Source organism: Haemaphysalis longicornis, unplaced genomic scaffold (assembly GCF_048455015.1).
Source record: "Haemaphysalis longicornis isolate Haplotype H1 unplaced genomic scaffold, Haemaphysalis longicornis Haplotype H1 scaffold_5, whole genome shotgun sequence".
In the NCBI taxonomy this organism is placed as follows: domain Eukaryota; kingdom Metazoa; phylum Arthropoda; class Arachnida; order Ixodida; family Ixodidae; genus Haemaphysalis; species Haemaphysalis longicornis.
In genome coordinates, this window is record NW_027526385.1 from 76,773,255 (window position 1) to 76,833,000 (window position 59,746).

At 47.8% G+C, this 59,746-nt stretch overlaps 4 protein-coding genes across 4 annotated transcripts; 3 read left to right on the forward strand and 1 right to left on the reverse strand.

Moving 5' to 3' along the window:
• Positions 1 to 4,653: 4,653 nt before the first annotated feature.
• LOC144139292 (uncharacterized) lies at positions 4,654 to 17,566 on the forward strand. The gene is made up of 10 exons (XM_077671687.1): positions 4,654 to 5,023; positions 5,701 to 5,747; positions 7,097 to 7,135; positions 8,209 to 8,244; positions 8,974 to 9,070; positions 10,244 to 10,386; positions 11,639 to 11,686; positions 11,768 to 11,803; positions 13,362 to 13,554; positions 17,236 to 17,566. The coding sequence occupies exons 1-10, from the start codon at positions 4,960 to 4,962 to the stop codon at positions 17,238 to 17,240; spliced, it is 708 nt and encodes a 235-aa protein (XP_077527813.1). The 5' UTR covers positions 4,654 to 4,959; the 3' UTR covers positions 17,241 to 17,566.
• An 8,295-nt stretch (positions 17,567 to 25,861) lies between these two features.
• Positions 25,862 to 33,246, forward strand: LOC144139773 (uncharacterized). The gene is made up of 2 exons (XM_077672034.1): positions 25,862 to 26,469; positions 33,033 to 33,246. Exons 1-2 carry the CDS (start codon positions 25,862 to 25,864, stop codon positions 33,244 to 33,246), a joined length of 822 nt encoding a protein of 273 aa, XP_077528160.1.
• A 10,719-nt stretch (positions 33,247 to 43,965) lies between these two features.
• On the forward strand, positions 43,966 to 45,595 carry LOC144139775 (progestin and adipoQ receptor family member 3-like). Its single transcript, XM_077672035.1, has one exon. The coding sequence runs from the start codon at positions 43,966 to 43,968 to the stop codon at positions 44,851 to 44,853; it is 888 nt and encodes a 295-aa protein (XP_077528161.1). The 3' UTR covers positions 44,854 to 45,595.
• Positions 45,596 to 50,642: 5,047 nt separating this feature from the next.
• Positions 50,643 to 56,055, reverse strand: LOC144139293 (uncharacterized). Its single transcript, XM_077671688.1, has 2 exons — positions 55,746 to 56,055; positions 50,643 to 50,889 (listed from the first exon to the last, which is right to left on the reverse strand). Exons 1-2 carry the CDS (start codon positions 56,008 to 56,010, stop codon positions 50,780 to 50,782), a joined length of 375 nt encoding a protein of 124 aa, XP_077527814.1. The 5' UTR covers positions 56,011 to 56,055; the 3' UTR covers positions 50,643 to 50,779.
• Between the last annotated feature and the right edge of the window lie 3,691 nt (positions 56,056 to 59,746).

Consider the following 59,746-nt stretch of genomic DNA (forward strand, 5'->3'; position numbering starts at 1 on the left):
TGATGCCTGATTCTAGGGAACATCTGAGTTCTTGCGCGTTCTGCGGAATTATACAGTCAGCAACTTTAAACTCATCTGCGATAAACTCGATGACGTAACTCAGCGAGAACTCACGCTCACGCATTCTTACATCATAAGAGAAAGAGCTTAGGCGCTCGTAGTTTCTCTATCTCCCTTCGACACTGTGGACTTTTTAACAGGAAAGTGGCGCCACGGCGTGTGGCTCTTATCTTTTATCGTCCGTCGGCAATTACACCGTGTTAAATTAGTAAGTCGAAAGCCTCGCATCTCTCATCAAACGCGAAAGGTGAGCGTCATCGCCAACACGAATGATGACAAAATGGCCACCACGGTAATTGTAATATAAAAATACAAAATGAGGATAAATATATAAAACAAGGATAAAAAACAAACGTGGGTTAGGGGGACGCAAAGGAAAGTTTGACATTTGTCGCAATGCAGCCATACGGCCACAAAGGAAAGCTGTACAGCTGTCCCAGAAACTTTGCAGTTGAAGAAAAATTCCTTGTGGTCCAGGATTAGAACGCGGGACTACAGCTTAACCGGAGTAGTCGCGCTACCAACTGAGCTAACCAGGAGGCCAGCCGTTCGTAGTGCGAGAGAATTGATCAACAACTCGAAGTGATGGACAGGGGTTAATCGACCCCTGCAACACTTGCCATCGACTACTAGTAATGTATTTTGGCATAAAGTCTATTGTCCCAGAAATCTCCTCCCGCAAGAATTATGAAAATCCGTTCACAATTAACGAAACTACGCGCGATGAGAAATCGCGCATAATCGTTCCCTCTCAACTCGACCGCGGGCAACGCGACGAAAGCTGCGCGCTCTCTCCCGGAGAGGGGGGCGGCTCGCGGCGTTCTCTTCGGCGGCCTTCGATATATCACATGCCGGGTAGTCTTCTCCTTTTCTCCGGAACGCGGAGGGGCCTATTTCCGTTCTGGTGCCACAAAAAAGCAGGCATGGGTGCCTGCTCGCAAGTGCGCGCTCGGGCTGGTAGGGCGTTTTTGAAGCAATAAACGTTTGTAGTCGAGTGGTCCCGTTGAAAGGGAAGTATTGAGTTGATCACTCAAACTCCGCGCGCACTCAAAACACAAAAGAAACGGCAAAACCGTGCCTACAGGTTCAGGCATAGAAGAGGTTCGTACACAGCGATGACGACGACGCAAATGGGAGAATCTACCCGCGAAGTTGACCAGTGACAGCCGATCGGGCAGCCATGGCCTATGTGACGTCCCTTAGGCCATGCATAATGAGGACAATTGAAGAGAGAGCGGTTGGTTTTTCCGCGTCTTTCACATCGATTTGCGCGCTCACCGCTTCACGTGCACGCGTAATATTTGGCTCAGGTATTCCTGGCAGTGTAATCTAAACGTTGCGCAGGTTTACTTGCACTGCTCAAAGAGTGTTGCAGGGTCCCTTTAAGGGAAATCCCCCTGGTGGAGTAAGTTTCTGCGAAGGTAAGTTCCTTCGCCGAAACTTAATCCACCTTGGGGATTTCCCCTGAATCTGGCCGGGTTAGGGGGATTTGAACCCGCAGTCAGCGCTGCGCTAATGCGCTTTAATCTTGCTTTAGAGACCCGCGGCTCTCTAAAGTAAGATTAAAGAGTAAAGCAAGATTAAAGCAAGATTAAATTTGCGCAGCGCGTTACCGCTGCGCAAACTTGGCACCCTGCTGACAGGTGATCGTGACGCAACGCGTGTAGAACGGGCTGATGCGGAGGAGAGCTCTGACTGTGTGGAAGTTGCCGCATTAGTTGCGGCCAGTCTGCCTTCTAGAGTAACTCGTGACAGAATACGAAGAAACGAAAGCGAGCAAAGAGACGCAAAGGAAATGGGGCGATAAAACATGTCTTTGACAATCTCTAGGCTTTCGCCTTCAATTTTGGCCCTTCGCCCATCCTCTGCTTAGAGCCCAGCTTGTCCAAACCCAACATGGCCCAATACCGCAATTAAATCGTCGTACAGGTGCATTAAAATTGTTCTAAAATTTAAGTTTGCCTCGCAGTGTTTCACATTTTTCTCTCGAGGTTTAGCTTGTTAAAATAACTCTCGGGAGTTTGTCATTCTCAACAGGCATGAAACTCCAGCTCAGCGCTGAAGACTTCGTCCAACCGTTCCGGCGGTTTATTAGCGTGTAAAAGCGAACGAGAAACCGTTACTTGCTCGCATGGGGAATGTGTTAGACCACGGAAATTCCCCTCGAAAGACCAGTATCGCGATTCTAAAAACAGCGGGAAAATGTGCGCCGAGATTTTCATAAGAACGAGAAGCTGCGACTTGTTTTGAGGGGGGAGATCACCATGACGACGACCACAGGGACGGTGTTCTTTGCAACGCTGTTGTTGTAGTGGTGTCCTAGGTTAGTATATGAACACTGCAGGTTTGAGTGAATGAAGCGGGCCCGACATCTCGCTAGCAAACACGAATCACGTTTGCAAAGAATTCCCGGTGACATCTAACGGAAGTGGAGGAGGTCGTAAGACAGACTGGCTTTTTAGGATGATGTGAGAGAGAGATAGAGAGAGAGAGAGAGAGAGAGAGAGAGAGAGAGAGAGAGAGAGAGAGAGAGAGAGAGAGAGAGAGAGAGAGAGAGGGAGGGAGGGAGGGAGGGAGGGAGGGAGGGAGAGGGAGAGACACAGAAGAGGTCAGCCCTGCACAATGCTGGACTTGCTACTTCGGATGGCTGGTGAATATGTGATAAGGGTTGAATGCTAAAGAAAATAGTAACCATAAAAAGCAAATAAAGAGGCATTATGTGTAGGGTTCTTTGTTTTCGCGTAAAACCCGATTTTACCCGATTATTACACCCCGAACACGTTTCGGAGATTCGGGTTAAGCCCGATTGCTCCTCGAATGGACCTTTCAAAGGAGCGATCTGCACAATTGTCTGACGTTCCGCCGTTCTCTTATTGCTGGAAGCAAGCTCTACAAATACACCTTCCGAACTCATCGGGTATTTGAATGACTCTACCACCCACAACCTCAGGCTGGTAAATGCTACCCTGACATTGTTGTGTCTAGCTAATGGAAGCGGTGATGTGAAGAGAACTCTCTCCCAGTTGATCAGACAGTTGATCAGATGATCAGACAGGCCTCGAATAAACACCGACAAGTTGCACAAGCAGATCACAATAATGTATGTAAACAAGGATGAAGGAACAATCGATGAGCAGTTCTTTGTAAATAAAATGTTTCATTTGCTAGAAGTTATCAATGCTATTCACTGTCATTATTTATTCATTTCAAAACAAATGTCAAATTTTGGAGACCATTTTAAAGAGAACCGTGAAGTCCGTCTGATTACCAGCTTGAAATAAATACCAATTTTAACTCGTTCGAGTAAAAAAGCGCTTGATACCCTCTAATATAAACCGAGTGTATTAAAATAAACTTAGAACGTCTATTGATTTAACCAGAAAAAAGCCGAATTTCGAAGTGGTTTTTCAAAAACACCCGAATTCTCCCCGTATATGAGTTCAAAAAATAGCACCCCATTTTAACCCCGGATTTAGAAAAAATATAATACCGAAAACGAACAACCCTGATTATGTGTCACTTGTGAAAATCGGCGTGCTGTGCTGGGGAGTCGTGTGAAGCTGCTTCACTTCTGCATACCCGGTCAATTATCATCATCATCATCGACATCGTCGTCGTCGTCGTCATCCTCATCTATTGCCCACTGCATGACGAAAGCTTCTTCCGAGAGAGTTGCAGGGAGGAAGCGAGAGAAGCTCTTTATGAGATTTCTAGTGACTTTTATAGTGAGTATAGCAAATGCATTCTTTGACCCTGAATTTTCTCAGTTTATCCCACCGTCAAATCCTCGGTCTTCCCCTATTTCCTTTACCGCCCCTCGGTAGCCATTTCGTTAAACGGATGTCAACCTGTTGTCTGTCACTGTGGATTTTGTCTGCGAATCGTAGGTTAGAAACAAGGTGACGGAGTGTCACTGACCAATCATTGGTGACCAAGCGTCAGTGCGCGATTTTCATAACAAACTTGTGCATTACACAGCAATTTGGTTAGAAATTTGTTTGAAATACATCTTTCCATCGGTACTCTATTTTGAGAATTGAAGAAAAACGACCAATTTTGAATTCAAATTTTACGTCCGCTGCATATTTAGACGAGTGACAGGGACAGTGGAACAGACAAACCATACAGCCTTTTTTAGTCTCAAAACGACACATATTGAAGCAGCACAGTATCAATTAACTTTATCTAACATATACAAAAGGTACCTTTTGCAACGAAGTTACGTCTGCTTGCGTAACCACGTCAGCAAGGTATGCGTAACAGTGTTGTCCCGTTTGTGCATTTACACGGGCTGTTAAGTTCGAGTTAAATCACTCACTGGTTCGCAACGCGTCCGTGCAACCCGCAAACGCAAATTCACGGCCACTTCAGCGTACGGTTAGCGGAAGTGAGCGTCAAAAAAGCTATTTCCGTAAACATCCCAAAAAGGCATCCCCGACATTCCCACTAAACAAGGTCGTCGTGACAAGCTTTTCAAAAAGACAAAGATGGCGTGGAAAACAGCTGTCACGTGTACCGTGTCATGCAGAGCAAGTACTCAGTTGGACGAGAGCACGTGCTCGGCTGGAAAGTCTTATTCCTGGGCTAGGGACACCGCCGAGCGGTACGACTGCTGATGACGTCACGACGACGCTGTCGCCTCTTGTCAAACTCCTAACCAACCGTCTGCAACCGTGGTTTTAGAAGAAGACCCTATATAAACCTTAATACGCACAAAGCCTCCAAAAAGATGTGACTCCTTCACCTGAACTTTTTATTGCTCCTCTACACTAAAGAGTCAGTTTTGTCACAAAGTTGCCCCTTCAGTCACTCCCGCCAACGGCTGTTTGGTACAAACGAGGCATGAGTAGATCTAGTTAAAGGTTCTTCGTCATAGTCCTAGCTGTGTGTAACGAAGAAATGGCTCCTACAGCGGTGTACGTCCTACTCACTCTTGGTGCTGTCATCCTGCCAGCAGCGAATGGTAAGTAATTTGGTTTCTCCTTTGCGTATCTCTATCAACTTCCCCAACAGAAACAAAAGAACTCTGATGAAGTTTTTGGCATACCCAACAATGCCGAAATCTTTGACAGGCATATATTATTGCCGATCACAACTGCCACAACTTGTGTGCCTCTGCTACAATGGGGTGTTCTAAACTAGTCACATGCGCCTCATTCCCAACTCAAAATCACGGCGAGTGCCATCCGACGTCACTCCAGCTCAGTGCTACAGCCATGGCTATATTGCCGTCCGACATTCGAATTTTTAACACTGGGCTGACAGGGGCTAGAGAGTCAGTCGCAGGGGTGTAGAGTCCCGTCTTAGCTTTCCGATGAAGGGGCTTTGCTTCTTGTTACTGTGGGCGGTAATTGGAGTCTGTCTCTTGCCTCCTTTCTTTTTTTACATCTTTAGTTTTATCATTTTCATGGCTTAGGTCAGTTTTCGGTGTTTTATACGATTTTTCTTTTCCTTGGGTTATGTTAGCTTAGTTTACGTTATGTTATGTTAATGGAGAACGAAGTAGTGCCATTTTTTATCGAAACGCCTGTGGACGTCGCTTTAGTGGAGTGCTTACCGTGCCGTCGGACGGCACTCTAGATACAGCCATTCAAAATTCACGTTCACGTCGGTTACATTAGAGTGCTTCTCTATGCGCAGGTCAATGCATCAATGTAACACTTCCCAACATCCTCAACCTTGGTGAGGTAAGTCTAAACATGGGCGGATTCCCCTCAAGCTTCTAGTAAACGTCCCTCGGGCTGTGGTGAAATGGGTATTTGTGCAAATTTTCACTGTTTCTGCTGTACTTCCTGCATAATTTTTGTTAACATTTTTATAGCAAGTATAAGGCGAGACATGGAGTAACAGCTTTTGTCACAGATTGTGACCTATGCTTAGCCCAAACGAAAAAAAAAGTATCTGTGTGATGCCTTGCTGTTATTGCTGTAGCTAGCTAAAAAGCAAGCACGTAAGCCGGTAAGTGGTTGATTAAAGCCAGTAAATTTTCTGGATTATTGTGCACGTTAACATGCAAATATTGTGTGCGCGATAGACCGGTGCACTATGCGACTTCGTATAAACGCTCAACCACCCAGCAAAGCAAGAAACAACGAGGTCGACGAACACATTCGTAAAACACTGCTCACCCGGTCACAAAGAGAATCGATCCGCTTGCAATTTATTTAAAGTTTTCTAAAGGTTTTCTTTTTTTCTATTTTTCATAGTGAAAGACGTATCTGAGGAGCTGTGTCGGATTTCTGCGTGCCGCTAGCGAGTTGCCGGAAAACCAGCAATCTCCGCCGACGCAATTCATGATGAAACGTGTACATGTCTCTTTACGGGGGTCCACAACCTTCATAAACGTGTCAATCATGCTATCTGGGTCATATGCTAACGTAATATCGAGGTAATCACAAGGACGCTGGCAGGTCATCGAATAAAAAACGGTTCATAATGGTCAAGAAGGGGGGAAGCTGATGCCAATCTTTATTGCCATGCGTAAAAACAACCTGAAGTGGTGACGTCCCGTAATATGTGACGTCACCGAAAGCGACTTCACTGAGCGAACCACACTATATCTTGAGGCCGAAGACAGACGAAAGCGAGCAGAAAATGGCAGTAAATAAGCAATGTTTAACTTAGGTTACAATTAAAATCCAGGTAACATCAGTTTTAATTGCAGTTGAAACATTTACAACCATGCCAGCCCTATCTGCATCACTATAGGAATGGTGTAGCTCGGCGTAGAGCTACTCTGTGTAAAGCTATCACCCACAGGAGACCCCACGCACAGCTTCATGGTGCTCTATATGCTACCATATGGGCCCACATATAACTTCACGGTCCACATATAACTTTATGTGGGAGTTGTTATGTGCACGTAAGAATCAATATGGGGGCAGATCCCTTATGAGTCTATATCGCATGGGCCCACAAGAATTCGTGTGGATCTCTATATAAATTCTTACTGGAACGCAAAAATTTTACCCATATAAAAATCATATGGGTTTTTTCGAGAAGGTCGTGTTTCACGGTGCTTCCTTTCTGTCCGCAGTGTCTCGGCACAACCTTGAGAACCTGTCCCGACACATCGGTAAGTGTCACGCGTTGAAAGCAGTGTTGCGTGGTTATTTTTCGCTTGTTTAAATGCGTGAAAGAACTTGTATGTGAACTGAACGAGAAGTCCAGTCTGTCTGTCTATAACGCTAGATATATCATATTTTCGCCGCATGCTAAATTGATATTAAATTCATAAAACTCGCTATAGCCTACATACATTAGTATCATACTCTATATTGCCCGTAAAATGTATTCCCAGTGATGCATATGTGCGTAATAGTGAAGAGAACGTTAAAGGGGCTCATCGAATTGCGCTTTATAGGAACAAATGAGCTCTTACGAGGTACTTTATGAAAACGTCTTTGAACCATCATACCATAATATCAGGCTGCTAAAAGCGTCTTCCCATCAATGCACTTGTGTATTGCGGTGAAGCTGACCGTGACAGGGCTTGGTGTGAAGTGCGGCATAGTAATGCACAGGGTTTTATGGAGGTGTTCAATGTAAGTTTCTAGGGCCTTCATAAACGGTACCTTATATTACGATGAAAAGATGACTTCCCTAAAAAACATGTCTACAATAGCGAGGGTGGTTTTATAGACATCGGTATACCGCGATTTATAGGGGTACCTTCGATTTTACGGATTGCATTTAATTAAACGCCCTAAGGCTTTACTTTGGTGTCAGACTGCCTATACTTAAACGGTATTTGAAAAAAAGTATTCCCCGCAATGCATGTATCTGTGTAGGGGTGAAGCCGACTTTACAAGAGATAGTAAGAGCGGCTTAAGCATTTGTTCAAAGGTTTCTTCTTGGAAATTTCTGCAAATATTTCTTGCCAAAGCCTGGTCATTTTCATTGTGCCCATCTTCCCTCTGATCTCTTGCGTCTTTTTTAGGGTTAACGTGGAAAGAATTGCCCCTCGAGCAAGTATTAGGACTAGTCCCTATACAAATGTTGCTGGAAGCTAAATAAAAACAAACGCGATCCGGTTAGGAGCGTCGCGATTGGGGCCGCCTGAGGCCATCTTATGACTGATATTTTGATACAGCAAAAGACACTAGACATACGCAAATAACCGTCTCCGTTTCCCATTTATCTTTTCAGGATGGGTTAGTCCCAGACCTTGCGACAATCTTAGGGGTAAGTTATCTGCAATATCAATGCAAACTTCATATCCCCTGCTTAATCCTGGAGTTCGCATTGCGCTGGCACAGATTCGGGTTTTGTTGCATAAATGTGCCTGGGTAAAAATTTAACAAGTATACGTACGTGAGGGTAGTGCATTGATATGCGAAGTGGCTTTTTTCTCAAGCTGTTACAAAATGCATCCTGATGTTTTAGCTAATGAGGGAAGATAAAAACCCTCTGTGTGCATTGAAAACTGGTTTGATTAAATAAACGATTACATGAACGCTGAATATCTGATTATAAAAATAATATATTGCTAAATGTATTGTCTGAATAAATATTACGTTGTTATGTACGAATTACAGTAAAATTGATTCATTGACGAAATTATTTCTGAGAGCCGCTTGCTTGAGAGAAACATACGGCCATCTTGATGACACTAACAACACTACTCTCACGAAAGTGAGTTTGTGTGTGTGGGGGCGGGGTGGGGGAGGTTGAAAGATTTCCTGGCAGCCTTCTGTGTGAAAGGCAGCTCGTTCTATCACTGACAGAAAGCCACACACACGAAAATGATTAAATTATACCAATCCAACATCATTCGGGGCGAGTAAGTGATTAAGTTATCCCTACCTTTCGAAGCCGACCTTTATCACCAATTCAGCGAACTTTGTTGGGACTCAGTTACTCTGTTGATATGGACAACCACCCCCTCAAGGTGACGCTCGTATTCCTCCCCAGTGCGTGCTTCAGCTGCTGCCCCAAGTCGCCAGTCCGGTCTCGGTTCTGTTCAACGTGGTCGGACTACTCGAAGCCGTCCTCTCCAGGCTGGGCCTCAGTGAGTGATCCTCAAAGAGCGTCTTCTCATTGTAAGAAAATGTGCAACTTCCTTCCCTACACACACGTAGAGGTTCGAAATGGCCACCTGCGACGGCTCTTTGGAGCGTCCGTCAACTCATCCAACCGAGCCATTTTATATCTCATCATTCCCGGGAGAAGTGCAAAGCGTCGAGCGGCCGCGAACTCCTGGAGGATAGCCTACTCTCCCGCGTACTTATCTTCTACAGCACAGCTGCAGTGTCACTAGGTAGCCAGTGGCAAACATATCGTCGAGCTAGAAAATGCCTAAAGGAAAATCCAGCTTTACAATGAAGTCAGCAATGTCCGCCGACGCAGATTATTCAGAAACTGCTGTGTTTCCTTCCCTTGCACCGAGTATATCACATGCGGAGAGAGGAGCGCAGTTCGCGTTACCCGCTGACGTCACGTGGTGTTGAGCGCTCGCTCCCCCCACCCGGCGTCGAGCGGTTATGTAAGGCGCGCGGAGTAGTACGTGTTTAGACTCGCCGAGCGAAATAGATTGACCAGAGCAAGCATCCGCCTCGCCCCGTTATTTCCAAATTATCACGGTGGCGGCCCTGCCATTTTGCTTCACATTAGAGAGTTTTAGCAGTCCGTCCGTTCCGTAGTGTACGTAGCTAGCGTGTTGACCGGGACCCGTCTGGTCACTTGGGTATTCGTCGCGGTAGGGGGATTAGTTCCGCGGGCCTGCCTTCCCCATGTCCGCGCCTCCTCGCCCTTCCGCGCGCGCAGGCGGAGACGGGTCCCGGTAAACCCGGTAACAACGAACACGACGGAACGGACGGACTGCTAAAACTCTCCATTACCGCACTGTGCGGAAGTTTTGAGTGACAGATATACACACCACTTGCACTCAAGCGTACGAGTGACGAGGTCTGAGGCCTACAATGATTTTTGTACGTGAGGCATCAACACCCCCATACTCGAATTCCCGCGCGCCTCTGCAGTATGCACCGCAAATTTGACCATATGTGGTTCACTGCACATCCATGGTTAAGAACCGTCACCGTGTAGCTACAACGTAAGTGTAATGCGGGAAAGATGTGAATTCAGTTACGTCGTATCCGTTGTGACGTATAGGGTAGCGTGTACAACATATCACGCCAGGGCCTTGATCGCTTTCTCGAATGCCGACACTGCTCGCTTGCAGGCGGCGACATCAGAGGCCTGGCGAACATCCTGTGCAACCCCCTGGGCATTTCCTTGCTCCCATGCGGCACCTTCAGCCCTGGAAATCTGGCGTGCCAGGAGCCCCTGCAGATCAGCTTGCCCAGCGTGTTCAACGCCGGAGCGGTCAGTCTCTCTGTCTGTCCCTCAGTCCATACGTTGTATGTCTGCCTGTCGGTCGGTCTGTCTGTATCTGTCTGAGTCTGTCTGTCTGTCTTATCTGTCTGTCTGTCTGTATCTGTCTGTGTATATCTGTCTCTATTATCTGTCTGTCTGTGTTTGTTTGTATCTTTTTGTGTATATCTGTCTGTCTGTGTCTGCCTGTGTATGTCTGTCTGTCTGTGTCTGTCTGTGTATGTCCGTCTCTCTGTGTATATCTGTCTGTCCGTCTCTCTGTGTATATCTGTCTGTCTGTCTGTCTGTCTGTCTGCCTGTCTGACTAAACATACACCATCAATCTTCTGCCCTTCGTTCTCCTTTCGGCGTGATTCGGTGACCGTAAGAGCTTGCAGGTGTGGACGGCTGCCGTATCACGTCCGAAAATCTTATTCAAGCCTCCTCCTCCCTTTTAAAGACGACAGTCTTTCTTGGGCTACTTAAACCCAGAAATTTTGGTCTGTCTGTCGTTTCAGCCACCCGGCCAAAGTGAAACAAAGTTTGCGCAATAGTCTTATATACTCACAGCCAAATCTAAACGTGTAAGTCCGGTGTCAATGTTCATACTTGTCAACATTGTTGAACAAAAACAAGACATTACGCAAATATTAGGCAGAACATCAATAGATAAGTGATATTTGTAGTGTTCCTTTATTAAAAAACTCATGGAAGCTTGGTTTTTGTGATAGCAAATGATATACTTCATCTACTGTAGAAAACCGTTGCCTGCTGTTGCCCGCACTCCTGGCTGCATTTGAGAGATCACATGGCAACAGCAAAGAGAGGTTCCGCTAGATATGTTCCACGTTCTGCTTGGAACACACGTGGAGTAAGGAAATGTGGTTCTATAAGCGTTGAAGTAGGGCGCCTCGATTCACGCGCGTCTCCGCCGTACTGCAGCGCTGACATCCAGGAACCCGGCCTGTAGCAGTGGAAAGTGGGAAATTTAAACTGACTTGAGCATACCTTTAGTGTGTTTATCTTGGGAGAAGCGCGACGGAAGAGGAACAGCATGAGAGGTGACTGGGAAAGCAATGGGAGACATTCACAAAGACTATCGTCTTTTGTCGACACTTGCAACGAAAGGAGCAGATACACGGCCATTTTGTTATTTCCAGTCCACTCATTCGGTGTTAGCCTCTTTTTTTTTACCCGAGCAAAAGCTGGCGTTTTGAAACATAACCCCAGTGTCTTCCTTTCCTCGTGTTTTCACGTTTTTCAGTGCCTGAATTCGACCCTTCTCTTCTGTGCGGAAGGATCAACTGTCACGGTAAGCGCTATTTTGATTTATTTCTCATTTCGATCGCTGAAGAAGTTTATTGAAGCTTAAGGAACCCAATTTCTTCTCCAGGACCCTATTCTGAACGAGCTCATCGCGGCAGTCGGGGTAAGTTGCAATCATCTACGAGGAAAAAGAAATTGCAACTTTATTCAAGGAAATTCTTTTGTTCTTTTCACTGTTATATACCGTTGGGCCACACTTCAAATTATAACTGGGACATGTGAATATAAATACGAAAACTTCAACATTTCGGAAGGTTGGCGACCGATTGTATGAAACCTAATTAGAGCGATTTTGTGTTATCACTTACGCACGCATGTACAATAAAATTTCGTGTTACTTAATGTTCAAGAATTTGTTTTTACGGTTCATATAGTGCTGACTGTATAGGCCTACTAGTGGCGTATTCATTGATACTACCGACAGCACGCTTCGAGAAGCTCCATTAGGAACCAGAGCACACAATTTTATAGAATACGCGGGCAACAAAACTCCGAAGTCCCTCCTTTAGATTAGGTATGCGCAAAAGAGAATTCGCGTGAATGAGAAAAAAAATAAACATTGACGCTGTTCAAAAACGTAAAAAGTAAACGAATACAAAACGAAACTAAATGAAAATAAATCCTGCGTAAAAATAAAATAATATGAAGAGATACACAAACATCAAAGCGACAGCTATGTAAAATTAGAACCTCCACCAGCTTTACCGTGGATGATGCATCTGAAACACACCAAATCTGGCCTTCCCTACCTTCCCTACCTTCCCGTTCCATCCCAGGCCTGGACACGATCAATCTTCTAGCCATTGCTCATGGTGAAAACAGCGCATAATATACGAAGAAACAGAAGAGAAAACGCAAACACGGCTGTGTTTTCTCTTCTCTGCCTTCGTGATCGCGTCTTTTATGCGCTGTTTTCACCATCAGCTTTCACCAACTTGCACAGTTCGCCGCACTTTTAGGTATTGCCCGTGCCCAAGCCTTCAGTCCTGTTGTCCTATTGTCGCTGTCTTCTAATCCGCTTATATTCGATGACATTCCGTGCGCTAAGTGTTAAAAAAATATCCGAGCTCAGCAGTAGCGCACCTTTTTAGCAGCTCAGGAGGCGCAGGTTCGAATACCGCTGGAAAAAGAGTAAGAGAATGCGGAGGAACTGCAATTGTCTTAGTTGTTCGTATCCAGACTTTGGAGGGCTTTTTTTTTTTTCGCAAGTCCATGGCCTGCGGCGGCCAAGCGGTCACTGATGACCAGCTGAAGAAGAATTCTTCACGTAACTCCCTGTTTCTTTTCTTGTTTTTTTTCTTTCACTAAAGCGTTGTATATATGTGATTCATGTAAGCCCTCTACCCTATGCCCCTCTTCCTTTGTACTCTTTCCTCCCTATCCCACCTCCCGTACACCAGCAGGCGTTCCGGTGTCCGCCCCTCGGCGAGACAATTTACGCCTGCTGGTGGACCTTCCTTTCCTTCTATAGTCCATTAAATACATGCATATGCACTGTGCGTGCAAACCTAACATACAGCTTAAACTTGACACTCGTCCTTCACTGTTCGCGCCACACTTTGCGCCACGTTTTGCGCCAGTGAGTGAGTGAAGTCTTTTTTGCCAATAAATTCACGCGGCTGTTGACCACCATGACTATGTGTGCGCGCGCGCATGCGCAGTGCATACTAAGCGTGGCTCCGGATGCCCTGCAACTGGACCTGGTACAAAGCCTGGTCTGCCCTCTCGTGGACGTCCTGAACTCCGCTCTGGACGAGTTGACCGCGCTGCTGCCGCTCAGGTTCCTCACCCGGGGTATCAGCCGCCTCGTGGACGGGCTCACCAGTGGACTGCTTGGATCGGTGACCGGTTCATGTACGTGAGCTTCCTTGGCATCGGCGCCCGCATAAAAAACGAGAAAGCACCTTTAGAGGGAAAGACAGAACGAAAGGCGCGAAATTTGAAGACCACAACAACGCCTTGTTTCACGTGGTTTCGGCTATACTCGGGAACAAGTTAAGAACGGAAATAGTTCATGCACGGTATCACTCCGCCTAAGCGACGGACCCGGATGTGAAACGGGCGCGCGCGTTTTGAAAAGAGATTGCTAGGATTGCGTGATATCGTCTGCCTTTTCTCGCATAGTTTGTTAATCGTCGCTGCAGTACTTTATAAGCATGTTAAGTCCGAAAAATCACGGAAATGGCTCGTGCCATGTTCAAAACATTCCCAGTAACGCACTACTTGCGCCGCTCGGAAACATCCGGCTGAGGTGATCAGGCACAGCGGCAACTTGTGTAATCCCAGGTAATCCCAGGCAAAAATTGGGATTAATACGAAATGATTGAGTTCATAAAGGGTAAGATGAATGAAGCAAATGAACGAAACCGATGGAAAGGGAAGAGAAAGCCGAGAAGCTGGTGGAATAAGGAAATAAAAGAGGATCTTGACCAGCGAAGAAAGGCGTCGAGAGAACATAGAGAAGCAAAAAGAACTGGTATGGCACCGGAGGTAGTGAAGGAGAAGTGGGATGTCTACTGTGGTAAAAAACTAGAAGTGCAGAAAATGGTGCAAGCAAAGATCAAGCAGAAAAGCGGACAATGGATGACAGAAATACGGAAGAAGGACAAAAGCGCATCCAAGAAGTTTTGGAACCATGTAAAATCACTAAGCTCAAAAAACGATAACCATCAAAAATTCCTGATTGATGAGGAGGGGGAACATTTAGAAGGAGAGCACGCGTTGGCGCATATTCATCGAGTGATTAGTGAGAAGTTTAGGACAACAGTGGTAGGGAAACCGGCAGCGATAACATCAGCGTCACAAAAGACTGCGGAAAGGGAAATAAGTTTGAGCAACCTTGATTGGAAAAAAGGAGAGCAAAAGGTTTCCCCCAGGCAGCAGTGGGCCCGGACGGAATACCAATGCAACTGATAAACCTACTTGGACCTAAAAGTAAGGAATCGTTTATAAGGGCAACAGATAAGGTGATAGAAACCAAACAAATACCAGAGGACTGGTTAGAAAGTAGGATGAATTTAATATATAAAGGCAGAGGAGACAAAGCCAGTATTGATTCATACAGACCACTCACAGTAACGTCAGTGGTGTATAGATTCGTAACGCAGGCGATAAAATCAGAAATTCAAGCATGGATGGAAGAAAACGAAATACTTGGGGAACTGCAGAATGGATTTAGACAAGACAGGCGACTGGATGACAGTCTGTTCGTGATAACGCAATGCATTGAAATTGCGAAAGCACAGAATAGACCACTATGGATTACGTTCTTGGACATTAAAGGGGCATATGACAACGTAAACAGAGAACGGCTGTGGAGAACGCTGAAACTCCAGGGATTAGATGACGAGTTAATACAGTTCCTTATAGCAATCTATAAAGACAATAGAGTGCACCTTACTTGGGAAGGACAGAAATGCGCCCAGCAGGTCAACATCCATCGGGGACTGAAACAGAGATGCCCTTTGAGCCCAATACTGTTCATGCTTTACATTGCAGGGTTAGAAAATAAACTGGAAGAAAGTCAAGTAGGGTTTAGTCTAACCCATATGCTGCAAGGCAAAGTGGTACAACAGCATATTTCGGGAATGTTATACGCAGACGACATTGTTCTTTTAGCTGATAACCAAACCGATATGCAGCGGCTAATAAATATTAGCGGCCAGGAATCCACTGACCTCGGGTTAAATTTCAGTGCAGAAAAATCAGGAATAATGGTGTTCAATGACGCTACCACCGACGTAGTGTCTATCCAGCAAGGCGAATTACCTAGAGTGAAGGAATATAAATATTTGGGAGTGTGGATAAACGAAGGGGATAACTACTTAAGTACTCACGAGGAGCAACTTAAGGTTAAGGGAAAGCGAAACGCAGCTATAATGAAGCATAGAGCTCTGTGGGGGTATAACAAATATGAAGTAGTAAGAGGAATGTGGAAAGGAGTAATGGTTCCGGGTCTCACGTTTGCGAATGCTGTACTCTGCTTAAAATCAGACGTTCTATCAGGCCTTGAAGTAAACCAGAGAACGGTAGGACGTTTGGCCTTAGGCGCGCATGGAAAAACAACTAACGAAGCAGTTCAGGGAGATATGGGCTGGGCGTCGTTTGAAGTTAGAGAAGCTCAGAGTAAAATATGCTTTGAGATGAGGTTGAGGGCAATGGATCAACGAAGGTGGGCAGCTAAGGTATTTAGGTACCTATACTTGAAAAGCGTGGACACGCAGTGGTTAAGAAAGACTAGAAGGCTAACGATGAAATACGGAAAGAACAGTGGAGAATCCAAAACAGCCAAGGTAACCAAAAAAGAGGCAAGGCAGATTTAAACGAATAAATGATGGGAAAAAATGGAGGCTAAAACGTCGTTAGAGATATACAGGGCTGAGAAGATGGACATCAGAAAGGAAAATTTCTACGATAATTCCCAGAGCAGTGCTTTGCTTTTTGAGGCTAGAGCAGGTTGCCTGCGAACTAAGAGTTTTGTGGGGAAGTATTCACAAAATGATGGGGTATGTGTGGTGTGCGGAAAAGAAACAGAAACTATGCGGCACATAGTGTTAGAATGTGAGGGCATTCATCCAAATCTACATGAAGGGAATATTGGGCTTTCAGAAGCCCTAGGATTTAAGGGTATCAGAGAGGAAGTTAACTTCAAGGCTGTTGAGGGGACGAAAAGAAGATTAGAATGCTGGTGGACGAAAAGCAGAGAGGGGAATATTGCCTAGGACAGTTACCACCTGTAGCAGGGAAAAGAAAGTATTTCGGGCCTAATAAGCTTTAGTGCCTGCTCTAAGCAGCGCTAGTATTAAACCAAGAGTGTAAAGCATGGTTATATTAGTCCTTTTTGGTAAGATGACATGTCATCATCCCGCTTCAAAGGGGAAACCAATAGCAATCATCAATCATCAATCATCATGTTGCCGTTCTTAAGATGTACCCGAGTATAGATATCAGGGCTTTTCAGCGCAAGTCAGGGCAAGTCAGCGCTTCGATAATACGTGCCTCGGGAAAAGGAGGTTAGCGTATTTATGAATTACAAAAGGGCTCGCCGTTGTATACGAAGGAGAAGGAGGCATATAAGCGAAAATAAATGAGTAGAATTGTCTTACGCAGTAGGCTGGTTTACGAAATGGCGGATGATTCGTGAAGAAGGGGAGCGGAACATCGTATTTAGTAACAAAATCGTGCAGGTAACCGGTATCAGAAGATATATGTTCCACCCCGCCTGACGCCAGACAGACAAACAGACAGACAGACAGACAGACAGACAGACAGACAGACAGACAGACAGACAGACAGACAGACAGACAGACAGACAGACAGACAGACAGACAGACAGACAGACAGACAGACAGACAGACAGACAGACAGACAGACAGACCGTTAGCTAACAGATGGTGGTGGGGATGAGTCAGACGCCTGATTCCGGCCAATCGCTGAGGAACGACGAAGAGTATTTATTGCTTTGTTCAGTTGCTGGAGCAACTTGGGGAGTTTTTGTATTGTCTTGATGGGGTTGCATATTTCTTCCAAACGCAGGCTAGGAGCTGCAACCGGAACAAGGAGATCCGTCAGACAGGCACAGAAAAGAAGGAAATGGAAACGTTGGAAACGTTTAGGGAACGCAACCAAAAAGGAAGGACCGGTCCTGTCGTCGAACAGACGCCATTGTAGTTGTGCATTTGAATGCAGCGGAAGAGAAAGCGTCTTCAGTACTGGCAGCCTGGCCGTGCCTCACAGTGCTAACGCAGGCTGCGGAATCCGCGGCCGGAACGCAGAATACGCATCATGGTTCGTCGCTGTTAATTGCGCAAGCTACGCGTTCAAAGTTTCAAACCAGCCGAGTGATAAAACTAATAAAAATATGTCGTCAAATAAGTTGCTGCTATGTCAAGTCGGTGGCTATCTAAGTGAACTTCAACAAGGGTTTAAGGAATGTTCACAACATTGCCCTATTACACCGCCAAAAACGCCATTCTCTGGAGAAAAATTGTTTATTTATTTACGAACACGCGTAGAAAGCATACTGACCCGAATTAAGACAAATTGGCAGGGTTGAGGCGATACAAAAGGAGTACAACCAGAGTAAGGAAATGGCTACCGAGGGGCGGGATCAGGGGGGGGGGGGGTGAGATAAAAAAACGACCGCCATCCATCCCTGCGAGAGTGGATGTCCAGCGAAGCTTTCGTAAACCCATACACATGCTGATGTGGAAAAATATGAAATGCCCCTCGTCGTCCCGGCGGGCTTGCGACTTGCGCTCGGCTTCTCTGGCGGCAGAGCCTGACGCATGCGCTCGCCCTCGAATGACGTCAGCCCCCTTCTCGCGACCAGCTGCCCCAAAAAGCCACCCAGTTTCTTGGCCAATCCCCCACGTGGGTATGTGCCACTAGAAAAGGAACAACAACAACAACAAACCTAGTCTTTACCAGGAACACATGGTGTTCTCGAATGCATTATCATCTATCGTGCGGTTTCGATGCTTGCCTTGTGGTTTTTTTTTTAAACAAATACTGAACCCTATGCTGCATGCCTGATTACGAAGAAACATTGCGATGGGCTTCTCCGGTGCCAGATGCTGGGTCCTGCCTAGCTTGACGCACGCGCTCGGCGTCTTGGACGAGAACTGTTGAATCGTTCTTGGGCTATTTGTTTACGACACAAAAATTTCCGACCAACTTGAGGCTAACAGCTTCCCTGTAAAATTCTGGAGGAAAATCCCGCAACACAAATTGGATGCTAACAAGCTGTAGGGGACAGATAGAGGAGATGAGGAGCTTTAAGGAATGCTGAAGAGGTACTTGATTAGGAGGGTTCAAGTCGGTGTTGATTTGTTGAAGATGTCTGGCTCTGGCATTAAAAGGGGTCTTTAACAACGTCCCTCAAGAAGCCATACTCCCTAATCTCAATAAACCAGGGTGTAGAACCCGCACGTACACCTACTTAAGGGACTTTCTCTCCTGACGCCAAGCCACCCTCACGATTGGAGACTTTCAAACACAACCCATTCGCACCGGCGGACGCGGCATGCCACAAGGAACGTTCCTGTGTCCCTTACTATTCAACGTTGCCCTCATCGGATTGACTGAACAACTGGCGTAAACAGCCCTTTTCAACACGGTACGCCGATGTTATCACGGTGTGGACCGGCATGGGATCGGTTGAGGAGATGCAGGAGATGCGGCTGATGCCATGAACGAGTATGTCAAGAACTGTGGACTCTCGTGCGCCCCAGAAAAACCAGAACTGCTCCTAGTGCGCAGCAAGAGAGAGAACGTAATTCATTGAATGGAAGAAAAACACAGAGACGTTGGCGCGATCGTGTAGTCTATGACTTTAGACTTTGTGTAAGGGTGGGGAAGGGGGAAAAGAGCATAGAGGGTGACAGGAATGATGATTGACATAGAGGTGATAGTATAAGTACACGCAAAATGCCTATGCCACGTACAGTACATGTTCAAAAAATTTCACCACAACCGGACTGGGCTGCAACCTAGCTGCCAAACCGCTGCTTTTTAAGAATTCCGGCACTGCCTTGAAGGCCTTGTTTGAACACTGCGGGTCTGGCCAGGGTCCCAGCAGGACTTCCTCAGACAATACCCTCGGATAATACTACGTGGTTAACTTTCCACGGTGATGCGCGTAGCAGGCACATTTGGACAGCACATGTTCAATAGTCTCCGGTATGTGGCACGATTCACAGTCAGAGTCACTCGAGCCACCGTAGAGGTGTTGGTAGCGAGGAGTAAAAGCTACGCCGAGCCGCAGTCGATGGAACAGCGACGATGTAGCTTCGCTGAGTCCCTGGAAGCATCCCCCACCTGCAATCAAAGTCCAGTCGATGCAGCCTTTTGTGGCGGTGGTCAGGGTGGGCCCAGTAATGTGAGCACTCACATGTTCACATTGCCCACGTTGCTCACATTTCCCGCAGATTGCTCACATGCTTCGTCGGATCACGGTCAAAGGAAGAGGCATGAAGGAGGCGGACACACTTAGACTTGTCCTGGCGTTCGTCGTCTCAAGGATCCCCTATGTGGCGCCCTATGCCTTATTAACGAAGGCTGAGAACAACAATATGAATATCTTTTGCGAAAGGTGTTCAAATAGGCCCTGGGTTTGCCCCCATACACCTCCAACCACTGTCTCCTCCAGCCTGAGCTACACAACACTGTGGACGAGCTGATTGAGGGCCACCTGCTCAGTCAGCGCTACTGGCTATCAAGGACGGATGCGGGCAGGGCCCTTCTACTGAGACTGGGCATGAACATCCATGATCGCCCTCTAGAATCCACGGAAAATATCCCTGGTGAACTACGCCGAAACATCGCAGTGGCCCCCTTGCGAAGAAACATGCACCCGCAGTTCCACGAGGGACGGAGAGAGGTGCGAGTTAGAGCCCTGGAGAAAAAATACGTCCATCCTAAACTGCGCTTGACAACCCGACGACGAGGAAAAGGGGCCACAAGACGGCGCTGCTTGGAGTGCGGGTGTGTAGGGTATTGGGTCTGCACACTCGCCAGTCTGCGCATTTCAGAGGAGTGACGTCATAGCCGCGGCAGACGCACTGGCACCGGCGCGTGCCCAGCTGTGCGCCTTCGTTGCGCAGTAGCCAAGTCTGACGCTATGGCGCAGCCGCTTGATAGCCGTTTCGCGTGGCTCTGGAGAGCCGTGCTGCGCATGCGCGAGGAGCAGTGACTGGACTGGACTGGACTGGACTGGACTGGATTGGACTGGACTAGACTGGATTGGATTGAATTGCTGAACCTTAGCTCACGCTACGTATATCGTGGCATAAGCGAGCTTAACCACTCCTAATTTTTTTTAACAAAAAAACCTCCCAAGAAAAGGGCATCGGTTGTCTGGACACCGGCTCACACTTCTCTCTGTGGTAGGGGCGTCGGCAGGATTTTGTCTTGAGGCGGGGCAAACCACTTGCACCACCGTAGGAGGGGGGAAGAGAGGGGGGGGGGTAAAATATAAGCAAAATTTTACAGCATCCAACTCACATCAGAAGAAAGCTGGTTTTTCTTCACTTTTTAAGAATAAGGAATAGGAATGTGAACAATTACGTATCAAGGTGTTTATAAATGATGTAACTTGAGCGCACAAAAAACGAGGACTAAACGAAAAAGACACGAAGATTAGCGTAAACTAACTGGATTTTTATTCATTATTCACCACATTTATATCCTCTTTGACAACACCCGAGCATGATCAAATGTGTACGTATTGCGTCATACACACAAACACAAGAAAGAAGCACCTTACACTTCACATTCTCTCATGTCGACTAACAACTTAATTTCCTGATTGGAAAGCGCTACTGACGGTAGAATTATGCATGATGTTCCATTTATTTTTGACATTTGCTAGGCTTCCACTATCTCTCTTATAGTCCTATCCTGGTGGTGGAACTCCGTCGTCGTTTGGTAAAACAACGGCTCGCACTGTTTTGTTGTGCACTGCGCACAATTCGCAGCCAGATGCGTGTATGGCCGACGTTTAAGGCTGGACATGTGTTCTCTGAGCCTTACATTTACGCATCTACTCGTTTGACCGACGTACTGGTGCCCGTATGTTGACGGAATCTTGCATACAACGTTTTTTTATGCATTCCAAAAATTTCTACGTGTGACGCATAGTACATTTACTAGCCTTGCTGCTTGCCCTTTCTTCGAACAGTCTGTTAACCGCTCGGAATACGCGTCCCACTTTGGTTTTGGCAGAAAATAAAACCACATTCACGTCGTACTTGACGGCCGCTTTTTTGAGCCCGTGAGACAGACCGTGCACGTAAGGGATTACTGACATATTCTTTTTTTGGAGCGTTTATTTTTCCACAGGGAATAGATAAGGGGAATGAGTTGATGATGGGGAAAGTTTGTTCGATGAACATGAGAATGTTCGCTTCGCGTATAAAGTCTAGGAGGGGACGATGATGGGGCCCATATATCCATGTGTGTTATGCGGATGCGTCGTCTACGCGGAGGCCCGTTGCCGCAACATGTTCTTGTTCTTGTTTTCGGCGCTTTCTTCCTTCTCCTTATCCTCCATTTTTACTCGTTTTAGTAGCCTTCCGCTAACGGTTCGCAGCATCGTCATTGGGTACCCTGCCTTTGAAAGACGGTGTCTCTGCTCACTGAACGCTTCTTCCATCCTGTGTTTGCAAGTTTTGCCGAGAGCGGATTTTGGACACCCCATTACTATCCCATTCTTAACTATCCTTGAGTGGCCAGACGTGTACTCTGAGTGGTCTCTGTGTGCGTGGCGAATACTGCCAGCTTATGTGGTGTTCTTCAAAGGTGAATTGCACATCTAGGAATTGTAAAGAGTTTTCCTTTGGAATCTCATATGGGAAGTTTAGCCCTCTGCGTCTTCTGGTGAATACGTCTATTACCCCTGCACTGAACATTTCTATTTCCGTGTACCAAACACAGTACCCAGTACCAAAAGATCATCTATATACCTGAAGATTCTGAGCACACTTCCTTCTAACTCTGCTTTCACAAGTCCGTCCACCTTACTCAAAAATATAGACAAATAGGTAAATGCGTCGTGGGGTAACTGGCTTAGATCTTTGTTTATGGTTGTTACTGGCGTTCCTGTTGACGAAAACAACAAGCGCCCTGCCTATCCCCCCTTGTTGACTGCTATAGGGTCGCAGTAAATGCCCCGAAAAGTTTATGATCACCTATGTCACCGGAAAAAAATTAGCAGAGGCTTAGCTCGGCGATTCCAGGATATACGTAGCGTGAGCTAAGGTTCAGCAATCAAATCCAATCTAATCCAATCCAAACCAATCCAGTCCAGTCCAGTCCAGTCCAGTCCAGTCCAGTCCAGTCCAGTCACTGCTCCTCGCGAATGAGCAGCACGGCTCTCCAGGAGCCACGCGAAACGGCTACCAAGCGGCTCCGGCACAGCGTCAGACTTGGCTACTGCGCAACGGAGGCGCACAGCTGGGCACGCGCCGGCGCCAGTGCGTCTGCCGCGGCTAGGACGTCACTCCTCTGGAAAGCGAAGACTGGCAAATGTGCAGACCCAATTCTCTACACACTCGTACTCCATTTGGATTGAATTTTCAATCCATTCCAATCCAACCCAATGCTCCTCGCGCTTGCGCAGCACGGCCCTTCAAGGTCCACGCGAAACTGATCAACCTCGGCCAGTGTAGCTTACACTACAAAACAAGCAAGCACGAATGGAGCAACGGGGCTGAGGGAGAGGGGCGAAAGGGGGGGGGGGCAAGTTCCCCTTTTGCACCCCCCCTGCCGACGCCCATGCTCCGTGGTAATGTCTTTACCCACGAGGCTGCTCGAGGTCTAATCGGCCGAGCAGCGCGAGAGAGTTGGCTAGAGACGACAATCCCCTTAACTTCATTCCAGGTGGGGACGCAAAACTACATGCTAGCCCAGCTTACGCTCCCCCTGGACACCCCTCTCACAGCAAGAAAGAGGAGCGCTACTGGCGTCTCCTGCAAACGAACACATTTCTCCATCCGACCAAGTTTCTTGTCAATCTGGCGCAATACGACTCGCAGTGTCGATCCTAGAAAGCGCCCTGCACTCTGTATCACATGGTGTGGGAGTGCCCGCTTAACCCCTCGCTTTCCGCGATTTCTAACAACTCGGAGGGGGGGGGGGGGGGGGGGTCTGGTAAGCTCGAGTGTCGACGACCAGCTTCGGCTGATCCACCCGGCTGAGACGGCTGGACGCTCCAACAGTGCTCTGAACTGAGCAAACCGACCACTTGGCTACTTTCACCTAATGGAGTTTATTCTCTCTCTCGGAAGCGTACCATTCTGAGCCTCAAAAATACAAGGATATCCTCGACCACTACCGCCTCGAACGTCACATCTAACCCCCGCCCCACGACAAGTTGACTGAGGAAGAGGCCACCACCTGTAAGCGGTGGCCTCTTACCGCTGCCTTAAAACCAACACTACACGCACGGCAACATCCTCAACGCCATCCACCCCACCTCCTACTCCGCCACCTGCAAGTACTGTCCCCAACCCTGCACACCCTACCATATGATCCGGGCGTGCTCCCACACGCCATCCCTCCCCCCTATCTCCTCCCCCAACCATGAGCAGTGGGAGGGCAGGCTATAGCCAGCCCGGCCCGCCTGGCAGCCATCTCCCAGGGTCTTCTGGACTGACAAGACCCCCCATTGCCATGACTCCAGAACTATTATGAAAATAAAGGTTATTCCTTCTCATCGTCATCATCATCATCACCATGATAATGATGATGATGATGGCCCCCATGACGATGATTTTTTGGAACGGGTTCAACTGTGACGAATTTCCTCACTCTACTAAATAAAATGGGGAGTATCAGTGAACGAATTGCATGTTATTTTTTTTCTTTTGAGATGAGGGAGGCCGCATGGCCATGGTTTGGAAAATAGAATGAGAGAAAGGAGGTGGCGATTAGTCACTCATGATTGGAGCTGTTCGAGTCAGGTTGGGACAGACAATGATGCAGAGTCATTTCTTAGGGCAGCCAGTGCATACCCCGTCTTACACTTTCCTTGCAAGGGCAGTCCTGATAGTCAACGACAAAAATTGTCAATGTATTAGATGATAGAGTTATGTGTGGTTACTTACTATGTTCATCGAATAAAGACGCCTGCACATAATATCCTTGTAATTAATTCTAAGTTAGTTCTCATATATGTTTCGGGATAGTTTCCATAAAGCAAGAGTTACAGCTGTTTTCTCTAACCCTTCTGCCTTCGTAGCTGACCTTGTATTGACAGTAGACGTTAATTCTGTAACGTTTGCAACTTCATTGTAATTTCCTAATTGCCATAAGTAACGTAAACTCGGAGCACTGATAGAGTTCTTTTAGCAACCAATTTCAGTATCATTTTTTAATATACCTAAGTTAGATTGGGAGCTATAGAGAACTTTACCCCAACTCTGGAGCGAGAGTGTGTGTGATTCTTTGTCGACACGACATTAGACTCACGCAGTGTTGGCCAGAACCAAGCGCAAGACGTCTTCGCAGCAATATTCTTCGTAAAATTGTCTGAAAGACATGTATCATCATCATCTCGTCGTCATCATTGTCGTCACCATCATCATCTTCAGCCTGGTTGCGTCCACTGTAGGACGAAGGCCTCTCCTAAAGATGTCCAGCCACGTCTGTCAAGAGCAATTACTAGCACGTTCTGCTTATTACTTGCCTTCCCGCCGCCTTGGGTAGGGGCAATACAGCTGCTGGGGACTGAATGCTAACAGTGTGGTTGTAAATTCGGCAACCATGGTTGAGTACACTTGCCACAAACCTACTAAATGAATTGGCAAGATGCGATGAAGACGTGCATCTAACAGATTGGAAGCTTGTGGTCTTCGCCCTTTGCCAATAGACGGTAAAGTTTGCTGTTCCGGAGGTTCGTCTCATTCATCATCAGCAGTAATACTGTTGCGACCTGGTAGACGCAGGCATAAACAGCACGGTGGTGATATACCGATGTATTAGGCGTGGCGAGTAAGGGGAAATGCCAGGCAGCAGAGGTACCCGAACGGTGGGTCTCAGCGAATGTGGCTGACACACGAGAGCAGGGTGCTCGAGCGTTGGCGTCGTCTTCTTGAGTCCAAAATACTGCCTACCGCACATGGCACGTACCCTCAACAGGGTGGTGGTGGTGGTGGTGGCCCGAAAAATGGCGCATACCCACTTAGGGGGATTGGCCAAGAAGAGTTATGTTTTCATTAGAATAAATCAAGCGAGGCAAAATAATGGAGCAGAAGAAAGAATTTGGTCTAGGTTAATCAAAGAGAGAGAGAGGAAACACGAGAAAAAAAACACACAGTGAGAAGAATAGGAAAACTATAGTAAAAATCAGCCTAATCGGAATGTTTTTAACACTGCAGCCGAGCTGTCTCCGAAATGAAGGAGTGGATGGCGTTGCACACGTCCCTATGGCATCGGCCCAGACTAGTCCCCCCAAACGACAAAAGCACAGGTACAGTTATTACATGATGTTGGCATTTCGTGTGGCACATAACCACGCATGAGATTGTCCCACCTAGCCATCGAGAGAGGTTGACCAATGTGCCAGGTCCGGTGTCGGTGTGGAGACAAAGATGCCGAAGGGCGTCGCTGCGGTGCGGCCAGCGCTTCAGAGCCCGGCGGCCGCGGAAGCCAACATGGAGCCATGGACCTGATGCTGAGCATGATAGACGAGGGTTACCACCTCGGCTCGGCGGTGGCAGCCCTGGTGGTCATCGCGCACGCCGTCTACGCGGGTCTCGAGAGCGTCGACGAGGTGACCAGCCTGGTGCAGAAGTGCCTGCTGCTGCACTTCCATGTGATGCGGCTGCGACCCGGCTCGGGCGTGCTCGTCGAGGTGGCCGTCTGGCTGCTCGACATGGCCCTGCACCTGTGGTTCCTCCTCGTCGACTGCACGCGCGTCGTCTCCAGCCTCTACTTCCACAACAGGCCGCTCAATACGCTCCACTGTGCCGTCCTCTTCATCTTCCACCTGCAGATCCTCAGGCGCTACTGCACCGCAATCCACGTCACCGTGGACAACGTGGTCGCCGCCGAAGAGCCCAACGCCCAGCAGGAGCAGCTATTGCAGCAGCAGCATCCCGCGTTGCAGGAAGAGCCCGTGGGCGCCGAGGGACCCGGTTCCGTAGGGCACCCCGTCGACGTGGACGAGTCGTCCATGCTGCCCATGTCGCTGTCGTCGGCCACCAAACTCACGTCGCAGTCGACGCGCGTCGTCTACAGTCGCGACGAGCTCTCCCTGGACCTGATGAGGTGCGTACGGAGACCTACGCTCCCAAGCTTCGCGGTGAATATGCGGATAACCGCCCTTGCTGACTAACAGCTGCCTCTTAAATTTAAGGCGGGGTGTAATTTCACGGCAGCCGTGAGAATTACCTCACCGAAATTCTCACGGCAGTTTCCATGAAAGCTGGCTGGCCTAAAATTTTTTGCTGAATAATATTACGTTCCAACGTAACCTAACATAACATAACCTCACCGAACCTAGCGTAACCTAACCGAACGCGTCGTATTCTACCCAAATACAGTCCAACTGCAACAAACCTAAACTAACCCAGCCAAACGACACAGAACACAACCTATATTAAACGTAATTCAGCCCATTCTAGAAATCTTGTTCGTCGATCTCTTGATATTGTAAAAACCAGAGTAAAAAATCATCAACAAAATCACGATGGCCGAAAAATTCTGAAAGCTTAAAAAAAGCATAGAACCTGAGCGTTCTCGTTTAAAACCAGGTAATATACCACAGCGCTACAGGACCAGCTGCAAACACGGCTTTTTTTAGGGAATATTTATCCCATAGAATCTCTGCGTAGCGGGCTTAGCCAATGCGAGGCGACTCCCGTGAGAAATTTCTGACGGTAATTTTCACGGTTGCTGGGATAATAGACGCTACCTAAATTTAACAAAATTATTATGCCCTTTGTAACGGTCTTCTTTCTAAGGCGCTCCGCTCTCTTACAATCTGGTCAATGCTACTCTACGAGGTTAAGGGCAGGGTGGCGGAGCTTCAAGGTGCGGTACACAGTTTAAAGAGAGTTCACTGGAACCATATTAAGTCATATGGGACAGCCTTTAAAGAAATGTTCGGCCAGGCAACGAGCAGTGAAAATAACGATGATAAGAGTAATGCTGAAGGATAGAAAACAAGAATTTCATATCACAGAAAAAGCTCGCGCTGAGGACGTCATAGGTCGAATCAAGAAAAAGTAGTGGTCTTTATTTGGGTGTGTAGTGCGGATAACGGACACCCCCAGAGTAACAGAGAGGTTACCAGAGACGGAATAGAAGTATAGGGGAAGACGGTTAATTTGGTAGAGGGAAAAAATCTGTATAGGGGAAGACCGCTAATTTGGTAGAGGGACAAAATCTGTATAGGCTCTTAGGGGAAGACCATTAACTTAGTAGAGGGAATAAATCTTAAAGCTCGCAAGTAAAGAATGCTGGAGTAGGACATCTCAAGACAGGAGCGGCTGGAGTAATGCGAAGGAGGCCTTCGTCCTTACAGTGGACACAAGCAGGCTAACGACGACGACGATGATGATGGTGGTGGCAGCAGTTTTTTTTTATGAATACACCCGCCCAGTAATAAACCCTTAAACAATTTTCTTTTGCAAGACTAGTAAAAAAAAAAACAAAAGCATCCCTTCCTCAAGAAAGTTGGGGGAAGCACGAAAGGTTTCTCACAGCAAAACTGCGCCAAAAGTGCGCCAAAACCTTCGCTGAAAGTGCGTACAAACTTCTCTGAAAGTGCACCCAATCGGGCGTCAAGCCTTCGAAGACACAAATCGCAAAATCAGAACAAACTCACGCGACGATTTTTCACGTACTAAGTGAACCCGTCTACGAAAGATCCAAGTCTATACCGATACGTGGTTTTTAGATATTAATGATCGATGCGTGTGTTGTCTTATCTAGAACATTCCTTTTTCACGATTTTCACAAGTGACTTTTTTTTACACAATGACACTGTGACACTTTTTCAAGCACGCGCCGTGTATCCAAAGATCTTATCAGAGCTGTTGGGTCAACAAAGCGGTCTATGGGGAAATTCATTAGTTCTTCGACAGGGCGACATCGATCCCACCAGAAAAAAGTTCACTTTAATATCCAATGGGTAGCTTCGTCCAATGGGTAGCCGTATCCAATTAGTAGTTCTAGGCAGTACCACAATGCTCCAAGATCAAGTGTTGCAGCTACAGCTGTTGATTAAAAAAAAATTGGCCGCGTGTCTGCTCCTTTCGTTGCAAATGACGTCAAAAGACGATAGTCTTTATCGGCTTTTGCGAAGTAAATGCCTCCCTTCGCTTTACCGCTCACCTCTCATGTTGTTCCTCTTGCGTCGCGCTCCTCCCAAGGTAAAGACGCCAAATGTTTGCTTAAATCATTTTAAATTTCCCGCGTTCCTCTGCTCCAAACCGGGTGTCTCGATGAGAACGCTGCCGTACGGCGAAGACGCGCGTTAACCGAGGCGCCCTACTTCAACGTTTATAGAACCGCGTTTCCCTACTCCACGTGCGTTGCAAGCAGAACGTGGAACCTATCTAGTGGAACCTTGCGTAACTGTTGCCGGTTGATTTCTTAAAATGGCGCCAGAAGCTATAGTGGCGCGGGCGACAGCAGGCGACGGCGGAGTGAATTCTTTTTCTGCAGTTGATGAAGTATTTAATTTCGCAAAAGTCGAGCATGTTTGAATTTTTATAAAGGAACACTGCAAATACCACTTCTGTATTGATTTGTTGTCTCATATTTGCGTAATGTCTTGTTCTTCTTCAACAATGTTGACAAGTATAAACATTCCACCGGACATAGACGGGTAGATTTAGCTGTGACTATATAAGACTATTGCGCAGGCATTGTTTTGCTTTGGCCGGGTTGCTGAATCGAGTCACAGACAGACAGACGGACAGACATACAGACAGACCAAAATTTCTTGGTTTAAGTAGCCCGAGAAAGACTATCGTCTTTAAAAAATCTAGGGAAGCTTGCACTCATTCGCAAGACTTGAATCGCGAAACTGTCGTAGGTGAGCATTGATGGACCCATAGTTTCAGTAGCATGGCCTGCCTTTCGGTTCGCGGCCTCTTCCTCGACCATGCGAACTATTAGCGGTCGGGCCATTCCGAGAACTGCGAAGACGGTTCGCGCAGCGAGGTCTCTTGTACGCCGTACTGAGCGCACGCGCACGACGATGCGCGCTCCCGCCCGAAGGGCTCTCCACTGAGCGCATGCGCATGCTCCTCTCGAGTGCTGCGGCGGCTGCTGTCACGTGTCTTTCCGTTGTAGAGTTAGTAATGCGATAGCTGCGCGACGCCTACGCCGCGCACGAACCCCGAACTTACGGCCAGCAACAGCAGCTCCGCTATTAAACGTTTCTGAAGACTGCTGCCGCTCTGTTCTGGAGCCGAATAGGCGTAATCGGTGGTCTAAAGGGGGTCTGTAACAGTGTCCTTGGACAAGGATAAATGGCCGATTTTAGTTACGCGATGCGCGCTAGGGGAAACTAACTGCAAATATTTCGTCAACATAGGCTTCTCCAAGAATTGTGCCTTGGAAGCCAACTTCAAGAGAACTTCATTATAGTTATTAAGTCTGATTTGACCGAGTCTCTTACCACGAGAAATACCGTATTTGCACGAAAATAACGCACACTCTTTTTTTTTTTTGTTTAAAGTAGCTTTAAAATTTACGTACGCGTTACAGTCGCGATCAGAAGCGACATAGGCTTTAAATTCCCCGCTTTACTTGCAAGTACAGCAGGAGATGGATAAACAATTTTAGTAAGCCCAAAGAATTTTCGCTGCCACATTTGCGTACGTCAAATGAAATGCCTTCTGCCAGGTACGTTGCGTCATGTCTTTTACATCTGCAGCGTAGAATCGGCGTCAAATTGCTTTGCGAATTTTCACCAGTAAATTTACCTGCGCGTTACAATTGGGGCGCGTTAAAACTGTGCAAGTATGGTACCTGAATTGTTTCGGTCTTCACAAATGACGCTGGGCATCGTAACACCATAAGCGGTCGCCCTCATTTTTAGGGGCGAAGCCCTTAGTAGCTGGGGCTGTCGTCGTCTCCTGTCGTCGTCGTAAAAGTCGTATCATGTAGTCACGGTACTAAAACACCGGGAAACTCCTTTACGCCTCGCGCTAGAGCGCTTCGTAACATGTACAAAAAAACACCGGGACACTCGTTCACGCCTCCCTTAGAGAGCTCCGTACTTCAAAGGCAAACGTTTTTGGGCCTGCCGCTTTCTTAAGAGAAATAAGGTTTAAAAGCGAAGCTTTCTTCATGTAAACTGAGCTAAATCAAAGTCCAAGATTCATCCTCCCAAAGTCGAAAATCCAAACTGCCGAAGTCCGAAGCCAGAGTCCACTTCAACTCAGCCACAGTCCAAAGTCAACGCCCGCGCTACGAACCCAAAGAAAATGCTGTGCGGTTGAAAAAAATTGAAAACTGATCGAGAAAAGCGACGATAGCGCAATCAGATAGACGCCGGTTTCATAACGCGGGGGACCCAGGTTCGAAGATTCCGACCACGGGAAGCGCTTCCTAGGGGTGAAGCCCCTTAGGGGCTCGGGCTTTCGTCGTCTCATGTCGTCGTAGTATCATGTAGTCACGGTACTAAAACACCGGGACACTCGTTTTCCAACGCATCGCGCTAGAACGCTTCGTGCTTCAAATACACGAGACTTACAGCAAAGCTGTATACGTCTACCCCTCAATGGTTTCATCTCCGTGGGTCAAAACGTCAGGGCGCCAAGTATACACTTATACATTGCATGCTTCGCCCCTCCCCAGGTTTCACTTTACGGTTTCATCTCCCTGGGCAAAAGCGCCAAGGCGCCAAGAATACACTTATACATTGCATGCTTCGCTCCTCCCCAGGTTTCACGTTACGGTTTCATTTCCGTGGGCAAAGACGCCAAGGCGCCAAGTATTGCTTGTATTCACTGGCGAGGCGCGCATGCAGGCAACTCTGTGTGAGTGTGCCGCCACTGGTTACGTCGGGCGCCGCGGCATGGCGGTACTTGTCCGTGCTAAGCACATGACTGTGTTGCACGTCACAAACTCTACATCACCAAACGCAAAGTATTGCCTCGGATGGATGGATGGAAGGTTTTCCTTTGAGCACGATTGATAACATCTCTGTTGACACCACCGTTGAGAATCGGGTTGAAACGGAGCAGACGACGCTTGCCGGTGTTTTTTTTCTCTTCGGCGTGCGGCCGCAGTGGCCCAAGCCGCGCCATGTCCGTGGCGCATCGGCCATGTCTGTGGCCGTTTCCAGTGTTGCCAAGAGAAGGAATTGACAGCTGAACTTTTCAACGAATACTACCTATACACTTACACACTGCATGCTCCACCCCTCCCCATGTAACACGTTAGTGGACACGGCCCGGGATTTTTTCTTGAGGCGGGCACTTCCAACACCTGCTCTTCGGCTCCTTGCCTCCATGCCTCTTTTCTTCACTCTTCGTGAGCTAGCATTTCCCCACTCCACTTCGCCGAGGAGAATTTCCTGTTAAAATTGGTCGTAAATGCTTTGATGCGTTGTTTGCATGTTCGCAGCCTGTCTCTGAGTTCTCTTCATAACGGGCTTTGCAGCAAGCCCACCACTATTTCCGTGTTTAACGACCCGTGACATCACAGATCTACAGTGATGACAATAGACCTGTAGCAGCAATGCCATCCTCTACGCTTTGGTAACTTTATAGTCATCCAAAGGCTTCGGTACACTACCGGCAACAAAGGTTTTTTCTCTACCTGTTGTCACAACACGTGGTTTGCGGTCGCATAAATGACGCAGCACATCTAAAAACATTGGCATTTCAACTCAAAAGGGCGCGAATGTCGCGAACATAGCTTTTTTTTCGAATGAGCACCTTTTGTACACACAAATTATGCACTGTCTTTGTCAAAAGTTCCTAGGCCACGCCAGTAGTTTGTGGGCAATAATAAATTCGAATCAAGAGCTTAACTTTCGGTTTGATCGAATTATTTGGTGATAGTAAGAAAGTACAGCGCTTTCGCCAGCCATCCGGCATAAAGCACCTCAGGTCTACCCGGAAAGGACACTTAATGTGCTGAATTATTGGTTTGGGGGTAACTTTTGGCGTGGCCTGGAAGGTTTTCCTTAAAGAATATTGATTGATGGATTGTAAGGTTTAACGCGCCGATGCAGCGCAGGCGACTAGGCGCGCCGCAGTGGAGGGCTCCGGATTAATTTTGACCACCTGGGGTTCTTGAGCGGGCACCGAAATCTCGTACACACGCGCGTTTTTGCTTTTCGCTTCCATCAGAAAAGCTGCCGCCGCGGCCGGGAATCGAACCCGCATCCTAGTGCTCAGCAGCACAACGCCTTAGCCACTGAGCCACCGCGGCGGGTCCGTAAAGAGTACGCTTGTAATGAAACGACCGATATCTGCTTTTGCAGCCAGGCATACGTTCTTAACTCTAATAAAAATAGGGGCCGCGGATCTCTCTGCTTCGCTGCAAATGGATGGATGGATGGATGGATGGATGGATGGATGGATGGATGGATGGATGGATGGATGGATGGATGGATGGATGGATGGATGGATGGATGGATGGATGGACGGATGGATGGACGGATGGATGGATGGATGTATGGATGGATGGATGGATGGATGGATGGATGGATGGATGGATGGATGGAAGGATGGATGGACAGAGACAGACTGACAGACAGACAGACAGACAGACAGACAGACAGACAGACAGACAGACAGACAGACGAAATTTTTCGTGTTTAAGTGGCTCAAAAAAAAACTATCGTCTTGAAACCGATGCAGGATGGAGTCGGAGTGCTCGAGCGGGACGTGCCGTTGCTGCCGACCGTTGGAGGACCGCACCTCGTCGCATCTCGAGAGAGTGGGACGCGAAGGAAGCTACTGGCTGTCGGAGCGCAGTGTTCCCGGCGACTCCGACGGCTCGGTCAAGCCGCACGAGCTGGAGACCACCCGCGTGAGACGGCGGAGCTTCCTGGGGCACGCCACCGCAAGCTGAACGGTCCTCTTGGGTCTCCACAACGCATAATTTAGGCCTAACCAAAATTTAGGTAACCCCAGGAGAGCGTTCCCTAGGTGTTCTCTAAAATTCCCTGGTGTTCCCTTCGCACATTCCTCCCATCCGAAATTCTTCCGCGCCGGGCTTCCACGAAAACCTACGACCATGGGAGTGCGAGGACTTCGTTCTGGTCCTTCAAAGAGAACAGTGAATGAACCACCCGGAGTAAATTGGCGCCCGTCGAAACACCATCGCCGTGAGCTGAAGAAGCAATCCGAGATGTCCTCTGGAATCGAACGCAGGCGGAAAACCAAATTCTCGAAGAAGGCCGCTCGGAAAGATGAAGATTCAAAGTCGTGGTGACAGCCACGCGTCCGTATGTCGTCTCGTTTCGCGGCGCGCTATGTTTCTACGATGTGATGAAATAAAATTTTAAACAGGTACACTTCGTGTAGAGGGAGGGGTTCGCCTTTAATATACCAGGACGCTTAGGCCCCGCTGTCCGGATCGACAGCTTTAGTGTATAGCCGTGCCGAGCGAGTGGTACGAGAGCAGTGAGTGAGTGAGTGAGTGAGTGAGTGAGTGAGTGAGTGAGTGAGTGAGTGAGTGAGTGAGTGAGTGAGTGAGTAAACTGTCCCCCAGCTTCAGGCGCTGATGGTCGGGCGCCCGCCTGGTGGAGGGCCTGCTCCTTGCTGGCAGTCCAGGCGCTCTCTACCAGGCTACGCTGGACTGAGAGGTCGGTGCTGGCCCGCTGGCCCGCCCACTTCTCGTAGGTTAGCTGAGGATTGGGGGTAAGAGATAGTACAAGAAAAAAAATTACACCATCTTCCCGTGGGGAACCCTGATGAGGATGCGAAGCATCGTGGCGGTTCCGTGTGGTTCCATTGTGTTGCCTTTATGTTGAGTGATCTGGCTTTTACTAGCGCCAGAGGGAATTCCGCGTCCGGGTCCACACCGGTGACAAAGGCACGCAAGTGCTGTTGTGTTACGGTGAGTAGGCGGTGGTTCTCGAGGCGCCGAAACTCGTCCATCATGTTCTTGTCGATGTTGTCTCTGTGGTAGAATCGGTAGTCTCCGTCGGCTTTGGTGAGGTAAAGGTTGTTGACATTGGTGCACCGGCTGAGAGCAATGTACACGCCCTCCTCTTCGCAGCTTTGTCTTCTCGTTCTTCTTCTTCTTCGGCGGTTCCCCTACGGGAAGATGACGACGGTGGTTGAACGCGAACCTATCTCGTGATGGATTCTTTGGTTGGCCAATCCCTAGGGGCATCCTGCCACAATCAGCATCAGAGGCGCTGCGGACGGGGCTGGTTGAGCTGCAAGGCGCGTGGCGCTTCCCGCCACAGCTTTCCCACGGGAAATTCAGCATCCCCCTCTTAAGTTTTCTGTTCGTCGTTTCCGTTGACGTTCAGCTTCGCGTGCCTTCGTTGTATCAGTAGCTTCTTGACGTAGTTTTAATGAGTCAAGGACATAAGGCGCGTTCGTAGCACTTGCTCCTGTCCCGGATTTGTAGCGTAGTGGTAAGAGCACCGCGTACCTCCCGTTGCGGCCAGAGAGTCGTGGGATCGAAACCGGGTGCCGCTAACTTTCTTTTTTTTATAGTGTAGTATCGCGGAGCTGTGGGTGTAAGGAGGAGAGTTGCGCATGCGCAGTGAGCGTGTGAACGGCGGCGCCATCAACGACGGAGAACCAGGCGAGACTAAGAAATGATCCGCATTTAAAAAAGGGCGAGCACGCGTGTTTTTTTTTTTACAGCGAAGCTGTTTACCTCTAGACCCTGTATGCATCCCCCGCATGCTTTACCACGGGGTACTCGAGCCAGGAAATGTCCTCGAGCAGAAATCCCGGCAGAGAGAAGGCGTGGAACAGCAGCAGCCGAAGTGTTGGTGACGCAGAGATAGGGTGTGGCGTCGAACGCGACACAGCCGCTCCCAACACCAGTCGCGTGGACACCGCAAACATGACTCAGGCTCTTCGTGCACTTCTTTAGACTGCGTCCCAGTCAGTCGAGCTTTTTTTTTTTCAAGGGAAGCTTGTACTGGCTGATCATCTTGAAGGTGGAAGCGCTCACAAAACAGGGACGAAAGTAGAAAAAACATAGACGACACGGCGCTAAACTTGGGTTATTGACGTTTTGTTTTGTGAAAAAAAAATCGTCCCTGTTTTGTGAGCGCTTCCACCTTCAAGATGAACAGCTACCAACTAGCCCAGTTGTCTGTTCTACTGTGTAGTGGCTGACTTGAGCCGTCGGTGGTGATGTACGCCAAAAAGCCTTGCGGCAAAGCCAACTTCATCCACGTTCTCTTTGGGCACAGCTCTCCCTCGCTGTTCGCAGATGGCGCGCGTGCGAAGTGTCGATCGTCGTCACGCCACATCGCAGATGCAGGCGCTCGCCCTTCTCGGGCGTGGGTATAGGCTGCGCGTGGTGCGCACCATGGAAGAGTACGTTCTCAGCAGCGACACGTCGGCTACAATCGCTGCTTGTTCGGAGTTGGGTTTCGCCAAGTATCGGGTGCCTGATTTATTGGTTTACGTTTACGTATATATGGTTTACGTTTACGTATATCTGCGCGAACGCATAGGCTATTGCCATGTCTATTTTTTCGCCCGGCCAGAGGTCGTCTCCCTGGTCGTCTAGTCTCTCGGAGCAGGACTTACCCCTGAGCGCCTTCCTGAGGAATGGTGTAATGGCCGTTCCTGTGGCTATGGTCCCTGCGAATGGCGGAGCGATCCGGCTTAAAATTTTCAAAACTATTCAGAGGGACCTGCAAGTGGCGAGTGAACACTTCATGAACGTGAAGGAGGTGAGACCATACGGGAAGGGCGGAATCGTCTGCAAATCTTCGGATAAGGCCTGCTTAATCGATCTTCTGAAGTGCTCGACCTTCGCATCGTTCCCGGTGAGTCCTTTTGTCCCCTCCCACCTTGCCTGCACAAAAGGAATAGTCCAAGGTGTAGACACGGAGATTTCGCCCAGCGAGCTCCTTGAGCAGTTTCGGGATGCTGGGCTAATCTCGGTGTACCGTTGCTCCCGTGTAGTGGAAAATACCACTATTCCAACAGAATCCGTGATCACCACCCTCGCGGGTACATCGTGCCCATCGGAAAACAAAGTCTGGCCTCTCATCTACAGGGTAGAACCGTTGTCCCCCCGACGTCGTCAATGCCGGAACTGCTGGCGCTTTGGACACAACGCAGGTTCATTCAAGTCAGCATCCCGCTGCTGCAATTGTGGGGGCGAGCATTTGGCTAGCCAATGTACCGCAGACGACCTCTCCTGTTGCCTTTGCGGAGCGTCTCACACCGCTGATTATTCCAACTGCCCAGCTCGTTCATTTGAAATCAGTATCCTTGAAGTTCTTGAAAAGCGCCGTTGCTCTCGTAAGGAGGCGGTGATGCAAGTGCGGCTGCCCGCCAGGCCCCATCCAACGAGGCTTCGATCCCTTGCAAAAGCGATATCGCTTGCTCTCAAAGAAGTCCTACCGGAGGTTTCACGGAATATGGTTGCGTCTGTAACTGAGCAAGTGTCCAATCTTTTGGCAGCGCAAACACATCAAATCGCGCAGGCACTCTCTTTGCCCGTGGCTCCCTTCCTGCAGCAGGGTTGCTTGCAATCTTCATCGCCTCCTCCCAGGGATCAAAAGGCCCAGAATTCATCGGTGCGAGCTGTCGATCTGGCAAGGAACAAGGAACCATCCTCAGCGAGCGAACTCCAGAGTGCGACTTCGAAGGAGACAGTAGGCCCAAACTCTACTCCGATGGCAACTGTCCAAGTTTCGGCACCTTCTATTTTGTAACTTCCCAAGGTCAGCCTTCCTCTTCAGATCTCTGCCAATACAAGAGTCCGAAATGGAACTTGACATTTCCACTGCGTCGCTTAGGCGCCCTGACGTCAAGCGAGATACTCCATCCACTTCGCAACAAACTACTTCTTCCCCAGAGTCGCGATCCAAGAAGCCTAAAAAGGGCCAAGGGGACATTAAACTTAAAGAAAGCATCTTGGAGGCAGCCATGGCTGCCATTCACTCTCCATAATGTCGATCCGAGTACTCCAGTGGACCTTCCGTTCTGTAGTTGCGGCACTGATAGATCTTAAATGCCCTATTAATAATCACTGCCCAGATATTATTCGCCTTCAAGAATCGTGGCTGCCTAGAGGCAAACCATTTACTTTACCCAATTTTCGCGTGTTTCGCTTAGATAGGAACACGCGAGGAGGTGGTATTCTAATAGCTACAAATATTTGCCACAAAGCCAAGCTGTCCTTCCAGTTTTTGTCACCGTTAGCGAACTCATGGTGTAGACATAAGTCTGCAAGGTTGCCTTTCATTCTCTCTACTGAATGCCTATTTCCCCGATGGAGTGTCCACCACAGAACCGAACCGCTGGACCTCGCCCTTTCCTCCTGTAATCAAAACGTCATAGTTGCCGGAGATTTTAATTCACACCATGTGAGCTGGGGCTTCAAGACCGACACTTCTGGTTGGCGTTTATTAGACTGGACAGAGGAGGAGGAGGAATAAACATTTAATTGAGCAGTCAATGTTGTTGGGTTGACCGCCAGGTGGGGGACCTCCTTAGTCCAGGAAGCCCTGGGTCTTGGCGGCCTGTCTCGCCCGGTCTACCAGATGTTGTTGGTGATCCTGGTTGGAGCTGGTCAACCGACCCTCCCACTGCTCAAGTGAGGGATTTGGGTTTGGGGCAATGGATGGTGTGTGGCGGCACTCCCATACCATGTGGTAGAGAGTGCATGGCTCCACGCAGAATTTACAAGTGTATGTGTGCAGTGTCGAATGCATTGAGTGTAGTAATGTACCATGTGGAAATGTGTTAGTCTGTAGCTGCCTGTAGATGACCGTGTCTTCGCGAGACATGTTGAGATGTGGAGGCGGAAAGGTTCTTCGTCCCAAGCGGTAGTGGGCCAGGATGTCACTGTACCTTCTGGGGATTATTTCTCTCGTTGGGCTAATGGAAGGACTGGCTGACATCCCAGAAGGAGGCGCCCGGTGAGTGTGGGCTCGGGCTGCGGCATGAGCCGCCTCATTCCCTTCCAGTGATGAATGAGCCGGTGTCCATATGATGAAAATTTCGGGTAAATCAGGGTGGGCCGATAAAAGTTTTGCTGCTGTTGATGAAATGCGTCCAATTTGAAAGTTTCGACACGCCGTCTGGGAGTCTGATAGGATGATGACTTGTTCTTTGCCAGTGGTAGCTGCAAGGGCAATGGCTGCTTCTTCGGCGGTGTCGATGTCCTTGGTAGGTATAGAAGCTGAAGCTAGCTCCAGTCCCTGGTTATTGACTATGCTGATGGCGTGGGCTGATCGACTGGGGTATAGTGATGCGTCCGCGTACCTAACGTCAGGCCGTTTCCCGTATGCAGTTCGAAGAGCTTGAACTCTTGCCTTGCGTCGTGCTTTGTTGTGGATCGGATGCATATTTCTTGGTATTGGGGCGACAGTGATTTTCTCTCTAACATGTAGAGGAATGCGTTAGACTGGACAGAGGAAAATAATTTAGTATGTTTTAACTAGGGTAGTGCGACTTTTTTTTCGGAATCAAACGCGCTCAGTCTTAGACCTAACAGTCGCAAAGGGTAGGTTGGTTTCTACTTGGCGTACAGTCGATGGTCCTACAAGTAGCGACCACGTTCCGATAATTTTTGATATTGCGGTAAGCACACCTAATTGTGTGGTGCGGACCTTGGTTAACTATGAACTCATGAAAAAGGAGTTGAGTTCGTCCCTTGCATCTCTTCCCAGTGATTATATAGAGCTTAGGGCCCTAAACGTAACATCATTAATAAAAAATTCACTAAAAATTCGGAGTTTGTTGTTTCGTCAACCAAGAGAGACGGTATAAGCCCGTGGTGGAATAATGATTGTACGAGAGATTATCGTCGTAGGAAAGCGGCGTGGAAAAAAATTATTTATAATCAGAGCCCCAATAATTGGACCAATTTAAAGTATTATTTCGAAATCTTTCGCCGAACCATCTCAACGGCTAAGCAAGACTATTGTTCGCAACGGTTCTCCGCTCTTTCCGAAACGAAAAACCGGCGTATTCTTTTTGCTTTCTTGCGTAACCGCAAGAGCACTGACGATACAAACAACGGTGCATCCATTGTGGAAACGCAGGAAGAAAGCTCAGAGTCGCTCGAAAAAGACGCCCAGGCCTTGCAAACAAGGTTTACGGTGACTCTCCGACCCATGATAATTGAAAATTCCCCAGCTTTAGACTTGTCATAATGGAGGAAATGGCGGATATAATTATGCGCCTCTCGCCATGGCTTCCCCAGGTTCCGATGGCATCTCGACTACAGCGATAAAGCTTCTCTTTGAGGAATCTCCTCACGATCGATTAAACATTATCAACACGTCATTGGAGAAAGCATGGGTGCCTGAAGATTGGAAAATTGCAAAAATTGTACCACTACTAAAAAAATCCAGTCTTGGCCTTCTCCCGGACAACGTCCTCGCAATTTCTTTGACCAGTAACTTAGTCAAATTGATCGAAAGAATTGTGTACGGCCGTTTACTTCGATTTCTATCTAGGGAAAATTTACTGAGTGCACATCAGATTGGCTTCCGTCCAGGCTGCTCCATTTGGTCCGCCCATGTGAATCTGGAGAGCCGTATCCACGTGGCCCGTAGAAACAAACAAATCTGCGCGCTTGTCACACTGGAAATTGCGAAAGCATACGACAGTGTAGAATACAGCGTCTTTATAGCTAAACTTTAAAAAATGCGGGATACCATATTACATTATTTCATGGATTCAGCAGTTTTTATCTGGCCGCAAGTTCTTTTACTCGAAAAATGGTTTTAGGACTTCGACACTACATCAGACAAGGGGCGTTCCACAAGGGTCAGTGCTTTCTCCGGTTCTGTTTAACATACTGATGAGATCCATTCCTACCGGCAATGGAGTCTGCTGTTATGTTTATGCGGACGATATAGCCTTTTTCGCAGCAGCACGGGACATCCATGAGCTTTATCAGGCGTCACAAAATTATTTGGAGTCTGTCTAAAGGTGGCTGTCAAGTCTGATCGCGGTCCTGATTCCCCGTATCAGTGCCTGTTACCCTCTGCCTTAGATACCGGGAGGAGTTTATTCCGCAAGTGACAACTTTAAAATACTTGGGTATTATTTGTGAGGGTAAGCTTGATTGGCGGCATCATATAAAGCACATTACTACGAAGGGGGAACGGGCACTTGGCTCGTTGCGAAAAATTAGCAACCGGAATTTTGTGATGAGAAGGGACTATTTAATATTCATTTACCGCGGGTACGTGCGCCATATCTTAATTTGGCTGTGTTCTCTTTTCAAGATCTCCAATGTACATACTCAATCCGCTTATACTACTGGAGCGACGTGCATTGAGATTGTGTCTCTGCCTTCCGAAATACGTAGCTAATAACATCCTGTATTTAGAGTCCGGCTGCCTCCACTAGAGTCTCGGTTTAATCTTTTAACTGCGCTGACGATGCTTAGGATTTTCCAATCGCCCCTCAGCAGAGATTTGTCGCTGATGGTGGCTCAAACGGCTTTATTTTTTAACTCGTGGTGGCCCCACCAATACCACCCTCAATGTGTGTATGCCCAGACATTACTTTCACCCCTTAATATTAAAATTCTGTCCATTATTCAGATGTCCTGGGAAGCTCTCCCTGTTCCCCTAACCTTTAACAACATGTTTCCTAACAATGCGAAAACGCAGCCTACACGTTTACTAACGGGTTTGCTGAACGTCTATTTGGCTGGCTTGGATTTATACGTGGTTGTAGCGACTGATGCCTCTCAACTTGAGGAGAGAGCGGATGTGGGGATTCGCAGTCCACAACTCAACTGGTCGCTTTCGATTCGCCTACCGGACTTCACCCCAATCTTCTATGCTGAGTTTATGTCAATAGTCATAGCATAAAAAACGTACCTCCCCAGATAATAAATGTCGTAATTGTGTCCGATTCATTAGCTGTTTGGCCGCTTTGATATCCCCCGAAAATTCAGCTCTTCTTCGCACATTTGGTTTTTTAGTTCCTCCCCACTTAAGAGAAATCGCCCTGATATGGGTGCCTGGGCATAAGGGTATATGGCTGAATGAAGAAGCAGACTTTTTAGCGTGGTCATCACTAGACGGCCCTCCGATCGACGTCTGACCATTTCTTCCATACTGGCCGGAGCATGGATACTTTGGCATCAACATTTGGCGAAGTGGCAGGAGGGTGTCATCACCTCCTTTGATGATTACGCCCATTTGGCATATGCATGGAACTCCCGATGTTGCGAATCTCGCCAATGCGAGGTTACTTTAACTAGCGTACGTTGTAGAGTTCCGCGGCTCAACTTCTATATGCACCGCGCTGGGCTCACCTCCTCTCGTCATTGTGGTTTTTGTGATGAACCCGAAACCATAGAGCATTTTTTCTTACATTGCCGCGGTTTCTCTTTAATGAGAAGAAAATACCTCGTGGAGCCAATTCACCACCTTGGACTTACCCTTTCAATGCTGGTCTTACTTTCGCTTGGTGCCATTTCGCTTGGATTTACTCACAGGAATTTGGTTACAGCCGTCCACACCTACGTCTCAGAGACTAGGCGCCTACCCTGTTAGCCGTTCTTCTTGTACACAGACGAAATAAGAGCCATTTCTTGCAAATTCCTGCATAGTACGAACTTTTCTTCTACAAATTCCTGTATTTTTTGTGCGATTATTCCGATCAACATATTTTTTTCTCCAAAATTTAGTTTCCTAAATCGGGCACATTAGCCCCAATAAAGCTCCCGATCCTGGCAATCCCCCAAGTGGGTATGCACTAAAAAAAAAGGAACAACAACAACAACAACTATGGAAGAGCGGATGGCCATTGAAGAGCGTAAGCGTTCTCTAAAAATCGCAGAAGAATGCTCTGCAATGACGTATACCAAACAATAGCGTTCGGGTAAAGCTCAGCGAAATGCAAGGGTTTCGTTTCGGTCGATCGATGCCTCTGCGTTTTTGTTTCGGTCATTGCGCTTTGATTTTGGTCGTTTTCGTTTGCACTGAGGTCAAGCTTCGCATCCACCCTTGTTTCAGAAAGGAAAGGGTTCGTTCATTTTTTAAAGCGAAGCTCATATGGCTAGGTTTTCATGCATTTTTCATGTCTACGAATAAAAAGTCACGGGTCTTTAAACCGCAAGGCGCTGGAAAACGGGACGATTCGGTGTGTGTGCTTCCAGCCTGCGGTCATTATCAAAGTCGCATGCCGTTCAAAACATTGGTTTCGACCTCAAGCCTATCCGTATCATCACTTGGACATGCATTTTGGGAAAACTAGTTCGTAATAGGCGCCATTTTCAAGATCAGTAAAGTTTCAAGATCAGTAGATTAGAGTACCGGACTTGAGTGAACGACCAAAAACTAGTTCTTTAAAATAAACAACGGGACACATTGTCATCATGGCCTGTTTGTTCATGCTTTTAACTCTATCTCTTAAAATAAGTTTCAAATTTCAAATAACGTTGAAACTTCCCACGATATCCCGTACGTTTTGAGGCGCTCAGTGTATATTGGAGACCTGAAGACTAATTTTGATCGCTTGAAATCTTTACCCATAGCCAAAACCTCGTACACCCGGATATTTTATTTTTCCTTAGTCTTAATAACACCCGCGCGCACTTGTCCTCCCTAGTACAACGTCTGATGCCCAAACGCGCCGCGGGTGTTATTCAGCCCGGTATCTTCACGCACGGCGGGATCCCTTGGTGCACCGACATGTTTACTGCAAGGGTGTTCCATCCGGTAATGCACCGTTTGCTGCTCTTCGTCTCTGCAAGTTCCCGGGCCTTTTGGTGGGCGAATTCCTTGCCCTGGGAACCTACACCACTTGTAACGTAATCAGAAATAACGCAACATTACAGTCTTAATCGATGGACTTTCCCACTACCTCACCCAAACCTCACGAAGTCCCAGGAAACAACACTCAGACTTTTACAAACAAACACCTTCCCATATTGAGCATCCAACCGGATATCCCCCATTCAATAGCCAGTAGAATGCAAATACTGCCAACAGGCAGGTACACTCAGACATATTATCCTAAAGTGTAGGAAAAACAAGCACCTACTACTTCTTCCCCGCTTCCCCAACCTTCCCGCACCTCAAGGAACCACTCCTGCAAGAACAACATCAATGCTCACAATAAATCTCTCTCTCCCTCTCTTAGTCTCTGAACTCCAATGTTCATCCACGCACCAGTGCGGCGCTAAAAAGCTACTGCCTGGAACCCGTCGCCGAGGGCTGCCGATGGCTGCTGGTGCTGAGCGGTCCCTTGAGCTCTGTTCGCTAAGCAGAGTCTTTCGCAAAAACAGCCGCCAGACTCGCCGATCTACGTCACGCAGGCCATCGAGCACTGCTCCTGCTTTCTACAGCAATGACGTAACGCAGCCATGCGCGGGCAACGCAATCTGCATAATATATCGCGTGCATCTATCCGAACTACTTCCCAACGGCTATTAGGAAACACTTCGAGCAGCTCGAGCACGCCGTGACCCTGATCGGCCACCGGCGGCTGCGGCGACGCAATGCCGTCCAGTTACACAAGCTCTGCCGTTCCGATCTTCGCGATCCCTATCGGGGTCACCGCCGCCGCGTTTCGGCAAACCTTGCCCGCGGGTACCCGATGGGAATCAGCCGGTCCGCTCGGCGGCCGCGCGGCGGGAAACGTTGCCACACTAGGCGCCATGGAGTTGCTGTTCGCGTACGCTCGTTCGCTCCGACCTCTGGGCGGCACGGGCGCCGCCGTGAGTCGGCTCTTCCCGGACCTACGGCGCAGCTTCAGCCTTTGGCGGATCGAAGACCTGCCCGCCTCGGAACGCACCAACCCGTACATATTGACCGGCTACAGGCGCTGCCGCAGCCGCACCGCCTGCCTGTGGAGCTTGCTGAGGTGGCACAACGAGACGGTGAACGTCTGGAGTAATATCATCACGCTGGGCATGCTAGCGGCCCTGCTCGTCGAAGACAATGCCAGCCGCTTCACCGAGCTGCGAGTGGATCCCGCGCGCAGACTACTACTGACGGTCATGCCGGTGGCTTACGGTGCGATGCTTCTCACTAGTGCAATTTACCACACGTTCAACTGCACGCCCAACGCCCGCGCACTCTACTTGCTCGACTTCGCGGGCGTGTGGCTCAGCGTAGTCACCTACGTGCTGGGATTCACGGCTCTACAGTTCCGAGGAATCGCGAGGATTCTTCACCTCTCCGGAGCCATTGCCGCCGCAGCGCCTTCGTTTCTTCTAACGGCCGTGCCGAGCTACCGCGAGTCACGCTACGACTCTTCCCGGATTCGAACCATGGCGTGGTTCGCGCTGTACAGCCTGGTGCCATTGGGACACTTTGCGGTGTCTGGAGACGTCGGCCTGGTGACCAGAACGCTACCGGGACATGTGACTGTGCTGGTGCTGCTGACTCTCTCGCTTGCCGTGTTCATAAGCCACGTGCCCGAGCGGTTGTGGCCAGGAGCTGTGGACCTGGTCGGTGCCAGCCATCAGATTTGGCACGTGGGCGTTTCCGCCTGCGTGCTCATCGCCCATGAACTGCAGTTCGCGTACGTCAAGCCACGGTAGCCCTCAAGGTGTGGATCCTGTGCCTCTGCTTTTTATGAAAATAACACGGGCGTGATCACTGACAAGAATCCAGGAAAAACAACCGGGTGAACTTGTTTTTAGGTTTTATTCGAACAGCGAGCACTAAGATCTTTCCTAACCGAAGATAAGAAGCGATAAGAAAAAGCAATTTGGCGAGAGACTGGAAGCTCCTTGCTTTGTGCCAAGTTTGGAGTCCCGTGTATACTCCGGGCAATGCTCTGCTCCATGTCGGCGGCCCCAAACCGACGTCCACTTTGCGCCCTTGCCCCGAAGGTGAGAATTTGAGTGCTCAATGTGCCACGTCCGCTCCCAAGAAAGTCATCTTCAACCCTTCAATTTTCGATGCGATCCTGCGACATTGATCCCGTTGTCCTCGCGTGCATGGTGCGACGCCTCGCCGAGGCACGGTGCCGATTGTGGCTTCGTTGAAATTCAGCTGTTCTGTGAAAGATTGCGCCCTGCTTTCGGACCTCTGCAACTTCTGACCACGTGGCGTCGACGAAGAGCAGTTCGGCGAGTTGTGCTCTGGAGATTTCGCCTTGCCTTCTATCGTGCAGCGCTTGTCTACGTATGCGGTGCCCTGGGGGCTAGGCTTTTTAAAGCGAAGCTTTATTGCTCTAACTGATGCCGTTGTACGCAATACGCCCTGCAGAAAAGCCAACTTTCTCTGACGATGATGACGAATTATCGTGGGTGAAGTGAAAGAAAAAAAAATCAACTACTCCCCTGTTTAAAGATAACGATGGGAAAACACCAAGCTTTAGTCGTTCAGTTTGTCGTTTGATCGTTGAGTTTAATCCAGACGATAGTTGAACGCGAAGTTTTCTCGTGATGGATTCTTTGGTTGGCCAATCCCAACCAAAGTGGTGCGTACTTGCAGAGTGGCACATACTCGCAGTGTGCGATTGGCTACCGTAATGGGTAGACCACGTGTCGTTCGTTCATGGGAGGAGCAGCATGCCTTTAAGCAACGTCAGCGCGAACGGGCACGCGAGCGCGCCCGTGCTCCAGATAATTGATTGATTGATTGTTTAACGCGCTGACGAAACGCAGGCGATGAGGCGTGCCGTAGTGGAGGGCTCCGGATTAATTTTGACCACCTGGGGATCTTTACCATGCGCCGAAATCTTGTACAAACGGGCGTTTTTGCTTTCCCCCTCCATCAGAAAAGCGGCCTCCACGGCCGGTAATTGAACCCGCGTTCTCGGGCTCAGCAGCTCAACGCCTTAGCACCTGAGCCACCGCGGCGGGTGTTCTCCAGATAAAATCAAGACTGCCCAACTTAACGAACCTGCTTTCATTCTCTCACCTTACTTCAGGCAAATCAACTACTACTCTGTCTAACGACAACTATGGGGAAACGCGAAGCTTTAGTGCGTCTACCCATGTCGAACCCGCCGAACCAGCGCCAAGTCCGAGCCAAGCAAACTATTAAACTCAACGATCAAACGACAAACTCAACGACTAAAGCTTCGTGTTTTCCCGTCGTTATCGTTAACAGGGAGGTAGCTTTATTTTTCGTTGAATCGCTATAAATTTTCTTGAAGGTCGCTGTAATCGGTTCCCATAAGAGAGCTAAAATGATGAGAGAGAGAGAGAGAGGGTAGGGGGCTGATAGAGGGGATAACAGGGCTCTTTATCGCACAACGGAACTAGTTCTAAAGTGGCTACGTCCAGAATGTACCCGCTCAACGTCCGCTCGCCTAGTTGTATATCTGAGCATGTTTCTAAGCTTTTCGGGAGGCAATTGCAAAGCGCGTTTGTCATTAAAATATATTAACTGTTACTAGTTACCGTATCTCAGCATTGTTCGTGTCTCATATGTTTATCCTTCAGTCCTACTAAAAAAGGGAACTTCAACCGAGCGCCAAGCACAACTCGAGGAAAGAAGGACAAGAAAGAGGGGTCTCTTTCCTGTCCCTTAAAATCCTGTTTTTTGCTTTAGTTGCGCGTGGCGCTCGACTGAAACGACCACGATGAAGTGACAACTACACTCTGGTGCATCTTAGGAGTAGTAGTAGTAGAAAACTTTATTATAAAGTCAGGCTATCTAGCTCTCAGAGGGTGGTGCCCTTACTCCAGGGCCCCATTTGCTGCTGCGATCCGTCTTGCCTGGTCGATCAGTCGGCGCTGGTCGTCCAAGGCTGAGCTGGAAAGAGCGGCTTCCCATCCGGAGGGTGAGGGGCTGGGTATAGGCAATTGGGTTGGGGGTTTGGGGCATTCCCATGTGGAATGGTAAAGGTTCGGGTGTCCTCCACAGGATGGGCATCTTTCGGGGTACATGGTAGGGTAGAATTTGTTCCGGAGCGAGAGGCTAGGAAAAGTGTTAGTCTGTAGCTGGCGCCATGCAGCGGCTTCCTCACGGGTGAGTTGCGCGTGTGGCGGAGGAAGTGTCCTACGGGAGAGTCTGTAGTGTTGTAGTATATGTGTGTATGTGAGTGGGATACTTGCATCTTAGGAGTGACAGGAGAAGTCGCCCCTGGGCCTCGGTACCGCACCTGCTGTTCCTCCGCGCGGCGCAAAGAGTGCCTTAATGCGAGTATTTTGAACGTGACACGAGCCATTTTTATAATTTTTTGCACTTAATCTGGTTATAAATTACTGCAGACAAAAAAAGAAACTAGGTTAGAAAAAAATTCACGCATCTCCACGAAGGGAATCATAACGAGTGGGCGAAGCACTGGGGATAGTTCTTACCGTAAATCACCGATAAGAATGCTTACTGCTGCTAAAACAATCAGTCAAATCCAATCTAATCCAACCCATTTCATCCCATTTCAATCCAATCCAATCCAATGCAATTCAATCCAATCCAATCCAATGCTCCTCGCGGATGCGCAGCACAGCTCTCCAGGAGCTCTCTCTCTCTCTCTCTCTCTCTCTCTCTTTCTCTAACCTTTTGTGAACCTTTTGTTTACAGATGTTTCGATTTACACGTTGCTTTACGTATCTATCTATCTATCTATCTATCTATCTATCTATCTATCTATCTATCTATCTATCTATCTATCTATCTATCTATCTATCTATCTATCTATCTATCTATCTATCTATCTATCTATCTATCTATCTATCTATCTATCTATCTATCTATCTATCTATCTATCTATCTATCTATCTATCTATCTATCTATCTATCTATCTATCTATCTATCTATCTATCTATCTATCTATCTATCTACCTACCTACCTACCTACCTACCTACCTACCTACCTATCTATCTATCTACCTACCTACCTACCTACCTATCTATCTATCTATCTATCTATCTATCTATCTATCTATCTATCTATCTATCTATCTATCTATCTATCTATCTATCTATCTATCTATCTATCTATCTATCTATCTATCTATCTATCTATCTATCTATCTATCTATCTATCTATCTATCTATCTATCTATCTATCTATCTATCTATCTATCTATCTAATGTCCTCTGTCTCGCTTTCTCTCTAACATTTTGTGAGCCTTTTATTTTGTTCTTTAGGTGAACCTTTCGTTCACAGATGTTTCGATTTACACGGTGCTGTGGCATGAGCACGGACGCCGCATGTAGACAATGCCACGCATTAACCGTTATCTCCTTACGAAACTCCCGCGTCGTTGACGTCCGGGTCCGTCCCTTCGGTGGAGTGGTACACCACATGAGCCACTGCATTCTTAACTTGCACCCGAGTATCCTTATTTCAGTTCCTAGTCAAAGTTATCTCTCTGGTGCGACGACGCGCCCAACGTTAGGGAGCAGAATAATTCCTTGATGCGTTATTTTACATTGATTTAATGGGCCTGATAATAAGAAACAGTTCACTCGAACAACACAAGTTCTATTACACCGGGGGCACTATTCAGAGTTGTGTCCGTTTTGAAAAATGGCCATTTCCGGTCCGTTTCAAGCGTGGCGTACTCCTGGTTGTGGGGCTTCTGACATGCGCAGAACCAAAGTCCAACCTTGCGTGTTCGGCGTCACATCCTGTCGTCTGCTTTCAGCCAGTCAGGGCTCGCTCTAGAAGAACGCTATGAAAGGGATATGAAATGGACAAAACTCAGAACTACGCCCCAGTCGGCTCTTTTACTTACGTGTCGTTTTCAGCTCAATGCAAAACTGAAGAAAGTTGAGTGTTAATTCGAGAGCGCTGCAATGTACGGATTGCAATGTACGGATTGTGACTTGACGAAAATTTTAGGGCCGTTCAACGCTCCCTTGAAGCATACTTTCAAAGCAATAATCTCCGACCTCCGGTAGAGTGATATATCGACTGTGGCGGTTAGTGCCGTCACGTCAAGCCGACATAACTGAGAATGTTCTGAAAATAAAAATTTACGCGAAAAAAATGCGCCCATGCGCTCCGTACAGATGGTCTACCAGCGAAACTGTAACGTGGGGCTGGTGTTTTACGTATCTGCACGAGGAAGAAGGCTAGTAACAGAAGAAAAACAGCGAATTTGGCACGTCTAGACCAACGGAGGGGGTGCAGTCGTTTTGGTATAAGAACCAAGCGCCCTTTCTCTTTATTTGTGCACAAAAGTCATGTGGCCATGCCGATCATTGATCTTCGCATTGCGGTTATTATGGCTTCTACCGCGCATATAGTTCCGAACGGGGCGGTACATTACCGCTACAACTTTTAATTGACAGTACACTTCAAAAAGATTTACATCCTTTTGGTCAAAAACTAACACCCTTACACCCTATCAAAAACAGAGAAAAACACCCTTCGAAGGGGTGTAATTAAGGGCGTAATTATACACCCTTGATAAAGGGCTTATAACGTTAAATCAACGACCCCTTTTTTCTTTTTTTTCTGTGGGTGTAAGGGTGTCATTATAGGCAGTGATTTACACCCTTAACGATGTAAGCAATTTTACAGTGTAGAGTCACTGGCCTGGGAAACTCTTTGTAATGTTCCCCAACAGCATTGTCTACGCACCCAGTCGAGAGTGCAGACGGCAGTTCACTCAAACCCCGATGCTTGCGAACCCCTTCCAAATGTCCGTATACAGGTATTAGTCACGTTGGCTCAGAAGCTAAGAACAACCCGCCGCGGTGGCTCAGTGGCTAAGGCGTTGCGCTGCTGAGCACGAGGTCACGGGTTCGATTCCCGGCCGCGGCGGCCGCTTTTCTGATGGAGGCGAAAAGCAAAAACGCCCGTGTGTACGAGATTTCGGCGCACGATAAAGATCCCCAGGTGGTCAAAATTAATCCGGAGCCCTCTACTACGGCGCGCCTCATCGCCTGCGTTGCGTCGGCGCGTTAAACCCCACAATCAATCAATCAGAAGCTAAGAACAGCGTCCGTTCGTTTTTGTCCGGCTAAACGGACGCTACAGGTTGTATCGAACAGTTTAAAGGGACCCCGAAACACATTTTTTTACTTTTTTATCATACACGCTTTCATAAAGTAGTCAACAAACACATCTAGTACTTAGAATAGGGGGCCACTAAGTACCTCGGCAAAAAATTGACGCTCTACGCTTATCAAAAACTTGTTCAAAAGAACTGTCTCTCTTTACCAGTCTTGGTGTAATTCGTGCGCTCGAAATACTAAATTAGAGCTATGCGGCGACTATTTGCCAGCTTCCTTATACAGTTTCGGCAATAAACGCATTTGGTAGCCACTTTAAAAAGAATGCCACAAAAGCAAAGCAAAAACGGAAGTCGTATCTGCTGCGACGAGAAAATCCCGGAATGCCGCTCAGGGCTGGCGATAACTGCAGCTTTCACAATGCTTTCAAACGCGAAAGAAAGAGTGAAAGCGATTGTCGGCAGTGTTGCAGAGTCTTTTTAGGCACTAAACAAGTCGCTCGATGTTCTCTCGATCATGGTGGCTCCAGTTGCAGTGTAGAGGGGTACCACCGGGGCGCTGTCAGTTTGCCGGCGAAAGGGAGGCTCCGTTGACTGTTGTCAGGTGCTCTCGGCGGCGAATGGGGTCTGCGATTCTTGGGAACCAGCGGGACTTGGGAGGTCAGCGCTGTCTTCTGCAGCGTCCGCCTCGGTGGAAGCCAGAGCGTCCGCTGCGTTTAGAAAGATGGGAGGTTGTTTTGCGGCTGGTCACATACTTCCTTTTCTACCACGCCATGTTCCCTGCCCAACAACACCCAACCACATGCCGCGCTCGGAGCAGTGGATGAAGTTGCTGACACACTCCGATCCCTGTACCGACCGGCAAGGGGCACGTCAACTTCACGTCAGGGGATGCTTCCCACCTTGCGGGTGCTCAAACATACAGTTTACTATTCAAAGTAGAAATCAATCAATCAATCAATCAATCAATCAATCAATCAATCAATCAATCAATCAATCAATCAATCAATCAATCAATCAATAGGTCGATAGATCGACCGCATAAATAAAAATAAACAAAAATAAATAAAGAAAAAAATAAATAAACGAACAAAAATAAATAAATAAATAAATAAATCTGGAAAGCGTGCGCATCTCAGCGCGCCCGGCGCCAAATTCACTAACAGAAGAAAAAAGATTTGGCCTGTTTACCCTCCGCTAACTGTACACGATGCAAAAAGGTATCCGATTTTATAGCTACACGTTGTCCCGGAACCAACCGAAGCTCCTGTCTTATACGACGCCTACCGCGCTGACATGCTCTGCAACACAAGTTTTTCCTCCGCCTCTTCCTCAATCGACGACTGCTTTCGAACAGCGCGCCGACTGCTGCTACAGAACGTCCACGCCAAAGTCACGTCTGGCATATATCTTCACGCCAAAAGGAAAGCCTCACGGCTATCGCGGCTGTGGTCACTGCCGAAGTGTATATATTGCGATTGGGAACACAAGAAGGGGAGGGAAAAGACCTGCCCCTCTCACTCGAGAAGGTATTTAGAGCACGTGAAGATGCCACTCACATCCGTTACGTGCCCTTCCGTTACAGGAAACTGCGAAGCCGGCCAGATATCCAGGAAAAAATACTTGAAGAAGTCGCAGCTTTCTCGCATGGATTTCGGATATTTGTGCGTTCAAATTGGGCCAACCAGCAGTCAAGAACTTCAATGTTGGCGTGAGGCAAATAGTTCGTCATTTTTTCGTGCAGAAATGGAAATTTTCGAAACGAAATAAACTGGGGAAAACATGCTCCCCGGATGGGACCCAAGCCCACGACCTTCGGAATGCCAGTCCGATGCCGTACCAACTTGGCTACCGGGAAGCCTACATGTGCTACACTCTACTTTCTTGGGTATTTATGTGAATGTAATTGTTTTCCTACGCTTGGAGGTGGTACCCAGCGCCGCTCCGAGATCTCGGGATGAAGGGGACTTTCTTTTTAATCCGAGGGCGGTGACGCACACTGTGCACATGCAACAATAGAGAGTTTTAGCAGTCCGTCCGTTCCGTTGGTTACGTTGCTACCGGGTTTGCCGGGACCGGCCTGCGCCCCCGTGCGCGAAAGGGCGAGGAGGCGCGGACATGGCGAAGGCAGGCCAGCGGAACTAATCCCCCTACCGCGACGAATGCCCAAGTGTCCAGACGGGTCCCGGTCAACCCGGTAACTACGTACGTGACGGAACGGACGGACTGCTAAAACTCTCTAATAACAGAACACGGAGTTCCGGGTCTCTCGCATCCTGCTCTGGAACATACACCTGTGAAGCTAAGGTTTGCTTTGTGGTGTTCGCAAAGACCCACTGCATGTTCCGTTCGCGGCAGTGATGCACGGTGAGCTTTAAACAGCAGTGTGGATAAAGGGAAACCTTGGAATCGAGTCAAAAGACTGGGGCTCCACTGAGTTTACCCTTTGATTGGGCTCGATCCAACAAACTCAAGGGCGTATTGCAACAACTGGTCTCTTGTCTTAATTGATCCTATCTCTGTGACACCCATCGTGCACTGCTTGCAGCAGCAAGTCACTTGCACAGGCGCACCGACGCAAACATCATATAGGTACAACTGCCAGCTCTCTAGTTTTAACGCACGCAAGTTGTATAGGTAAAACCGAACAGAAGTGAACTGCTGGGCCCAAGGACGCGGGTTGGATTCCCGGTCGTGGCGGCCGCTTTTCTTATGGAGGCGAAAAGCGAAATTCCCTTATGTTCGAGATTTCGCCGCAAGTTAAAGGTCCTCAGGTGGTCAAAATTAACCCGGAGCCCTCCACTACGGTGCGCCTCATCGCCTGTGTAGGTAGCGTCGACGCGTTAAACCCCCGCAATCAATCCAGCAATAAAAAAAAAAAAAAAAATAAATAAATAAATAAATAAATAAATAAATAAATAAATAAATAAATAAATCAGAAGCGAAATAAGCGAGAACCAGCAACGACACCATGCGTATTTTACATTAGAAAGGGCATTTAATGCCAAAGGATGGACAGGGGAGTCAGTATCAGAGAAAGCGAACTCTCTGTAGTCCTATGTAAAAAATTGAGGTGTCCCAACAACGAGTGAATGAATGAATGAATGAATGAATGAAGTGTTACTTAGAATCAATGCACATGACTGAGGTGAGAACGAAAGGTGGGAAATATGTTTTTAAAATGGTCATGAAAACAAAAAAATCCCGGGCCATCTCCACTAACGTCAACCTGGGGAGGGGCGAAGCATGCAGTGCATAAGTGTATTCTTGGCGCCTTGGCGTTTTTTTCAACGGAGATGAAACCGTTGGGGGGTATAGGTACACAGCTTTGCTGTAAAAGTCTCTTGTTGTTGAAGCACGAAGCTCTATAAAACGTGATGCTTAAACGAGGGTCCCGATGTTTTTTTTTTTTTTAGTACGCGTTACGAAGCGCTAGCTCCAGCGCGAAGCGTAAACGAGTGTCCCGTTTTTTTTTTTTTTTTTTTTTTGGTATGCGTTACGTTATAGTGCGAGGCGCAAACGAGTTTCCAGGTGTTTTAGTACCGTGACTACGTGAGACGACGATTACGATGACGACGACGACAGGAGACGCCAACAGCCCCTGCCCCTAAGGGGCTTCACGCCTAATACAAGACTGCGTTGTCCTTATAACGACGGCACCAACTTTAGAGCAAATTTCTAACATGTAATCGAGATATGAAATAAAACAGATCAACGGGGATTAACGCAGCCCCTTTCCGGAGTTGTTCTATGACGCCATATTATGTTGTTTTTGCGATGGGCGGCTGCCGAACTAAACCAGCGCACAGAAACACGACTGGGCGGTTGCAATCTGACCTCTCGATCATTTTATGGCACCACTTCAATGCTAACGTGAAGTTACTATATGGTTTCGGTGCTGGCCCATAATACCTCAATCCTTCCGATATTACGTCACTGTAGCCCGAAATTTGAGTTCTTCAATTTTCGGTTAAGAAAGCGTCGTTTGTGGCTAAAAGAGAGCTGAGTGAGTTACCAATGGATAGTTCTTTCAAATTGAACAAATTTGTATTTTATCTTCATGGCCTCTTTAAGGTTATTGTCACTTAATTTTTGTCTAAAATTTAAGTTTCCCGCCCTGTTCTTCCGACCAAACGAAACGACGGCGTCAGTAGTTCAACGCGATAAAAAACGCTACCCTTCAGCCTCGCAATTCCATTGATACGAAATGGCGGCTACGTTGGGCCTTGAGTACAAGGGATACAAGGTAAGCGTAGGCAATCTGTTCTTTCTATCTGGATTCCAAGTTGGGCCAATGCCACGGCCTTTTCAATCGCTCGAGTTAATCTGACCTCGCAGCCCGTGCAGGTCGGTTGTAGCTCCCACCTTTGAAGTGCCGGCGGTGTCGGCTGTATGGCCACAGCGAAAGGGAGTGGGGAAGAGGCGACGACGTTGGCAGCTGACGGTGTTTTCTAATTTTACTGCGCCTCGAATTACGTCACACCCCAACTAGTTTTATGTGCCTTGTGTGTTCGGCTTGCTCGCACTGCTTGTATGTCATGCAGTAAAGCCAGCTAGCTGTTCAAACATTTATTTCCGGGAACGAAACGGAAACGATTAGGCACTTTTTTTGTAATGTGGTGGTATCCATCAATAATGGGGGAAATATTCGTTTTCCCGAAGCGTTCTGGTTTAAACGTATAAAAAATTCATCTACAAGGCTGTAGGTGCGACTAAAACATTAGATTGTTGGAGGGGAGAGGGAGCATAAAGGAAAATACAGCTAAGGAAAGCTACCATGTGTTACGAACAAAATTTAATCTGAGCCTACCGCTACTACTAGCAGGGATAAAATTAAAATACTACATCGTGGATACATTAGCCTCTTTAGTGAGATTACACGCGTCATTCATCACCCCGAAAGAGGGTGTCACAATCAATCAATCAATCAATCAATCAATCAATCAATCAATCAATCAATCAATCAATCAATCAATCAATCAATCAATCAATCAATCAATCAATCAATCAATCAATCAGCTACGTAAGGACATTACTACAATCTGCGCACCAAGCTCCCATATACGTGCCCTCTTTGTGCCTCCCTAAGAAAAAAGTGGCGACATGCAAAAGGGAAACAGTAAGAAAACGCAGAGGGGGGAATACGCGCATTGCTAAGGTTTCTTTCGGTGGTTTAGCTTTCGTTCTCAATACCTAATTCTTTATGAGAAGTCATCTTTTTCACGAGAAACCGGTACGAAGAGACCATTCTCAAAATAGACAGACAGACAGACAGACAGACAGACAGACAGACAGACAGATAGACAGACAGACAGACAGACAGATAGATAGAGATAGAGAGAGAGAGAGAGAGAGAGAGAGAGAGGGTGAGGGTGAGGGTGAGGGTGAGGGTGAGGGGCTGAGGGGGTGAAATGGTCAGCTCCGGTAGCAGCAGAGTTTACCACGAAGAAAACAGCGCCAGTATACAACGAAGGAATTGAGGGAGCTACCCAACACGCGTGCCGACGAAGGTTCCGCTACTTCAGACGGGGTACCGCCTTACAAGGGGCGGTGTGTGCGGCCTTACCGGCAGCGTTTAGCAGCAGCGAGGAGGGCTCCTCGCAGTAGCGGGGCCGGTTGCACGTGTAGTAGCACTTGCGTCGCGTGCAGTTGTCCAGGAAGCACACGTAGTGGCAGTCGCGCGATGGACGGCCGCCCCCGCCCCCGCCCCCGCCTCCGCCTCCGCCCCCGCCGCCATGCGGGTAGTCCTGCGCCGACGCCGGTCGCGACAGCAGCACCAGGAATACCAGGGACGCCGCGAGAGCGGCTACCAGGGTCCCAAACGTCGCCATGTCGATGTATACTCTCGTGCACCCAGGAGTCAGGATACGCGAGGGTCTGCACTGGAAGGCACGAACAATTGTAACACGTTTACCTTATCTCGTAGGATGGTGGGCTGCAAGGACAGACGCACGGGCGGAGGCACACCGGAACATTCACTTTGTTTTGGAGTTGATGCTGACAAGCCCTTACAGGTGCAAGGGACAAGAACAAAACTTGAAGGGACTCTGCAACACTTCCGATGGACGCTTTCAGTCTTTCCTTCGCGCCTGGAAGCACTGGGAAAGCTACAGTTACCGCTAGCACGGAGCGGCACTGCGCGATTTGCTCGTCGCAGCAGAACTATCCCCTTCCGTTTGTACTTCGCTTTTGTGGACTTCTTTTTCAATTTGAGTGTGGGGTTTAACGCGCTGACACAACGCAGGTGATGAGGCGCGCCTTAGTGGAAGGCTCCAGATTAATTTTTACCACCGTGGAAAACTGGGCCTGTTGGCTCATAATTTAGGGATTAAAAACCATGGCCATGAAGACGGAGACACAAGAAAAGAAACAGACAGGACGATGCTGGACTAACAACTGAATTTTATGAAGAAAATAAGAACCTCCCCCAACCACAAGCTGCGCATGGGCAGAACTCAACAAGTGATTCCGTCTTCATGGCTGGCTTTTAATCCCTAATTTTTACCACCTGGGGATTTCTAACATGCGCCGAAATCTCGTAGACACGGGCGGTTTTGCTTTTCGCCTAGCTTTCTTTTTCGAGTGGCTATCGAACGCGTTCATGGCTCCAACTTAACGGAAGCCGGCCAATAGCCGCTACACCGCTGTAATGACGTAATTCCAGTTGTCGAAGAACACTAAAACCGGGAAAGAAAGAAAAATCTTTTGATGAAGTTTGAAAGTTGACTGCTGGGCACAGTGCAGTAATTTTCGGTTGAGGTACTTTGCGACCCCTTACTTCAAGAACTAAATGTGGTAGTTGACTGCGCTCTGAAAGCATTTAAGATATCGAAAAAAGTTGAAAAAAGTGTTGCAGAGTCCTTTTAGGGTCATTCTGCCCTGGTTATAAAGCGAAGCTGTATCTATGGTATGCCAAATTTGGTCTGCACGCTACTGACACATGACCGCAGTCGACCATGACGTCCATTCGTAATTCCGCCGTGCGCCTAACGCTGGCAGATGTCGAAACGTGGCAATGGATGGAAAACCGAGAACTGTGGCCTGCATGGTTACAACTCTCGGAGTTTGCCATCTTGCTTCAGGTAATCTTACACCGTATTTGCAGCAAGACACATCCTGTGCAGGGACGTCCACGAAATACAACAAACACGGGGAGTCACTTGCAAGCTTCGCTATAAAAATGAACGTTTGGGGGAACTTAACTAACTCTACATGTGCATTTTTGGGTAAGGCAGATAAAGGACGAAGTGCGCGCGCAGGCTCGGCTTGCCTGATTATTAAGTTGCTCTGATAAGACAGCATGTACGTATTCAAAGTGATGGACAAACAGTGCAGCAGCAAACTTTAGAGACCCGCCGCGGTGGCTCAGTGGCTAAGGTGTTGCGCTGCTGAGTACGAGGTCGCGGGTTCGATTCCTGGCCGCGGCGGCCGCTTTTCTGATGGAGGCGAAACGCAAAAATGCCCGTGTGTACGAGATTTCAGCGCACGTACAAGATCTCCGGGTGGTTTAAATTAATCCGAAGCCCTCCACTACTGCGCGCCTCATCACCTGCGTTGCGTCGGCGCGTTAAACCCTACAATCAATCAATCAATCAATCAATCAAGGAAACTTTAGAGCTAAGGTGGAAAGAAGACGGTCGTGATTACTCGGGCTTACGTTATGCTCACTTCACATTCAAAGCAGGGCAAGAATCTGCTGAAATTAGCTGCAGCTATTATGGCTGTGGCTAATTACCCCCCAAATCCGCGCACGTTCTTTTTAAAAACAAGGGTAAAAACCACTCACTCACTAAACACAACGAAAGGAAATAGCTGCCAAAAAAGTCGTAATGATCCGGGCCAATAACAGCGGCAGCACGGCAAATAAAACGCGTGAGGTGAATATGAATTGTTACCGGTATTTGCTTTATAAGTCCGCCCTGTCTTCAGAGAAAAGGGGGAAATTGTGTTTTCCCAAATTCGTGATTATTAACGCTTATTTACACACAACGGTAAATCCAAAAAAGATAACATTTAGAATACTGCAAATAGTAGCAAGTGTATTAAGCGACGTTTCGGATAGAACACGGTTTCACCTTCGCTGCTAACCTCGCAGAAGCCCTTTCTATAGAACAGTTTTGGAACTTTTGGGAGGCATTATTCGCCAAAAGTTGCTGTCCATTAGGGTAGGCTCTATGGCTTTCGTCTGCCAGTAACCCGGTGAAAGCATGCCTTCAAAGTGGTAGCCCACAGATTAAACTTTTACCTTCATTGATTACCTTTGCAAAGCGTTCAAAACTTTCTCGAGTATTCATAAAAGTACAACGTGATGCGCGCGCTGAATTCTGAAAATGCCCTCCCCAGCGGCCCGTAGAGTGCTTACCTGTTTATGTGGCGGTGTGACGAGCGCTAACTGCGGGGCGCTTGCTTATATACGAGGCTCGTCTTACGCGCGAATGGGCGCCGCCGACGGAGAAAAAAGCGACATCGGAAGTAGTCCCCGAACTTGACCCCAAGCGCTATCGGCCAGCTCCGCCGATCGGCAGGAGAGACCGGTTCCGCAGTCGACGGCCCGACCAGCACGGGTTGACCTCAGCCAGCCACGCCTGTCCGAGTAACAACACCACGGCTCCCACAATTAATTAACGTGGTGGAACCGTCGTCTAAACCAGGAGGGTAATTTTGAAGCCGAGTGTGTGGTAGTATTCGGTGGAAAGTGGCTACAATTTTTTAACTACAATTTTTTATCTCTTTAAAATACAATTTTGCAATTTTTAATTTACAAATTTCATTCAATGTTTCCATCTACAATTTACAATTTTCACGTTACAATCTACAATCTACTATTTAAATTTACAATCTACAACTTACAATCTACAATTTACAATCTACAATGCAATATTTAAATTTAAAATCCACAATTTACAATTTACGATCTACAATCTACTATTTAAATTTACAATGTACAATTCACAATTTTACAAATGTTCAATCGACAATCTACTATTTAAATTTACAATCTACAATTTTACAGCTTTCAATCTACAATTTTAAATGTGCAGTTTTTTCACTCTTTGGAGTGTCTTCTGTGTAAAGCGGGCAGTGCTTTAAGGGCCTATCTGCAAGGGAAAGCTGTCTGGAGAACTTGCGTCGAAATCTAGGCAGTTTTTTGTTTTAAAGGGTCTTTGAAGACAAAATATTCTTGTTTAATTTAAATCACCAACCTTGCTAACCCACTCTGCTCTATACCATCAACGAAAGATGTACATTTTAACAAAAAATGCAGGAAATATTGAAACATTTTTAAATTTCGCGCTAAATAGCGTCAAATGGGTCGAAATAGAGGGAATACTGAAAACGTTCAAACATAAAAAATATCAAAGGTTCAACATTCAAGATCAAACGAAACGAGACGCCCCAGTACATTTCGCCCAGCGATAGAATGAAATTTATGCGTGCTATAGTAGCGTCCTTTCGAGTGTATATTGCTTTGTGTGTTTGTATATTTTTTTTTTCCTGGCAATAATAATTTATTTCTCTATTTTGCACAAGTGTCGTTCTGTGTGCCCCCCTTCGTTGTGGCACTTT

What these genes read in the sequence shown, in the direction of transcription:
- LOC144139292 (XM_077671687.1), top strand. Translation starts at nt 4,960, where the DNA reads ATGGCTCCTACAGCGGTGTACGTCCTACTCACTCTTGGTGCTGTCATC. An exon ending in ACATCCTCAACCTTGGTGAG is followed by an intron (nt 5,748 to 7,096) that starts GTAAGTCTAAAC and finishes TTCTGTCCGCAG; the next exon opens with TGTCTCGGCACAACCTTGAG. An exon ending in ACCTTGCGACAATCTTAGGG is followed by an intron (nt 8,245 to 8,973) that starts GTAAGTTATCTG and finishes ATTCCTCCCCAG; the next exon opens with TGCGTGCTTCAGCTGCTGCC.
- LOC144139773 (XM_077672034.1), top strand. Translation starts at nt 25,862, where the DNA reads ATGGACCTGATGCTGAGCATGATAGACGAGGGTTACCACCTCGGCTCG. An exon ending in CTCTCCCTGGACCTGATGAG is followed by an intron (nt 26,470 to 33,032) that starts GTGCGTACGGAG and finishes AAACCGATGCAG; the next exon opens with GATGGAGTCGGAGTGCTCGA.
- LOC144139775 (XM_077672035.1), top strand. Translation starts at nt 43,966, where the DNA reads ATGGAGTTGCTGTTCGCGTACGCTCGTTCGCTCCGACCTCTGGGCGGC.
- LOC144139293 (XM_077671688.1), bottom strand. Translation starts at nt 56,010, where the DNA reads ATGGCGACGTTTGGGACCCTGGTAGCCGCTCTCGCGGCGTCCCTGGTA. An exon ending in GCTGCTGCTAAACGCTGCCG is followed by an intron (nt 50,890 to 55,745) that starts GTAAGGCCGCAC and finishes TTCTAAACGCAG; the next exon opens with CGGACGCTCTGGCTTCCACC.